Source organism: Glycine soja, chromosome 1 (genome assembly GCF_004193775.1).
Source record: "Glycine soja cultivar W05 chromosome 1, ASM419377v2, whole genome shotgun sequence".
NCBI classification, from domain to species: Eukaryota; Viridiplantae; Streptophyta; class Magnoliopsida; order Fabales; family Fabaceae; genus Glycine; species Glycine soja.
In genome coordinates this window covers 54,810,371-54,881,615 of record NC_041002.1, presented here as the reverse complement: position 1 = coordinate 54,881,615, position 71,245 = coordinate 54,810,371, and the positions used below count along the sequence as shown (strand labels likewise).

The 71,245-nt window shown below is 32.4% G+C and overlaps 8 protein-coding genes, 1 long non-coding RNA gene, 1 other non-coding gene and 1 pseudogene across 16 annotated transcripts in view; 5 read left to right on the top strand and 6 right to left on the bottom strand.

The window, feature by feature from the left end:
• LOC114424028 (uncharacterized protein At4g22758-like) overlaps window positions 1–832 on the bottom strand; it is a 2,112-nt gene extending 1,280 nt beyond the window's left edge. The window contains exon 1 of the mRNA XM_028390901.1: window positions 362–832. Coding sequence (XP_028246702.1) covers window positions 362–661 — 300 coding nt within the window. The 5' untranslated portion in view covers window positions 662–832. The remainder of the gene's footprint in view (window positions 1–361) is intronic.
• Window positions 833–1,598: 766 nt separating this feature from the next.
• TRNAK-CUU lies at window positions 1,599–1,671 on the top strand. The gene has a single exon. It is a non-coding gene; the product is annotated as a tRNA-Lys (tRNA).
• A 2,923-nt stretch (window positions 1,672–4,594) lies between these two features.
• LOC114424021 lies at window positions 4,595–7,753 on the top strand. Its single transcript, XM_028390897.1, has one exon. It carries the CDS (start codon window positions 4,979–4,981, stop codon window positions 7,229–7,231), a length of 2,253 nt encoding a protein of 750 aa, XP_028246698.1. The 5' UTR covers window positions 4,595–4,978; the 3' UTR covers window positions 7,232–7,753.
• Window positions 7,754–12,456: 4,703 nt separating this feature from the next.
• On the top strand, window positions 12,457–15,176 carry LOC114397479 (annotated as a pseudogene).
• Window positions 15,177–15,471: 295 nt separating this feature from the next.
• Window positions 15,472–26,258, bottom strand: LOC114423989 (SNARE-interacting protein KEULE-like). Of its 7 annotated transcripts, XM_028390878.1 has the most exons (21): window positions 25,855–26,256; window positions 24,581–24,639; window positions 24,059–24,140; window positions 22,432–22,510; window positions 21,863–21,913; window positions 21,663–21,759; window positions 21,524–21,556; window positions 20,777–20,902; window positions 20,477–20,668; window positions 20,299–20,382; window positions 20,115–20,213; window positions 19,966–20,042; window positions 18,571–18,667; window positions 17,647–17,772; window positions 17,407–17,502; window positions 17,144–17,263; window positions 16,985–17,062; window positions 16,470–16,654; window positions 16,121–16,211; window positions 15,929–16,018; window positions 15,472–15,830 (listed from the first exon to the last, which is right to left on the bottom strand). In XM_028390878.1, the coding sequence occupies exons 1-21, from the start codon at window positions 25,928–25,930 to the stop codon at window positions 15,777–15,779; spliced, it is 1,992 nt and encodes a 663-aa protein (XP_028246679.1). In that variant the 5' UTR covers window positions 25,931–26,256; the 3' UTR covers window positions 15,472–15,776. The 7 variants fall into 7 exon arrangements, with proteins under 7 accessions (XP_028246679.1, XP_028246684.1, XP_028246692.1 ...); XM_028390883.1 differs by lacking the exon at window positions 21,863–21,913 and having other exon boundaries at window positions 16,470–16,702; window positions 25,855–26,258; XM_028390891.1 differs by lacking the exon at window positions 24,059–24,140 and having other exon boundaries at window positions 16,470–16,702; window positions 21,853–21,913; window positions 25,855–25,924.
• Window positions 26,259–28,997: 2,739 nt separating this feature from the next.
• On the bottom strand, window positions 28,998–30,264 carry LOC114423979. The gene is made up of 2 exons (XM_028390872.1): window positions 29,934–30,264; window positions 28,998–29,841 (listed from the first exon to the last, which is right to left on the bottom strand). The coding sequence occupies exons 1-2, from the start codon at window positions 30,117–30,119 to the stop codon at window positions 29,260–29,262; spliced, it is 768 nt and encodes a 255-aa protein (XP_028246673.1). The 5' UTR covers window positions 30,120–30,264; the 3' UTR covers window positions 28,998–29,259.
• Window positions 30,265–38,935: 8,671 nt separating this feature from the next.
• LOC114423972 (putative transferase At4g12130, mitochondrial) lies at window positions 38,936–42,099 on the top strand. The gene is made up of 5 exons (XM_028390866.1): window positions 38,936–39,636; window positions 40,572–40,825; window positions 40,944–41,042; window positions 41,137–41,295; window positions 41,383–42,099. The coding sequence occupies exons 1-5, from the start codon at window positions 39,161–39,163 to the stop codon at window positions 41,628–41,630; spliced, it is 1,236 nt and encodes a 411-aa protein (XP_028246667.1). The 5' UTR covers window positions 38,936–39,160; the 3' UTR covers window positions 41,631–42,099.
• Window positions 42,100–44,167: 2,068 nt separating this feature from the next.
• On the bottom strand, window positions 44,168–47,867 carry LOC114423965 (somatic embryogenesis receptor kinase 1-like). Its single transcript, XM_028390862.1, has 4 exons — window positions 47,162–47,867; window positions 46,675–46,935; window positions 45,663–46,550; window positions 44,168–45,068 (listed from the first exon to the last, which is right to left on the bottom strand). The coding sequence occupies exons 1-4, from the start codon at window positions 47,598–47,600 to the stop codon at window positions 44,587–44,589; spliced, it is 2,070 nt and encodes a 689-aa protein (XP_028246663.1). The 5' UTR covers window positions 47,601–47,867; the 3' UTR covers window positions 44,168–44,586.
• A 6,885-nt stretch (window positions 47,868–54,752) lies between these two features.
• On the top strand, window positions 54,753–55,745 carry LOC114423955 (probable calcium-binding protein CML13). The gene has a single exon (XM_028390855.1). The coding sequence runs from the start codon at window positions 55,002–55,004 to the stop codon at window positions 55,443–55,445; it is 444 nt and encodes a 147-aa protein (XP_028246656.1). The 5' UTR covers window positions 54,753–55,001; the 3' UTR covers window positions 55,446–55,745.
• A 3,146-nt stretch (window positions 55,746–58,891) lies between these two features.
• On the bottom strand, window positions 58,892–63,291 carry LOC114423948. The gene is made up of 3 exons (XR_003668959.1): window positions 62,720–63,291; window positions 59,726–61,498; window positions 58,892–59,378 (listed from the first exon to the last, which is right to left on the bottom strand). It is a non-coding gene; the product is annotated as an uncharacterized LOC114423948 (long non-coding RNA).
• Window positions 63,292–65,656: 2,365 nt separating this feature from the next.
• Window positions 65,657–68,092, bottom strand: LOC114423937 (protein ODORANT1-like). Its single transcript, XM_028390843.1, has 2 exons — window positions 67,778–68,092; window positions 65,657–66,824 (listed from the first exon to the last, which is right to left on the bottom strand). Exons 1-2 carry the CDS (start codon window positions 68,038–68,040, stop codon window positions 66,278–66,280), a joined length of 810 nt encoding a protein of 269 aa, XP_028246644.1. The 5' UTR covers window positions 68,041–68,092; the 3' UTR covers window positions 65,657–66,277.
• Between the last annotated feature and the right edge of the window lie 3,153 nt (window positions 68,093–71,245).

Sequence of the window (71,245 nt, the reverse complement as noted above, 5' to 3'; positions counted from 1 at the left end):
CCTCAAATGAAAGAAACATATAAGTTAGGCATGTATAAAAGGATTTGTAAAAATTAAAAGACTATCAAATTAACTAACCGAATGAGACAAATTCTAGCCTTCTAGTATTGCGTTTGGATGACAATAAGAATCAATTCAATTCCTCAAAATCATGGTGGTACGGTAAAAAAATTAAAAGAATTATTTATTATTTTATCTTTATCATGAAAAAATATTTGATTATTGTTCGCCATGAATCTATCACAAACACGCTATAAATATACTAACCAGACAGAGTAGCATGTGTTCGTTCGTTGGTTAAAATAATCATTTCAATTTTCATAATAAAAAGGAGTGAGTGTATAGTAAAGTTGAGTGTAACCTGTTTGGTGTGAATCCGTGGAGAGGAAAAGGGAGAAGGGGAAGACAGAAAGGCATCCGAAAAGGTTTTAGGGCGGAAAAACGAGCCTCCTCCGCTCGTCCTCGAATAATGGTCGTCACCGTCAAGGTCAACGTCACCATCGTCGTTATCACGGCGTGAAAGTAGAGGCGCCGACGAACAGCGCTTCAGGATCTTGATAGGCCTCGACTTGCTCTTCGTCCTACGACGGGGCGACGGCGACGGATGCGGCGGCTTATTCTTCCGGGCGACAACCACCGGCGAACTTCTCCGTTGAGACATACAACGCGACTGATCGATCAGATCAGAGTTTATAATATTATAGCAATTGAATAGATTCGGCGAATAAAAAGAAAAAGAAAAGGAAGAGAATGAACTAATTAGATGGTGTGGGATTAAGAAGAGAATGTTGGATTAGAAGGAGTGCACCTATTTATCGAGTTCTCTGTCCTTTCTTACATTGCAGGTGTAGTGTGGGTCCCGCACTCTTTTTATTCGCTAATATTTGTGTCACGTAACCTTTTTCTTTTCCCGGACACAAAAACAAGCGTTACGCACCGACCATCAATCTATTATTTTAGTGTATGCTTTTCTTCCCCTTAAGGTCAATGCTTATACTAATTTTCGGTGATAAAAAAAAATAATAATAAAGTCAGTTGCGGAGCATTATTTATTTTTCTTTTGCCCAATAATCAAACTCTGTTGTTTCGGCATGTTCCGAATAGATAGTGATATCTCACGTGGATAATATTAATATATTTATCAGTGCTGATTTTCTAGTTATATTTTTTTCCAAAGGAAAAGCTTCACATGAAATTAAACTACAGATAACATAAGAATGGAATAAGATACTCCTAGCTATATGTGCTTGGAAGAATGAGTTGAAGACTCCTTTGAAAGAATGGAAGTAGAGAGAATTGAAGAGTCATTTGACAGCATAGAAGAAAAATTATTTTTCTTGTAAAAAAGTTCTGTATTACAAAAAAAATATTCACATTAAAAAAAGATTCATATTTATAATATCCTAAAAAATATTTTTATATTAAAAATTAAGGATCCATATTTCTAATATAAAATTAGTTGTGATATTTTAGAAAGTTAATAATTACTATACTAATATTTTAAGAAAAGTGAGAAATGTTGTGGAGAAAAAAAAAACCAAACAATTAGTGTGATTAATTTACTATATATTGTGGTAAGTGAAAAATTATACTAATTAGCCCGTCTAGCTCAGTTGGTAGAGCGCAAGGCTCTTAACCTTGTGGTCGTGGGTTCGAGCCCCACGGTGGGCGTTTTATTTATTGTTTTTGTTTTGTTATCCTCATTTTTACAATGAGGAGACTAGGTGGCTTCATTTAAGAAAACAGCGGAAGCCCACTCATTCTGAGCTACTGGGCTGGGCTAGTTTGGTATCTCACTTTGCTGGGTCAAAGGACTCGTTGTCTCGAGTTACTTAAATTCTGTTTGAAAAATGAAATCCAACGAAAAACAAGACTAAAAATATATTAGACTTATCATTTCACTAACCAGCTTCCAGTTAAATGTAGGCCATGTCTTAGAGGAATGAGGACAATAAACCAGAATGTCACCGATTATTATTGGGGTCAGCAATTATGTGGTTTATCTGGCCAGCTGTTTCTAATCTCACAGCAAAATTTCAACTTCCAAAATTTAGAAATTTGTTGGTCCATTCTTGCTTTTTGCTTCAATCACTTTTATAAAGTGAGTGAAATCGGAAATGAGGTTTCTCATTGTTTATTTGAATTCATTTTTTTTAATGTTATTTTTGTTTTATTAGTGTTATGTTAACTTTTCAATTTTAAAAATATCAAAATGATACATTTTGAAAACATAAAGGATGAAAATGAAACTTTTAAAGAATGTTTGGTTTGATTGTTTTCTGTTTTCATTTTCACTGAAAACAGAAAATGGTGATGAAAATCTGTTTAGTTAGATTTTTAAAAACATTTTCAGTGAAAATGAAAACAGGAAACAAACAGAAATTGAAAATAATAAAATATTATTTTCAATTGAAAACATGAACCTTATTGGGTAAAATGAAAATGCGATGACAAAGAATGTAATTTTAAGTAAATCTAAAAATATAAAAAAGACAAGAAATCAATATACCATAAATTTTTAGTATTTTTATTTCCTGAAAACAAAAAACAAGAAGTCAAACCAAACATGTTTTCAGAATTCTAATCTCTTGAAAATGAAAACAGTTTTGAAAAAATGAAATTCAAACCAAACACACCCTTAATATTTAATGTATCAAAGTGAAATAATTACAAAACATAATAGATAAAAAAATGATCATTTCCCCCAACCTCTTTTAAATCTAAAGAGGTAAAAAAATGCAACACTACACGGATCAAACAACTCATATCTTACCAAAACCACCAAAATGTTTTACTACACAGGGAGGTTGTGGCAGAGACGAAACTGGGGTGGGACATCGATCTTTTTGGGTCGGCAGCGAGAGGCGAAGCAGCAAAAGAAAAAGGGATGCTTGCCCACTATGATTAAAAATAATTGATGAATAAAATTATTATCGTTATTAAATAATTAAATTGAAAGAAGAGAATAATACTAATAATTTTATGAGAGTGAAAAATTGTTATTGGTCGTGGTTTCAGATCCATCTTTTCTTTATTTACTTAGTGGTTTTTAATTTTAATTTTAAATAAAAAAATAGTGATGGATCTTAGCTGACACTATATTAACTTAATTGTCTTTAAATAGACATTAAATTTCTAATGAAAAATTAAAAAAAAATCAAAATAATATATTTTGAAAATATAAAAGACCGGATTAAAAATTTCAAAATATAATATATTAAAGTGAGAAAATTATGAAACAAAATGAATCAAAAGTAACGTTAAAATCATCTAAAAATTTAAAATTAATAGAACACTAATTTTCTAACAAAAAATTAAAAAAAGATAAAAAAAAATAATACATTTTAAAAACATAAAAAATTAGAATAAAAATATCTATGAAATATAATCAACCAAAAATGATATTAATTTTTTTTTCATGGCATCATTAGGAATATCACTTTTTCAATCTTTGCCGTACGCGTGGTAATCATTTTAGTCCCTAACCAGGCCTCTCTTGGTCACCCTGTCAATCAACATACATATGATCCTTTCTTATCCATTTTTGGTATTTCGGTTAATTAGGGTGAAAAGATTAATATGTTACCGCTCTTGTCCCTCCAAAGAGTAAAATCGATTTGATAAGGGAAAGGGAAACCGAGGTTGTGAACACCTTCCTAGCTAATTTCTGGTTGTAAAATGTAAATATGTGACTGGCTGCATGATATAGAAAAATATTCACAAGTTATTTTCTCCTGCTGAAGTTACAACATAAGAGCTCCTGTCAAATACATATTCCACATATATACGCTTCGAATTCTCCACAGTATTATAATTTTAGACTCTCTCTGCATAAGGTAACTTGTACCAAAAATAAACATCCTCCAAGAAAAGAACCTGGTGCTTAAGTCAAATTTTAGACTCTCTGCATAAGGTTAGATGTTTAGTGCCCATTCATCACTATAGTTTTTTGGTAGTGATTCCTGATTATAGTTTGATTTTTATTTTATTTTATGTACCAGCTACATAAGTTAAGGAATTAAAAAAAAGTTTAATATAACAAATGCTTTGTTCGTCATTAATGGAATGGATTATTGCTTTTGTAACAAGAATTTTCATTCACAATCACAACTCTTTAAAATATACACCGGGATCCATAAAATAGAATAAAAAATCATATTTTTTTATATTGTGAACAATTCCTTAGATTGTTTGTTTTAGAAGGACTCAAATTATTGGTAAGTCGTGTTACAACTTAGTCTGAGATAAAAATAAATAAAATTAAGAAAAAAGGGCTAAGCTTTGAGTTTTTATTTCTTCTATTTGTTTTTCCCGCTGTTACTCACTAAGTTCCTTCTTAATTTCAATTATGTCTTCTGGGAATATATTTCTCTTTAATTCATTTATTGGTTTCATTCTCCCTTCTAAAAAGAGAAAAACTAAAGGAAAAAGTAATATACTTCTCTCCCCTTTTGGTATAAAAAAGATATAAAAGAGAGGTTTGATTAAAAATAAACAACAGATAAACAGTAAAGAGGTTGCTTGATTATGAAAATGATTTAATGGACATTTAAATTAATAGTAGTTACTAAATTACTCTGTTGGTGAGCGTGAAACACGATTCAAAGAGAGTGCAACCGAGTTTGTCACACATGCTTCTCCAGTCTTTCGTGTAACATCGCCATGGTAATGGTAGTCTAATATATGTATGTCACTGTCACACACACACACACACTCGCAGATAGTCTCAAAGTGAAGGCGCGTGAACTTTCCTCTCCCTTTCACCCTTATTCCATTTCTTCCTCAATAACTAACAAATACACACAGATCGCCGCTTATTCCCAATCCCATGGCAATGCACCGGAAATTCAAATTCCGGCCACCGCCGCCACCTGCTTTTCCCGAATAACCTGATTGATACCTTTGAACATGTAATCAAATATACCATTGAAGAAAAGCAGACTTTCCATTCCAATTTGAAATCATCACTTCACTTGCAATGGCGAGTACCACACCCTCTGCTGACTCTGCTTCAGCAGATGAAGTTACCGCAAAAGCCGTTCACAAGCGCTACCAAGGGTTGCTCACGGTTCGAACCAAAGCTATAAAGGGCAAAGGAGCTTGGTATTGGCCGCACCTGGAACCCATGTTGCTGCACAACACCGAAACGGGCCTCCCCAAAGCGGTTAAACTCAGGTGCTCCCTATGCGACGCCGTTTTTTCCGCTTCCAATCCTTCACGCACCGCTTCTGAGCATCTCAAGCGCGGAACCTGCCCCAATTTTAATTCCGCTGCCAAACCAGTCTCCTCCGTCTCCCCCTCCCCCGCCGCCGCCATGGCCGTCTCGCCGCCATCCTCTCCGACCAACCACAACCACCACCACCGCAAGAGAAATTCCGCTTCGTCGTACGACGCGCCTCCGCCGCCGGTGGTGGACCCGTCGCGATTCTTCGGGGAGCTCACGTACGCGCCGCCGCGGCAACAACCACATTTGGTGTTATCCGGTGGAAAGGACGATTTGGGAGCTTTGGCTATGTTGGAGGACAGTGTGAAGAAGTTAAAGAGTCCCAAAACTTCACCTGGTCCAACTCTAACCAAAACTCAAATCGATAGCGCCTTCGATTATCTCGCTGATTGGGTCTACGAGTCTTGTGGCTCTGTCTCTTTCTCCGCTCTTGAGCACCCCAAGTTCAGAGCGTTTCTCAACCAGGTTGGGTTGCCAACAGTGTCTATCAGAGAGCTCACTGGAAGTAGATTGGAAGCGAAGTTCGAAGAAGCTAAAGCAGATTCAGAATCGCGAATCAGAGATGCTTTGTTCTTTCAAGTAGCCTCGGTGGGGTGGAAAAGGAAGGTGAAGAAGTACTGTGAAGAGAAGTTGGTTAACATGAGCGTGAATCTCCCCAATGGGACCAGTTTGCACAGAAGGACAGTGTTAGTTACAGGTTCTGCTCCTTCCAATTATGCAGAAGAGGTTTTGTGGGAGACAGTAACCGGCATTTGTGGGAATGTCGTGCAACAATGTGTTGGTATAGTTGCGGACAAGTTTAAGAACAAGGCCTTGAGAAACTTGGAGAATCGAAACCCTTGGATGGTTAACCTTTTTTGTCAGTATCAAGGCTTCAATAGTTTGATCACGGACTTCAACAAGGAGCTCTCAATATTTAGCACCGTTACACAGAATTGTGTCAAGCTCGTGAGTTTCATCAATTTCAAGTCCAAAGTGAGGAGTAGTTTTGACAAGTGCCAACAGCTGGAGTACGGGCACGCCCGGTTGCTCCGAATGCCATTGCCCTCGCTCGAGTTTGAGTCTTTTGACACTGTGTATGCAATGATGGAGGATGTGTTGAGTTCGTTTCGTGCGTTGCAGTTGGTGCTGTTGGATGAGAACTTCAAAATGGCGACAATTGAAGACCTGAATGCGAGGGAAGTCGGGGACATGATTCGAGATGTGGGGTTTTGGAATGATTTGGAGGCGGTGCATTCGTTGGTTAAGTTGGTGGAGGAGATGGTTCAAGAGATTGAGACAGAGAGGCCTCTTGTAGGGCAATGCCTTCCCCTTTGGGGAGAGTTAAGGGCAAGAGTGAAGGATTGGTGCTCCAAATTCCATGTTGCAGAAGGAGCAGTAGAGAAAGTCATTGAGAAACGGTTCAAGAAAAACTACCATCCTGCTTGGGCTGCGGCTTACATTCTTGACCCGCTTTATTTGGTTAGGGACACGAGTGGCAAGTATCTTCCACCGTTTAATTACTTGACGCTGGAACAGGAGAAGGACGTGGACAAGCTCATAACAAGGCTTGTGTCAAGGGATGAGGCTCATATTGTGTTAATGGAATTAATGAAATGGAGAACACAAGGGCTTGATCCTGTGTATGCTCGTGCTGTGCAGATGAAGGAAAGAGATCCTGTTACTGGGAAAATAAGGATTGTGAATCCACAAAGTAGTAGACTTGTGTGGGAGACTTATCTCACTGAGTTTAAGTCCTTGGGAAGAGTTGCAGTTAGGCTGATTTTCCTTCATGCAACCTCGCGTGGCTTCAAATGTAATTGGTCTTCGTGGAGATGGGAGTGTAGCCAAGGAAATTCCAGAGCAGCACTAGATAGGGCGCACAAGTTGATATTTATTGCAGCTCATTCCAAATTGGAAAGAAAGGATTTTTCCGGTGATGAAGAGAAGGATGCAGAGTTGCTTAGCTTGGCAAATGGTGAGGATGATGTGCTAAACGAGGTTTTTGTGGAGACATCCACAGCGTGACAATTTTTTATAGGAATTTTAATCTTTAGGATTCATTGAATTCTTTCCACTACCCCCTCTTCTTTTCTCTTGTGTCTTCTTCTTCTTCTTCTTCTTCAACCCTTTAATTTATTTTCTTATTTTTGGTATTTGTTACTCGTTCGGAGGATTTTGGTGCAGTCATTGGCAATTGAATTTCGTATTTCTGATGCCTGGAATCGTGCGTGATTCGAGCAACTTCCCATCGTTCATCATAGCATGATTTATTTTCAAGTTGTTAAATATCATGGGAAAGGATATGTATCTTCTTGTTGTTTGTAAAGCTAGAGAAAGTGCATGACCAGCAGTTACAGAACGGGAAGACCAGAAGAGTGTTGTAGAAATTGTATGTTCCTTTTGAGATTAATAATATTTGTAAAGGGGAAGTTTATTTATTTATTTTTATCGATTCTCCTTTAAATCTATGATCGAATCTTTGCTCAAACTTTATCCCCAATTTGGAATGTAAAATCAGGAGTGAGCAATGTGGCATATTATTGTTAATTTCCGTGGGAGTGAGTTTCTGGAATAGCGTTGTTCCGTTTTATATCTTTTGGAAACAGCTGCAATTATTCTCAATGCATTTTACAAATATGTGTAACCTTTGGAACGAGAAATGGTCTTAACGGGATGTAGCATTGGATATTGTTTTTGTTTATATAGAATCTAGAAAGGCACATGATGTGATACCTTTGTAAAAACCTGGGTTGTTACTCCGCTTTGATCACTCCTAGATTGATGAATTCATTCCGCTCTCAAAAGTCCAAAGGCATTCAGCTTTCTGTCAAAAGTCAAAGTCGTGCATTAATCATCCCAAAGTCTTCTTCAACTCACGTCAAATACGCAACTTTATAAATGGCCATTGTTTTCAAGTTCAGACACGATATGTTGATTCCTTAACAAGCTCGGTCCAGTGTTGTCAGCAGAATATTAACAATGCACGACCCCAAGGGGTGTTTGTTTGTTAGCTAACGCGGTCATGGATATGGACTTATGGGGTCCCAAAAAATTTTAACTTTCCGCTAGCAAATAATAGAACTCTAATCCTTGTACTTAAATTCAAACTTCCCTCAAAATATCTTTCAATTGCTGAGTTCTAGGTTCTTACAATAAGTACCAAAATACAACCTTGTACATGTAGAGAGCATTTATGTTCAGTGTATAGAAGTTGAAGACATCCAATAATTATTATTACGTGTTAAATTCATGTTTTGGGTGACGCGGAGGACATGCAATGAAATTGTTGGTTGTTAGTAGAAGTTATTGGACCATAACCTATTTATTAACCTAGGAGCTCTCACTCTCACCCTTGAGCTAGCAAAAGTATCCAAGGGAGGGTTTGACTTGAACTTTAAGATGTCTTTATTGGCCAGGGTCAGAGACAGTTGGAATGGGTTGAGACTTGAGATTGAAATAGCAAGTCGTAGTTCATTACGGGTCAAGTGTCAAATTATATGTTACTAGAGCAAATGCAAAGGCTTAGATTCTGAAGGGGCATTGCCAGCGCTACCTGAATCTATCCCATCCAAATCACCTAGTGTTAATGTTATGTCCGAACCCCACCATGAAACAAGTGGAAGTCTTTTTCCAAGCATTGGTTGTCGTCGATAGATTAAGTTTTGTTGAATGAAATAAACTTTGGGTAACTTGTCTTTTAAACATTCTAAAGCTTGTGATGTTCATGCAGAGTCATTGGACGATGCTTCCCATGAGTGCGAGATGTTGAGAGGACCCAAAGCAAAGGAAGGCTGTCGGCATGAAGTAGCACAGAAAATGCCGGAGAGCGATTCTTCAACAACGAATCTTAACCGACTTCTTTCTTTTTTCAAAGCTTTTTCCCATTCAACAACGAATCTTACTGATATATTATTCTCTACTATTATTTTATAAATCCTTTCTTAATAGTTTGTAAATATATATATATATATATATATATATATATATATATATACATATATATATATTATTTAACAAAGAGAATTTGTAAAATTATGGTGTGAGATGATTTAAAATTATTAAAAGTAGAGTGAAGAATGACGTATGGTATTATTATGCTCCACTCGTTGGGTCTTCTAATTAGGGAGAGACAGAAATCATTGCTGGCAACCCTTACCAAAGCTAATTGCTCACTCACCAACCAAAAGTTCATTCGCTCACTTTCTCCGTATGTGTGTGCCTTTATCTCTCTCTCGCCAGTGTGGTATGCAGTGCACCTCTCTACATTTGTGGGTTAAAGCAAAAGGGAATAGGAAATACAATGATTAATATAGGACTACAAACTCTTTTGTACAAGAATCTTTTTCTGTTCCAAGGCCTAATTATGTGACCCATTTTTTTCATCTTTCCATTCCCTCTGTTAATTATTGTTGAGTTTACTTAATGGATAGTAGGAAGATCACATTGATTATTGACAGAAAAAAAAAATACCGTTGCGACCTGTGGCTTCAAGATGGGAACCTACCCTGCAAGTTTAATCTCAATTCCCAATCAGTAATCATTCCGCAATATATTTTGTTTATTTCACGAAATTTAATAATATTTAAAAGGATTGTTTGATTTCTGTTTTTTTAAATAATCAAAATAAAAAAATTTAATAGTATCTTCAATAGCTATTCCTACAACTTGATCTTTTACGTAAGATTTAATCATGGTAAGACTTGTTGCTAAAGTAAAATGATTGATCTCTACGATATGTTCTTCTACAACAAGGTAGACATGCACACGCTTTCAAAAAATGATATATATTTTAACATTTCTTTTCACAAAAAATGTAAATAAGTATTAGAAGGTGAGTCATGGTGAGACCTAAAAAAATAGTTTAAGATCATAAAACTTGATTAAAAAGTTGGAGAGATTTATCAAATGATGTGATGACCCACCAAAAAATTGACTAAAATCACAAAGTTTTATTTTTTTATTAAAGATGCTCTAAGTATTTATCTTTTATTTGATTATTTACTTTAAAATGATTAAAAAAATTCATTATTCTTTTCTGACATATTTTATATTTATATTTTATTTTATCTTATTTTTATTGATTATGATATTGATATAAACTGTTTATCGGTATTCTTTTCTTAACATGATTTATTTTATATTTAACATCATAATTTGAACCATGAACATTTAATTAAAGGATACAAATCACTATCATTTATGTTAATCAATGTTGGTCATTTATATTTTGATTTTAAACTAATATATTATGATACCTTTTTAAAAAAAGCTAATACTTAGGTTGATTGAATACTTTATAATAGTATGGAACATGGTTGCCATTAGGTTATGTTTGTGGGAGTCTTGGTTATTGCCAAGGATTGAGCGTAGTATATAGTATCAAGTTGTGAGACAATTAAGCATAAAAGACTTTTGTGCTGATTTTCACTTTTCAAAATCTATTTCATATTCACCAATGTGAGGGAGTTGAACTGTCTAATAGAAATTGTCTAATTTGTGAACTTGCTTCATTCTAATGTTAAACGTATTTTTTAAGAAACACAATTTAACTCGATCTCTTCTTTGTATTAGAGCTTAACCTATAAGATTTAGCACCTCACTGTGTTGGAGGTGAAGAACCGCAGTATAACAAGCCTAATTTGGAAAACTAACCTATAGTTGGAGGAACTTTAGTCACAAGGCCCCCGACCATATTTGAAGATGACTATTCATATTAGCTATTCTAGATGAAGTATGTGCATAAAATCCAGACAGTATTACGCTTTGGCAGGTTGTTGTGGTTATAGAGAAAATATATAAATTGTGAAAATCTTGATCTAGATTCTAGAGTTCATGACCTTAGGAAGACATCAGCCAGAGAGGTAATTTAAGGCTAAGATAAGAATATTATTGTATCAGTAGCCTTCGTGAATAAGTACCAACGTACTTAAAAAAATAAAAAATATATAAATGTCAAAAAAAATTTTAAACAAAGAGATTTATTTAAAAATAATAAAAGATTAAAAAATAATTTAATCTATAAATGTTAATAACAAATAATCTAAAATAAATGTGAAAAAGATGTAAGAATGTTAACTATTTATAATTTCTATCATGTCATATTTATTTTAATTATACGTGATCACATTTTAATTTGCTCTTATTTTGTTCGGTCAAAAAATTAATAGAAATTAAAAAATCTGTAGAAATCAATTTTTATCTGTGTCATTATTCTGCTACGCGATTAAATACAATACTGTGATTTAATAATATACATTTTTAAACACTCTTAATACTGTTAAAATTTAAAATTGTGTAAGTGATTTAATAACATACGCTTTTTAAACACTCTTAATATTATTAAAATTTAAAATTATGTATTGTTGATATTTGATATAAAAATTGTTGAACGACGATTTCAAATGAAAAAATAAAGGAGTAAATAATAATTTTATTATTTTTAACGTGTACTTGCCAATTGCCATTAAAGTATAATTCATTTTTAAATCTAAACATAAATTTTTGACGTTTGGCTTGATGAGAATTGTTTATAGTCTAGTTTTGAGCAAAAGAAAAAGAATTTTTGAGAATTGTTTATAGTCTACTTGCCTTTTAATTGAAAGTTAAACACGGCCAATTTAACAAAAAGAATTCATAACTGATTTATTTTATTCTAAAGTCTCAAATACACTTCATTTTTTAAGATCAAATTGTGGGAAAATATTGAAAAATTTCAAGTCAAAATTGCACAAAAATTAAAACAATTTTCACAAAGATTAAAACAATTTCCACCATCAACGAGTATAAATTTTTAAAAAAATTGTCTTTTTGTTTCTCAGTTCAGCACCATACCCATGTTCATCGTCCTTTTTTTTGCTTTTTGGACAAACAGGATTTCAAGTGAAATACGCTCATGTCCATATATGTAACTGAATTGAGAATCTCAAAATAGTTATAAAGCCTAAATCGTACATTGACACCGGTTCACAACTCAAGAAGTAAATCACTGCAATCAAAATTTGAAAATATTTCAATTAGTTTTTTTTTCTCTGTTTAGAAAAATCGAATCATTTAATTTGGGCCTTGAAGATTGACCCATCTCCTAAGGGCTCCAGCTTTAATTTGGGCCCAGATCCAATGGCAAACAATGTAATAAATGTACTATACACGTGTCAGACAGAGAGTGGAACCACGTATGTTGGTTTGAAGCCACACACAGAACTGTTGAAGTTCCCTCCAAGACTTGTGGAGTCGAAACGTTTGGTAGAACGATGGCATCCACAGCGTCGTCGCCGATGACGGTCCAGGCGGGTCTGGTTCGGACCCTGAAAGAAGGTTTGGGCGGAGAAGCGGGTTCGGGTCCGGTCGTTTACTGGATGTTTAGAGACCAACGTGTGAGAGACAATTGGACTATCTCATTGATTTCCCTGACATTGAAGTTGAACCACCAACTAGGAAGTGGGTGGCTACTGAGAATCATTACATTGACTGGGATGTTCTCATTGGTGAAGTGTTAAGGTTAGATTTAGAGTTGTTCTATAAGCACAAAACAAATCATGTGGATGTGCGGACCCTGACTTTATGTGATTGATTTGGCAAATTTCTAGGAGAGGAGCTGAGGTTCCTGAAGTTGGTTGGTGTGAGCCAGGGGAAATTGCGGCAAGTGAAGTATTAATGGGAATTAAAAATGGATTCTTAACTAAAAAGGTTGAAAGGTTATTCCCTTGACCGCAACAACCCTTGCGACCCCAATGCGCTTTCTGGCTTATCACCCTATTTGCACTTTGGACAGATATCTGCTCAGCGATGTGCTTTAGAAGCAGGTAAGCAGCAAAATTCACATCCTCAAGTTTGTTTACTTGCCCAGCACTTGATTCTCTCTGTTATTTGATGTTCTTCTCTTCCAAAAAATGGTGATTATTGATAAACATCTTGTACCAGCCTCATTATGATTCATTAAAAGGAGCATGGGCCTGGGCTCAGAACACCTTAATCGAACATGCCACCGATAAGCGAGAACATATTTACACGTGAGTCACATTTGTTTGTTTCTAACACTAATGTTTTTGTTTGTTTGCAAGCTCATGCTGTTTTTGGATTTGCAGGAGGGAGCAGTTGGAGAAGACACTGACTGCTGATCCTGTAAGCCAATCTTTCATGGATAATAATAATTCCCCTATTGAAACAACCTGATACCTTCAAAGACTCTTTACTTTCTTTCGTATAATACTTTACTACTCTTAAAGTTCAAAGTTTCTCAATGCCTCTATTAATATTTAATGCGTTATTATGCTTCAGCTCTTTCTAAATCATTGAGTTTTTTTACCGCCTCGTTTGGCATTTGCCTTAATACTTAAACATTATTTTGTTTTGTTGCAAATATCAGCTCTGGAATGCTTCTCAGCTGGAGATGGTTCACTATGGGAAAATGCATGGTTTTACGCGGTAAGTAATTTCTTGATGAATTCCTGTTGCCTCCTTTTTGTTGCTTTGCAAAGAATCTTATGTTGCATATTCTAATTGTATTGTACATGTTATCATGCAATGAAGAGAATCCATCAACACTTTTCCTTTCTTTTTTCTTTTCCCCCATTGCAGTTCTACTTGATCTTTACAGGTTCTCCTTCCCTTCATTTTGATTGATAAGCCTGCATTAGTGAGAGTAAATAAGTGAGTCATGCACAAAGAGTGATGTTCAGTATATCAAATAGAAACTTAAAACAAGAAACCATTATTTGAAAGTTAATTATAGACCGATATAGGGAAAACACAACTCAAAAAATGTGCCATGAATATATATAGTTGACAAACTGATGCTGTGCTACTAGCCGAGTTTTTGTGTGCGTAGTATGTGTGGAGGTAGAGAAACAGTATGAACAATTTCTTACATTAAACGACACTACAATATTTGCTGAATATCTTCCTAGACATGCCGAAGTCTTCCCGATCTCTGAAATGTTTTATTTTATTCCCCTCCTGGATTTCTATTTCATTGGTGGAATTTTATTACTTATTTCACGTGATGCTTATCAGAGACTCTCCGTATCTCTTGCAGTATAAAAATAGCTTCCAAGGGGAGCCTTATATGTAAATACGCTTGTTTCCTCAATTATAAAATTTCATGTGCAGAATGTATTGGGCAAAGAAGATACTTGAGTGGACACGAGGACCTGAAGAAGCCCTTGAGATATCTCTATATTTAAACGACAAGGTAATATACAAAACTTTGGTCAACATAGAGAAGTAATCTGTAATAATATATTGCATATGTTGTTTTCATGAGATGAAGGATATTACAATTTGTAAAAATGACTGCTATTTCGCCTGAGTGTAGTATGAATTAGATGGGAGAGATCCAAATGGTTATGTTGGCTGCATGTGGTCAATATGTGGGGTTCATGATCAGGTTCGCCTATATTGTTCTCATTGGATACAATTTAATTTGAATGTCGAGGAAGAATTTTTTTGGTATATAGTGTTTTTGATCTCTGTAGACTGTGGTAATTACTTTTTCTGCACAAGTGATTTGAGATTTGATAATAAAAAAACTAACAGAATTCTTAGATTTGGCATTTAAATTTTTATGATGCATTTCAGGGGTGGAAAGAGCGGCCCATTTATGGGAAAATTCGATATATGAACTATGCAGGCTGCAAAAGAAAATTTGATGTCGATAAATACATTGCATATGTCGATAAATTAGTTCGTGAGCTCAAAAAGAGGAAGGCTGAAAACATGCTATCTCAATAGGAGAAAGTACTTCGCAGTTGTGATCCTGAAGATTGAAGAAGCATATATATACTTCTACGTTTCTAGGCATAGTATGCATTTAGTTAGGAGTGCTAACGACGATATAACCACATATATGCCTTAATTTGATGACGGGACTTCTCAAATAAATAACTAAAATTTAAGAGATAAAACATGCATTGTCTAGAATAATTTTATTGTCATCTAACCACGTAATATGTTATGAAATGTTCTCGGTCAATCACCGTTAAACTCAAAATTTAACATGCATTTTGTGCCTTACGGTGCTTGATGTAAAAGTGTTTTTTTTTCAGCACCACAAATAGTGCGTTTGAGATTAAGCTCATCGAAATCAAGAATGAGTATCATTTCGAGGGGCGGAAAGATAGTTATCACCACCGTTATAAAAAAAATAAAAATATATTTTAAAAAATTCATGACGCAATACAATGGCATTCGAAATCAAGAATGAGTATCATTTGATGTTTTTTAATATATTCGCATATTATGGTTGAAAGTATTTTTCATGGCAACAATGAAGCTTGAATCTAAAACTCAAATTCCCACCACTAAATTGATTTTAGCGAGTTGAAAGTATTATTGTTTACAACAAAGTGTTCTCTAGTTTAACTGGTTTCTTGTCTAAACCAATCTGTTCACTGAAAACTAAAGTTATTCTCGTTAGTAACCAATGAAGATTATTCCTGTTAGTCTGTTGACAAGGAGTTAAATTTCCAAAGAATTTGTAACATCAAGATGATTAAACTATATGATCACAACACAAATATATATAATTTACAAGTAACCAGAGGCTCATCTTCTAGTTCTCAAGTCCGTAACATCATATCTGGATATCATCTAATGAAATCTCATGCGTCGTTATCGTCTTTAATTTCTGCAACAGAGGAAAAATAGCATGGAAGAATGATCAAGGCAATTCCTGGTTAAGAAACACATTGCATTTGGCATAGAAAAAAGGTAAAACTTCAATACCGTAATAAATTGTGATGGGTCATCAATACTTGATGAGCCTAGAATAATTTCCCTCTTTAGCTTTTCGGTAAGCTTATGGCAAACCCTAAGCTGAGGATTCAAATTGAAATAAAGTATCAGAACAGAAATATCAGAGAGGGGTATCGAATAATACAATCTCATTTTATATGTATAAATATAAAAATATCAAACCTCGGATCTGGTTGCTCCACCAACAATGAATAGAAAAATTCGTTGCCCCATCCTCCTGAAATCACTTGATGCATGTCTAAGCACTGAATCGCTGTATGTCATCACAAAAATATAAAAATATACACGTCAGAAAGTGCCGCTTAGTTGACAATTTCAACAGAGACTGGTATTTCCCTACTTATTATATCTAGTAGTAATAAAAAGCTAAAGCAAGTCTAAACAACTCAGAATGAGGGGGGGGGGGGGGGGGGGCGATAATAAACTGATCTCATCAGAAGCAATTCGATTACTGGATACTGATTACACCAAAAAAAGATTACTGGATACTGATGAGGAAAGAAAATTAAACCTTGAATATCCATCCTCAGAACCTCGTGGTCGAGCCCAAGTTGGTGTCCGTCTTGATCTCATTGAGTGAGGATTTTGGTTTACAGGACCAGAAAAAGGTGAGCCTTGGTAAGATGGACTTGGATCATTCAAACATGGATAATCTTCCTTTGACAATTCATTTTTCATGAGTTTTTCAAGGAGTTCCTGAATAAACATCCACTCATCACACACGAGGACATCATAAAGAGATTCCTATAAATTAAAAATTGGTCATTATATGGAAAATGGAGTTTGCCTTATTTTTCTTTACATTGCACAATCACAATGATATTAAAAAAAATCAGAAGAGTGAATAGCAGATTGCTTATTTCACATATTTGCAGCGAGAATTATAGTCGGAATCTTCAAAGGAACAACTACATTGTAAACACTTAAGTAATATGTTAATGCTGTCCTCTCAGTGAAATTTTCATCAGTGAATGAATGCATATTTTATGTGGGAAGATCGTTAGATCTTATGAACCTAAGTTGTACCTCTATTATGGGATAAAAGCGTGATAGCTGCCATTTCTCTTCTTCACCAGGACGCTCTTTCCTTGCAGCATGCTTCTTCTGACAACTTAAAAGAACAATTTTCATACAAAACGTTATGTTGAAAAACCACGTATTTTATCTAGAAATTACTACCTTTACCTTATGGATATCAAACTTAAGACCAAAAGCAGCGGTCAAACTTTTTTTGGTTACTGGTTGTCCTCCAAGCATTCTGAAATTGGGCACAATGTTCATATCCTCTTCTGTCAATTTTGCTAGCTGAGAAGCATATGAAAGGTAAAAATTGGATAACATCATCGTAGTTGTTAGGAATTGTATATTTAACAGCATATTTATATTTAAAATACAAAATGAACAGCAAGTGGAAATTAAGTTGGTAACCAGTAAGAAAGAAACCATACCCTCATCAAATTCTGACCCTTTTCTCCCTCAAATTTCTCAGGATAAACAGATGCAAGAATCATTAGCAGGCGCAACTTATTTTCATGGGTTATATCCTGCATAAATTGAGACATTTCTATGAAATTTAAAATTTGAAACAGTGAAAAAGCTGCATGTCTAATCTCATGTCTTGCACTGAAAAGCTTTCTCATTTTGATTAGGTATAAGATCCATTTCCTTTCCCTCACAGAATTTCTTACTTCTTTCATGGTAAAAAATTTGATCACATCTTTTGTTGTTGCATCTCCGAAAACAAGATCTTGCTCCAGCTGGCCAAGTTCCCGTAGTCCTGACTCCCTAATGATTCTATTAATTTTTCCTGCAATCTGAACAAAGAAGCCCATTGTTTATATCGCTATGGAATTAGCACACATGATCATAATCAGATTCTCCGTCTCATTTAATGGTTAAATTAGTCTCCAATTCCCTGTATACTTGAGTTGAGGACTTAACAGCCCCCTATTAACTAGAACCAAATAATAACTGGACTTTCCTTTTGAAACTATAGGCCGGTTTATAGGGTTAGTTTGGATAAACTTTTAAAAAAACATTTACAGGAGAAAAAAACAAAGAGATAAATTTTTCCCATAAGTCAAAATAAACATATTCACCTCAACTTTTGAGAAGCCCTTAAGTTAATTTCACTTTAAGGTTAAGTTTGATTCATTTTTTTCTCTTATTATAAGTTTATCAAAACTTGATAGTAGTTTTTAAACAATAAGGACCAGAAAATAATTTAACCTTATTATATTCGTTGACACACAATTAACTCTTATCTGTAAAAAATTTAACTTTCAGAAATATCTAACAAACTTGAGTGCAAAATTTTATTTATTTTATCTTCTATCAGCAAGAATCATGAATGGAAGCAATAATATTGCATCATTAAACAGGGAGGTCGTAATACAGGACAAACAAAGCTAAAATGACCCAATCAGGAAATTAAAAACCCGGCATTACCAGAGATTACAATAAGATTTTTCCTAGAGGAAAAATGCTAACTGTAGAACACCTCTTCTAGGCAGCTTCAGAGTGTAGATAGCACATTTATTTGTGCAAACCATATCATATAATTATTATAAGAAAAACAAGTTGTATCAAAATTGCATTACAAAAGAACTAACCTCTACATGGAGGGAGAGCTTATCAATTTGTTCACTGTACTGTGGAAGTGCTTGAACGATGGTTTGTATGTCCCTTGTAGACATTTCACTGCTACTTCTATAAATACAACAAAATTCAATAATTTAAGTTTGTTATGACGAGAACTAGATTAATAAAGAAACACTTCCATCAAACAATAAATCTAGGCTTAGCTAAATCAATAAAAGGTCAAAATTTCTCAACAACAACAAATATGCCTTTAATTTCCAATCAAGGACTTGAACATTTGACACAACAGCATGATTTTAAAATGATTCAATAGAAAACAGGGAGTTTTAAACAACACATGGCATCCTTGCAGTCCTTGCATAATAATTCCTAGAGCTAGATAAAAATAGTTTTGAATATGAAATTACCCCCCAAAATATATGTTTATAATTTAAATATTATAGTGACGGCAATATTGCAAAACTTCCCTCAACAAATGTCTGCTCAAACATCTATTATTATGCTTGAGGAGCTCAATACTACGTTTAGGCCAGGCAGCCAAAGAAGCTCAAAGTGATTAAAATACACTATGCAGGACAAACATTATTTTGACATGGTACCAACTAAGCTATTTGTGAAAGTTCAGGTGGTAAGTGGAGGTAAGAATAAGACTAAATATTGAATAGCCATAGATAAACAAAACCATTGACATGCCATCCAAGAAACAAAGTTTCTTTCCAACATGGTCCATATTCTTGAGCTAGTGTTTATCATACTATTTTGAGCATCAAACACTCAAAATTATCAGAGTTGGATATAAATTCAGATTCTCAGATCATAAAGCTTTAATATGAAGGGCAATTACATATCCCAGACGGTAGTTTGACCCATATTCTCCTTGTCATGGTACAATACAAAGTGGAATCTAATGGTTTACTTTGCTATCATATAGCCAGCCTCAAGTTTTTTCCTTTATTTTGTAATATAAAACCATATAAGCAGCATGGAAGCTAAGTTTAACTTCAGTTTCACGACTATGGTTTGATCCAAATTAATTTTGTCCCATGGAACAAAAAACTGATACTTTGCCGTCTATCATTTGCTCCTTTGTCATATCCCTGTGGTGCAAACCAGAAGGGAATGTATTTGAAGTCTTCTCACAGATAGCAAGCTGTTGCAAAATGGATGATAAAACTCAGCGATTATGCAATAACAGAGCAAACCATGAGATGGCAAAGTATCAATTTTCATATCACAGTGTGGAATGAATTTGAGTTAAACATACAGTTTTATAAAAATAAATATACAAATTAAAAAATTAGCCAAATATTTAATTTCTGATAATGACTAAACCATTAAGCTCAGCATCAATATCCTCTTATATAACAATGCCATTCCTGAGAAACCACCAGATAATTATCACTCACTTTGAACCATGTTGTATTTGTGCAGCTTTGTTCTTTGAAATAAAGTTGGTCATCTTCTCATGGAGCCGTTCACTAGCCTGGAATGGTCATCAATATCAAAAGGTATTCATGTTGCTTAGATCTAGTAAAGGCATAAAAGCAGGACGTACATCTGCAATATGAGCATGGCGAAGTTCGAGCCATACAGGATCATGATCCTCCAAAAGAACCTCTTTTCTCTCTGCTGGACCACCGGATTTGCCAGGAACCTTAAAAATACAGTAGATTTTGTGTTTATGTATAAGAGAGTTAACACAAAAATTCAGAGTGACAAGGGAAAATTGTAGAAGTTACTTCATGAACATATTTATTTCCCTCCATATTCAGCAAATCATGACACATGGCATCATAAGTCCATTCATGTATCACAGGAGCAATCTACAAAATCAGAATAATAACCTCACTGTAAACAACATGACCATCTGTCAAAAGAATATTACATGTCAATGACCAACAAATGGAGCTAAGAAACCTGATCAATAGATCTGTCAAGAATGAGCAATTCACAGGTCTCCGTCTGAGGAAAATTAGGTATACTTTTTTTATATTTCACAAGACAGTCCCAGATTCCAGCAGCAAGCTTTGTAGGAATAAGATCTTGGAAAGTAGTCATTGTGGTTGCATCTAGGGACTTGGCAGCACGAAAGCGAACAGAAGGAAATTCCTTAAAAAAACATTTACATGCTTCAGAAGACTTCTTAATCACATGTTTGAACAATTATAAAGCATCTACAATATATTGTATCCTTGTCACAGAGCAGTATCCACGTACTCTTAAAGAAGCAAAAACTGTAGCAATCCGTTTTGCCATAACATTCAAACACGTAACACCTTTATGATTATTCTCTTCATCCCCAAACAGCTCCTCTAATGCCCTCTCATTATTTGTGATGAAACCCTGCATTAACATGACAAAAAAACACCCCAAAATTGAATGCATCCAATAATGGAATGATGATGCATTAGAAAATAATAAAAAATTCCTAACAGGCACAATTAGAAATTGACTTTCGCAATGGAAGGATATCAACAACCCAGCTTCGTGAATGTTGAGTTCCTAATAAGATAATGTAGAAGATACACATGAATGATCAAAATTTCCAATTTGCATAGATGGGCTTCCTAATCCACATTTTCTGGTTGTTAACTTTTCACTTCTTGGATAGTACTTAAATTTATTACACATCAAGCTTCTAACTCTGCAAATTCAGCAAAGTTTGCTTGCTCAGTTTATTCAGAGTTTAAAGCACCACTTTTAGTTTATATTTGGGGAAGGTTTTCTCAACAGCTAATAGATTCTAATTAATTTAACCGGAAGAAAATCCTGAATCATCACTTGAAACTCATTAATGTCTATGTGGAACTGGACCAAAACAATGAACACTTCTACATGTCATAAGTTTTGAGATTTATTAACAACCAAAAAGGAAGGAACATGATTATATTCATACTAAAAAAGGTGAGATATATTATAGATGGAAGACAGAATAAATTGAAGTACAAGTGGGCAACCACATACCTGGCTGTCTATGGGAAAATACTCCAAATTCATCTGCATATGCCATCCAAATGAGAGACAAAATCACAATAAGCAATGTCATTGATTGGGAATAATTATTAATTCAAATACAATCTGGTTTTTAAACAAATATCTCCACCTCTCTCAATGCACCTAATCGAGTCAACACCTCCATATCTTTCTTAATGTCCATAACTAATTCTTTGGAAATAGCAGAACTGAAGAAAACAAATGCCCTACAGGAACATAACATGGAATAAAACAGACGTGAAAACAAATAAGTTGCTGAAGCCATGATGAATTACAGGCAAGAGAGATATTATAATGACCACCACAAACTTCCTGTATAGGGGTGTCCTTCCAGACATGTCTGACAAAAACATAATTACACTGCCAACAAAAATGGAGAGAAAATCACTAAATGAGGACCAACTAAAAAAAACAGAGAAGAAATATAACTAAATTCCACATCAAGGCTAAATGAAAATGTCCCACAGTCAAAAGAATGCCACATATTAATTATTCAACAATTTACATGATAAATGAATAATTAGGAGAGATAGAGAGACAAAGTAATGCACCATCATGTGATTTGTAGAGAACAAAAAGTAACAGAAATAAAAAGTAAAGAAATAACTCATGACATATTTGGATGTAAACATAAGGATAAATTAAATAAAGAAACAGTTTAATAAAAATGAAACAAAAGGGAAACTAATTGCCAGATAATTTAAGAGGGGAAAAGAGTTAAAACAAAAGCAACAAAGTAAAGCTTTCAAAATTCAAAACTCAACCAAATTATATTCCCCAAAATGCTTTGTAAACTACAATTTTATCAAGACATTAGTTGCATACTTCAAAACATATTGCAATATTGTAGAACCAAAAACGAGGAGCAGATGTATTACTTTTCTCGGGTTGGCTGGATGAAATATATAGCATCCCAGGTGGGCAATGGCTGCCTTTGCTTGTATAGGTCTTCACCCACTACAAAAAAGAGCAGCAAAATTTCACAACATACAACAAAAAGAACTAAATAAAAGGAGGCTTAATGGATGAGGCTCCCACCATTATGTAAATAAACTTTCCTCACAAAGGTGTTCATAAACCAATGCAGTCCAATACAAACAGCGGAAACCAAATAGAAAAATCAAAAACAAAAAAAATTGAATTTTTTTTTTATTGGACAGCTTTCCAATTTTGATTTTAAAACTGATCCAAAAAAAATTGAGCTGAATTATTCAGACATATATAGTTTTATTTATGAAAGTACCATACAACTCATATTTAAATATTTATTTTCCTATTCTTTTCAAGAGGGATGCACTTAAAATTTTACAATGTAGAAAATACACTATGTACTTTTTGCATCTTATCATTATTATCAATGACAATTGATTAATAGCCATGAATCTTCAACATTTGTTATGATTGTCTGTGCTGAGCATCTTTAAAATGCAAATTGTACTTCACTTTTTTAATTCCTTTATATTCTTGAAAGTTCAATTTTATGTTTTTTTCCCCTTTAAAATATATCTTGTTGGTTTTGGATTATTTTTTCTCTGTTTTGTCAGTGTCTACAATTCTATATCAACTTTTACAGTTTGTTTTTCCAAAACCTTAATTTCTAAGTCACTCATTATTTTGATGTTAGTTGCATATTTCTTTGTTTTGGATTAGCTTGAAATGTGTTCTTGTGTCTCCTGTGCTACTTTATTATATAGTTTTGAGTTGTTTATTTTGATAAAATTAGTAGTAATAAAGAATGAACAAAGAAGGATACGACATCTTTAACAAATCCAGAAAACAAGACAAAAGCAAACAAGATAATTGGTGACTTAAAAATGCTTGCAGTAGCTTTGTGTAGGTTTTTAAAGTAATCTAAATACAAAATGAGCTACATTTGGCACCTCCTAACACCCCTACATATTTAGGTGAGTGGAGAGGCTATTTCCACAACTAGAACCTATGAAGACCAGGTCACAAGGCAGCAACTTTATACAAGAAATAAAATTAATTGTACAAAACCTACAATGAATTATTACCTAAATAATTCTCTTCTATTGTCCTATCAACTGAATTAAATATTAAATTATTAATAATTAATAAAATTATTTATTTTAATAGAACAATTAGAACATATTCAAACTTCTGTCATAGCAAGGGCATGAAATTAAGCATAAGCACGTCAAGTTTGACAAGTATGGAAACATTTGAAGTTTCAAGTCAAATTCAAAAGGAAAGAAACTAGCATCAAACTCTAAATAATATTTAATTCTAGAAGAGAGAAGTGGCTGCCAAACATACTCCTAGAGTCTTTTTGGAAGAGAGGTAATGAGAGGATGGGATGGGAATAATTACCCTAATTTGGAAATTTGAATTTTCCAAGAGGTAACGGAACGTGAGGGGGAATAACTTTGACTTTACATATAAAACTTGTCATTTGCTATTAAAACATCATGGCACATTAAAATAATAGAAAATTATGGGGAAAAAAATTAATGGTTCTTAGTAGAAAGAAAAATGACTGCTTACATGAAACACCTTCACCATTGATATCAGTCATCTTACATAAGTGAGACATTATCTTTACAGTAAGTTTATCCATTATTAATACCTGCAGGCAAGCAACCCATGAACCAGTATAAGATGGTAATCATTGAATTCATCTTTTACTTGGTACTTCTTAGTTTCTTTAATTCACCTTCAATACTTCACTCAGATCTAAAATACGTTTATACTTGCTACATGTATGCCAATTGCCAACATGCATGTGTATCTACCTGTATTTACTGCATGGAAACTAGCCCACAAAACATAATGCATACTAGCATAGATATCTAGAAGGAACTGATTAAATACTACTCACAATGATCCCAGCTCCAATATAGATCCAATGAATAAAGCAGGCACTTTAGACACGTGAATTATCTAATTGATTGTAAACTTCAAACCTCAAATAAGTAACACAGAAGGGTGAGTCCTTCACTCCTTCTGTATCGAGAGAAAAGATAAATGTATCAATGTAGAATTCATTTAACTAATAGCATCATATACCTTCAAAGTTGATTTGGAATCCCCTGTTTTTGCTGACCTCAGCATTTCATGTAATAATCCTGGAGATAAGTCAGTAAACAGAAATTAAACAAGTTTTTCCAATCAAACGATTAAAATTTTAAAAGGAACATAAGTAAAACCCAAAAAGTATGCAATACTGGCAAAAGGCTGGGAAAATAGCATATATCCAAAAATAAGTACTTCCATATTTCAAGACTTGTTTAACTCGGTCTATCCATTAATGCAAAGGACCAAACAGTGCCACATTGTATTTGGTGATGAAACTAAATTCTAAAATACTAATCGTAGAGAAATTCACAGACATATACAGTAACAAGTTGATCTGTAAATGATTTGGAGCAATTTTGTCCATCATGCAACTTTCCCTCTTCTATTTCGTTCTATTTACTTGGACATTGGACAAAAGACAATAAGAGAAATACAAGAGCAAAGGATAAGATAACTTATTGGGGTGGACAGCACATGCATTTTAGTTGCCAATCTCTCCCTTTGACTATTGGATTTCTCTTCATTATTTGATTATATATAATATTATTGGGTTGTTAACTAATACTACTGATTATGGAAATTGATATCCTGTTAACTAAATATTGAATTTATGTTATTGAGCTTTTTATGTGAATGAGCCGTAGTGAGTTGGGCTACTCAAGTGTTGCTTGCTGAGATCCCTACTCTCATCTGATAACTGTCCCATTAGACAAACAATTTTGACAAACCGAATGTATGCTTGTCAGATAAAAACCAGTTTCTCTCACACTGGTGTTTTTTTCTCAATAATGCAAAGACGGATTCATCCTTCACATAGCTTAATTCTCTAGATACATTATGATGGAACATTCTATGATATTGTGCCTACATGAGAAATGATCGAGGCATGTGATTAAAATTTCCATCATGCTATACATATCACCCTGGAATAATCATTCGCTGAGAACCCATGGAATAGGCAACGGAAGCAAAATCATCCTGAAAACTCGATCACTCCTTTCCAACCATTGTGCAGCACCAAAAACCACACTCCAAAGTCCAAAATCAATACCCAAAACCTCCGAAACCATGATTGTCATGTAGCTAATAATAAAAGTCCAAAAGTAGAAGAAACCATGCGGCATGCGCAAAAGATAATAAACTTCGACACTGAGTTTATTATTATCTTTGGCGCATAGTACCGAAAAGGAATTAGTTGAAAAGCGTGACCAATCATCGACGACTAACGTCTAACAGAATAAATTATGAAGGGAAAGGGGGCTTACGCTCGCGGCTAATTTGCTTGAAACTTTTGTAGTCGGCGCCGGCGTAAGAAGAGGAATCGGAATCGGACATAGACATGTTTGTTTTGCTTTGCTATGCTATGCTACCCTCTCACGCTTGATCGATGATGGCTTTAGAGACGACGAGCACAGCCACCGATTGCTGATTGATCACGATGAATGATGAATAGCGTATGCACCCACAAAGAAAGAACCAAAAGGACTTATTTTGAATGTGAAAAGAGTTTAATACCCCTTGCACTAAATTAGATTTTTCAATTACTGTTATTAAATTAAACGAAAACGATTCAATCATGATTCATGACGTGTTGGAGAATTGTCCAAACAAATTCCAAAATTGAATTAAAGCTCTCCAAATACTGCAAGTTTTCTTTTCCGGATTTGGCCACACGAATGTGCTTTACAGAAGCAGTGTACTAATTATTGAAATTATATATGATTTTAAATTTTGTATTTATACTAATTAGTATTTTCTATGCACTGAAATTCTTCATTCCCAAAAGTGGGTGGGGGTGAACCGTCCTCTGATCCTAACCGAAGCTGGGGCCCACCATATTGCGTTTGTGCTTTGTGCTGCTTGTATTGTATCCTAGAATAAGTAAAGAATAATCAAACAAGTTTTGAAAATATTTACAAAAACTTAAATTATGTAATTATTCGATTAATAAACTACATATCACCTTTAAATTTTCATAATGGCTTATATTCATAAATTTATATATGAATTTTGCTTAGCTAAAAACAATATTAAAAATCCTATTAGATAGCATATTGTATTAATAAACAAGTTAATGATAGGAGACAGTAGCATAATAATAAAACAATATACAGCAGAAATAAATTCCCGTAAATTATTTTGAAATGATTTTACCAATTTTGTTTTTGTATGGTATGGGTAGCACGGACAAGCTACTGAACCTGAGAACTGTTATGCTGTTTGTTCCATTATCATGCATGAATTGTGAAGCCAAGTATTTGATTGATTTAAAAAGCCCAGGGATCCTCTCTTTGACTTTGGTCGGTTTGGTGACTCTTTTGCTGGTTTTGGAGGCTTTGGCACCTTTAGACCTCTCAGGATGGATTGCTAGTGTAGGTGAGTTTCCATTCTGCTACTTGAGGATTATGTAGGTTCATCATTGATATTTATATATGATGAATGATGATTTTTCATCTAAGAAAAATGTCAGCAACACACTCTTTCATACTCTTTAGATTACAACTAAAATATTTAGGTGGGGCTAGCGTAGGAATTTCACTCGATGATAGAATTTTGGAAAGAGAGCAGCGAATTACTGACGTTCCTTTTACTTAGAAGTTTCGAAGAAGTCCTTATTTGTTATCATATTTGTTAAAAGGTTATCTTCAATTTTGCTGTATGGTGTTTTAGGAGCTCCCATCTACACTACAGAGCACATAGTCACTCCGTGAGAAAAATGCCTCAAGTTAGACATATAGTAGCATCATATGATTCACATCCCTTCTCTTCTCTATGTAGCTTGTAATGGACTCAACATTTTCGTGAATCTTGTAATGAGTACAGCTCCTTAAACTATTTATCATGTTTAAAATTCTGAACAAAATAAGTTTGTCGCTATTATTGAGTAAACCATTATACCAATCCTTGAAATTATAATAAACAATAATTTTTAATCCTAAAAATTGTAAAAATAAAGAAATTAATCCTTAAATTATTATTTATTTTAGTTTCTAAATCATTTTAATCACTGACTTTAGCAACTACTATTAGTTATTTTGGGTTCTTAAATTTATTGTGCAACTGTGCATCAATCAATTTATTCCTTGACTTTGCTGTACATTAGTCAATTTAATTACTAGCGTCATCGACCAATTCATTAATACTAGCTGTTAACTTCAACGATTAAATTGATAATTGTTGTCAAATTCATTAATTAGATTAATTGATTCTGTAATATTCGAAATTAAATTTATTGGTGATGCTTATTTCAATAACTAGATTGATTGACAATTGTGAAAGTGAGACATGGGCTAAATTTGATGCTTATCATTTTAAAAACTAATTCGGTGTGTTGCTCTTTTGTTAACAATAGTAACTTTTGGCTTATCGATAATTACTTGATTTGGCAAGGGGGATCTGATTGAGGTCATGGCTTCGAGTATCCATACATACTGATGTAGGTCTTAACATCTCGTTACATGATGCTAATAAATACAATGAATGCAGCCTCATAACTTGGATTTTTTTAAAATCCTAAATACATGTTTTAATCTCTAAAATTATTCTGATATATTTTTCCCAAACTAACTGTTGAATACATTGTTGAACAATAAATGTAGATGCCTCTTTCAATGCTAATGTCAATGAAAGATATACTGTAAAAAAATATATCAAAATGCATTATAATTTTGTAATTCTTTTATTTTCTGTATGTTCACTGTTACTGACAAATTGCCATTACTTTATCAAACATGCTATCGGAACTTTGAGAAAAGATATAATGTTATCTCAAACTGGATGAAGTCAAACACCACAGAGCTTCGAGTAAAGAAACGGGGTTTTGTAAAATAATATAATTGTTATTGATCAAATGAAATGAAAAGCTGTTGAATACAACATGTATTTATGTAAGATGGGTATGAGGACTAACTAATTAAATGATCCTAACAAACGGAAGTTACAATTGTATTTCATGTTCTCTGTTATATGCTATTTTCAATTTGGTTATCTTATGACTTATGCCCACCCAGTCTCAATTCTAGTGTTTTCTCTGTGCTGCGAGCATTGAAGCACCAAATCATCTGATATTCAATGAAATCGAGAAGCAGAACTCAGCAGCCAGCCTTCAGGAAGTATCTCAAAAGTTTTTAAGTGGATGCCTAGAGTTGACTACTCGCAACGAGCCAAAACCTTTACGCTGATAAGACTTTTTCCAAATAGAAATAACGAATATTAGACATTTCATCTTAACGCGTCAACAACTTTGGTAAACTTGCTTTTAACTTTTAATGTATAACTGTTTCTAACCCAACTGCAGGGGAATCGTGTTTCCTTTATGGTGTTGCAGACCAACCATTAAAGTCAGAAACCCATTCCAAAATCAGAAGAGCACAACACAACAGGCAATTGCAAATTAAGGAAAGGAAAAGACAGAAAAAGGAGCAAGGAATGTTTATATATACATTTCATAAGTAAATAAAGAAATGAATGATTTGTGAGTTACAAGAGAGAAAGAAGCAATATAAACAATATTGAGTTTAGCTCCTTCTCACCGTGTAACACGACGAGTAAACATTAATCCTTTAATTTTGTAATATATACTACATCCATACACATAGTCCTGTATTTACAAAAGGGAAGAAAAATGGGTTAATATGGCGGTGAAACTGAACATAAGAAACAAGAATCATTCATCGTCGAATAAAATGCACGTCCCCTGAATGTTGATCAACATGCTTAATCCATCTATGTCCGGAGCTATTATTACCTCCAGAGGCAGACACGTGTGCCATGTCAAGTCCCTTCCCCACAGGAAGAAACGCCGAACGAACAACACGCCGCGAAGAACCTTTCGCCACGAGGCTCCGCCATATGAAACCCTTGGAGTTTGAATTAGCGTTCTTGCAGAGCAAGACAGCACCTTTATTACTCAACTTTGCGAGCCTCAGCACACGCGTAAAGTCCTTCCTTCGAGAATCAACCACCAAGAAGTCCACGCCGACCAAACCCTCCATCACCTCCTCCGGTTCCCCCACCACGATCTCCGCCGTCACGCCCGCCTCGCCCATTCTCTCCGCGTACTCCGACCTCGCCCGCTCGTCGGGAACTACGCACACGTGTCTTCCGCACGTGTGAGACCTCGCCACGGCTAATCCCACGCTGGTGGCAATAAGTCCTCCCTGCGACCACGTCTCCACTATGAGCTGCGAGTTCCACCCCGCCGCCATGGCCGAAATAAACTCCGCCACTCCGGATTCGCGGAAAACCTGGCACTGCACAACACGAAAATTAATTAAGAGTTAGAACTGGAACACAACATTAGGAGGTAACGAAACTAAAATAAAAGTTGAATGATTGGGCTTACAGATTGGACTGTGTCGATGTATGCTTTGGATGCTCTCTCTGGTGACCAAGCTAGTTTCATTTCTTGAGTTGCGATGTGTTTGTGTTTGTGTTTGTGTTTGTGTTTGGAAAGGGAGTGTGGGTTTAATTTATGTGGGGGGATGGGTGGACGTGATAAAGGCAGGGTAAAGACAGAGACCGTTGACATTTCATGCTTTGCTGATTCAATTCAACAAACGTATTGGATTACGATACTGGTAGGGTTTGGGGGACAAGAGTAACAACGTTTTAACACTAACACCTCGTTTTTTTGGTGCTTTCTTCGTCAGGGAGCTGCAACACAAATACTCCCTGTATAAGGTGACAATTATCAGAAGATAAATTACTAGTTACTAGTATTATATTATTAATGGTATGTTTGGAATTTGGATGAAAGAAATGAAAACAGGAAAGAAATGAAAATCCGGATAACCATAAATTTTTTATTATTTAGTTATAAAGAAAGAGAACAAGTTTTACATATCGAGACAAAAATTTAATTTTTTTTCTTCTCATTTTCTTTATGATTCAAATTTTACATCTTTTTTTTCTTCTTCCATTTTCTTTTCTTCAATCTAAACAAAGGGTAAGTATTTACCATTTCAGTCAGTTTTTATTCATATATATTCAACTTTTTAGATTTAAAATAAATTATAAATATCCAATTAGATTTGAAAGAAGGATTTTATTGATGATAATAATTTCTTTTAACTCAGATAAGATTGTATATTTCTGAAATATTTTCTTGTGTAATCAAATTCAGGATTTCTTATTAAAGCACCTAAATAATCTTCTTTCACCAAGTCTATCAATTTTTGAGCAATCTGATATCATATTATTTTTATTGGTAATTTTATGTCTAAGTCGAACATCAAATCATACACTTTAATTAAATAACTTAAGTATCAAATTATTTGTATTAATAACTTTTAATAAAGTAAAATTAATTAAAACATAATAATGACAAATTATCTGATGATTTTTGAACGAAAATTAATCTTCTGTAAAATTTATAATCAATATTACACATCAATATTCTGATTAAAAAAATTATTACCCTGATAAATTCTCTTTCATGATGGGGAAAGGACATATAGTAACCAACTTTTTCACCCCTTTTTTGTTGTTGCTGGTTTTAGATTTTAGTGGTAGTTCTGTTCATTGGTGGCTTGCCCTTTTCATAACTTCTGTATGTTCTGTTCTAGATGCAATTGTAGCCTTGCGGACCAAGGCGACCGTGGAGATTGGTCAATGCCACAAAACATCTAAAAATATCCGCGTCGCGCAAAACATTAAACTTCCTTCTTGTTTATAGGATAAATATTCGATGCTGAGGATTGACACCATGAAAAATTCTTAATTATCAAAAGAAGTAAGTAAAAAGTGTGATAAATTAATTTTTAGTGTTTAATTTTGTGAAATTATGTTTTTTATTAAATTATAAATAATAATAAATTATATTTTTGAGAATTAATTCAATATTAGGTTACAAAATTAAATAATCAATTTATTATTAAATTATACACAGATTAATCCATCACACTTTTTACATATTTAAAAGTTAAATTCAAATTTTCATTTTTCAAAGATTGATATATCATTATCTCATACTCTTAGAATCAAAATAAATATTTATCTCTGTTTATATTTATTGCTCTAATTTTACAACATATTTTCATTATTTATTTACTTTTATATATTTTATAGACACATACTTCAATTTTTTTTTAATAAACTACACATATATCTTTTATGAATTAGGAACTCAAATAAAATTATTAGGGATGAAAACTGCTAATTAACCTTAAATTACTATGGATGGTCATATTTCAAAAATTAAAAAAAAAACATTTTTCTTATTTCTATAACTAATGACGGTAACCACTCTAACTAAATATATGTATGTTGATAAAATTATTTAATAACTAGGTTATCTTTTTTTTCGACGACAATAACTAGGTTATCTTGAACTATTAATATTTTTTAGAGAAATATTAAACTTTAATTTAAAAAAAAGGATGGATGGGGAGATATAACTCGTAAGTGATTAAAAAAATCCTTAAAAGAATTTTGTGGAAGCAAATTTTCAAAAAACAATTTCATTGAATAATAATTTCTAAAAACACTCTCATTTGATATGATTATTTTAATTTATATATTGAGAGAATATTAGCATCAATGTTGTCTGGCTTTCTAATATATAATTTTATTTTTCAAATTAGTTTTGAAAAATAATTTGGGAGTTTAAAAAATAATCTTACAATGAATATTTAAAAGTTATATATTAAATTCAAAGTTCTAAAATTATTTCATTCTAATACTTTTTTTTTTACCAAAACGAACTTATATCGTATCATTCAATAATAAAGGTTAAATTATGAGAGAATAAAATCAAAGACATGATTGTAAGAATACAATCTTGACATTCTAGTTAAAGCTAGAAACATGATTTGTTTGTCTTTTAATAGTACGTATTCTAATTTCACTGTATTTTTTTTTTTTTTGAAAGGTCCTAACATTGTGAAGTTGCTTAACAATAAATGTGTAATTTTCTCGAATAAAGTCATATTTAATGATGTTGAATACATTCTTTTATTAGCTATGTAAATTAATCTTTTATCTTTTTCTGTCGCTCACTTACGTTAAAGGAGCTAATTTACTTGGAGAAAAAGATTTGTGAATGTAATAATTAATCAGGGAAAGGCAGTTTACCTTTACAACCTTGACAGAAAATGGAAATTCAAAGGTCAAGGAGTGGAAGATGCAAAACGTCCAAAATAAACAGTAACAAGACCTGGACGTACAAATGGGAAAAATCCAGAAGGAAAATGGTCAAACAGGGTTTATATAAGATTTGTTGCAGAAAGAAATATATTTGTCTTGGGGTTTCTGAGATCACTGCATCCGTAATTAATAACTAGGAAATTAAAATTATCTAATGAATGAGTACGACCTATTCAAAAGTGGCAAGCAGCTTGTTTTCCGATAAACAACTGAATTGCGCGCACAAACTTCTTATTTTTGGTCATTCTAAAATTGCCCATACAGAAATAAACATTAAGGTCAGCGTTGGCTAAGATGTTAATTAATTAACGTCAGCGCTTAGGTTCTCACCTTTCTCTGTTCTCAACATAATTTGTTGACTGGTTGGCCTTTATTAATTCATCGTATGTGCAATTGTGCACCACTTATAGATCATGTCATGCACCACCGCATTAACAAACCAATTAAATTAACCCCCTACCAGCAACAATCAACTTGTTAAATAATACTCCCCCCTCATTTTTTCACTCTACTAAACACATTTACTAGCAATTTTTTTTTATTTCTTTTCTCTCCCACCTATTTCACATCCATTTCAACTGCAGCAGCGTAAATAACGTGAATGAGCGTACAAGTCACAGAAGTCTGTTTGACAGAAACAAAACAGACTTTTTTGACCTACATAGCTACGGATTACGGTAGGTGGCAATAAATGGTGGCCTACTTTCCGACTTTGAACCACACCCAGTTTATCAGTACAAAGTAGTCATACGCTCATCCGTACTTTTAGTATATTCGTGTTCACAAGATAGTGAGCTAAAACCATGCACATAGTATTTCTGATTCTGTGGTTTCAACTTTTAACTGGTTTGTCTCCGTGTAAACCAGCTATGCCGACACCTAAATTGAAATTCAATTAACCAACAATTTGAGAAGCTAAGCCTTAACAATCAGTAAAGCAAATACAACCTTTTTAATGTCAACTTTTATATTTTAAAACATAAACGATAAATTTTAATAATACATTTTCTAACAATTTTTTTATTGGTTTAAAATTATTCAAAATCATAAAATTTTAAAAATCTCATGTTTTATTTAATAAATATCTATTCTAATTTTGTAATTTTTAATAAATTTAAACTAATAAAAAAGAGTTAGTTGGAAATAACGTATAAGAGGATGTGTTGCTAATACTCTTCAAACATAAATAGGAAAAAAATATAAAAGGGAGTAGAAAAATGTTTATCACGTTTTATTGTGTGTGTTTTGTGATTATGACCAATAGTTTCACCTTTTACTATTACATTTTTATTAAGTATAGTTTTTATTTACTAAAGTTTAAAGACTTTCACACAGTTAATATAATTAGAAATTATTTTAGATATAATTTTTAAAATAAGTATTATAAAAATAGACGAGTTTATCATATATTATAATATTTGATAAGATGATAATGTGAAAAAAAAATATTGTATACTATTATGTTCTAATTAAATTATCACATATATATATATATATTAAAAAAATACTTAATATATATTTTAATATAAATATATCATGTTGTTCAATTGTGATTAAATATATTATTAATCTAATATAAGAGTTAAGAAATATATTTCTTAAAAAACATTATATTAAATATATTATAATTACTATTTATTCAATCGTGATTAGATTAATAAACTATAAATCAGTATGTTGACTGGTTCGCGAGTTAACCAATTAAATGTTCAGAACATAAACAAAACAAATGATAAAACGTGAGAAATATTGCGGTATAATCAAAGCTGTAATAATTGTTTTAGATAAAGTTGCCTCCATTTCATATTTCACAATAACAATATAAGAAGGGCTTCCCTTGTCTTCCCTGTCAGTCTGTCACATACCTAATCCAAAGGCAAACGAGTTTATTGGAGACGGAAGATATATAGTCAAAACAATTTGTAAGAAAGAAAGATTTTCAATAGGTTCGTTGGATTCACCATTACTATTTTAGAGGGAGTGATGTTTGAAATTATAATACTTCTTCATCAGATTCAATTTTGATAAAGAAAATCATTTAAATAAGGGACTTTATTATCTCCAAAGAACTAAGTATGGAAGAGGGCAAAAAGAGGATTCAATCTTAAAGCACCAATGAACAATTGCTTGTTGGCAAAGTCTATGAATACATTAGAGGTGTCAAGCCTACTGTTAGTAGGTGTTTTGTTATATGGAACCCAACAATCCCCCTAAGATGTCTTTCATTCGATGGCTTGCTAAAAAAAATCGGCTGTTTACTCTTGATAAAGCTGTTTCTTTTTAACAAGGATTCTCTTTGCCCTTTATGTTCAAATGAGACTGAGTCAAATGCTCATTTGTTATTTTCTTGCAGAAAATCTTCTAAGTTTGGGCTCATATTCGTGATTTGGCTCTTTTCCGCGAACGTTTCACTTCTTTGCCGCGCATTACTGACTCTTTAATTAGAGACAGATCCACATCAGGTGTTCAAGAAAATTTTTTGTTTGTTTGGCTATAACAATTACTGCATCGGACTGTCTAGGAACAAGCTGATTTTTGAATATTATCAATTTTCTGTAATAGAGTGTATTAGCAAGATTAAGTTTATTATGTATAGACAAACGCACTTGTTCCATTTGTTTTAACATCTTGATATAGGTCTTCTTGTATTAGGGAGACTTTTGATTTTCTCTGACTACGGGGTATGTCCCGTTTATTGTTGTATCATTTTGGGTTTAATATAATTTACATTTTTTTTTCAAAAAAAAAAACAATTTGTGCAAAGTATTGGCATATTACTCTATTGTTTTTTTTAATCATCAAATATTGTTTGTTAATTTGATAATATTTTTCTTAGCATGAAGGATCTAACTCAGAACTTTTGTTTCTTTTTATTCTTCTTAATAATTCAACCAACTTTATATCTCTATATTCCTGTATTAGTGCAGCACATGTAACATTTTTTTGAGGATTTTGTGTGGGTCGTATGATATATGCGATGTTTTTATGACAGCTGAAGCATGCATCAGCGGCTGATCTTAAACAATTTGGAAGAGTCAAAATAAAATTATCTAAAATAAAGTACTTATTTACATTTTTTAAAAGGTTTTAATTTAGTTATTTATATTTAAATATTTATTTTAGTCATTTAAAAAGATTACTCGATATATCAAATTAGTTTTTTGCATATATTTGATCAATTTAATGACACATGATAAATTATAAAAAAAATATTTCGTCAATCAAAATTGAAATTATTTGTATAAATAATCAATCTAGCCTAACATAGACATTATAAGAAAATGAAACTTTTAAAATATAAATAAGAGACAAAAATTCTATATTAGTCAATAAAAATTAATTTCTACATCATTTAAATCCAAAAATCATGTATTAGCTAAAAAAATTTGTTCATCTTGTTGAGTGTTTTCTCTTGGAAAAAAACTTAATTTAATTACTATTAAAGTATTAAATAATTTTTCTGATCTAAATTTATCAATTACGCATAGAAAAAGAAAAAAATCATTACATAATTATATAAATAATAATATTTATACATGTCTAGTTAAACGTGTAGGTGAAATTTTCTTAAACGGTGAATATATATATATATATATATATATATATATATATATATATATATATATATATATATATATAATTTTCAAAATAATTAAGAGACTACAGCATTCTTTATATGCTCCTGACAGTCTAAGAAATAATTTTTTTAGTTTCCTTTGATGGTTTTTACTTTTTACCTCTTTCTCTGTCTCTTTCATATACAACTAAAATAAATTTTTTATTAGTAAGTAATTATATTATAATTAATATGCATATATATATATATACATATATATATATATATATATATATATGTATATATATATATATGTAGATACATGCAAAACATGTAATCCTTTTCGTTCTTGGACAATGAACGCAGTTGTGTGACCGTTGTCGACCCCTGCTGACGAAATTATATATGAAGAGAGTGTTTAATTGAGACTTAATTAGAGAACAATGGTATGCGTCACTACATTACCCGCGATGAGAAAATATACAAGAGCCTAAATTTGTCGCACAACAGCGGAAAAGGAATAAAGTGAGATTATATAATGCATAATCGAATATGACATGTGTTGCGTTATAGAAAAGAAATTGCATAATCAAATATGACAAAACTGAAACGAAACAAAAGGAACACACCCTTATATGCAAGGTCATGTTTAGCATGTAAGGGACTTCATGGCATATGCACGATCGTGCTTAATCAATCGTGATTGTGCTTCGTGTCTTGAAGCGAAAAAAAAGCTTCTCTTTTTAGCCTATTTTTCTCCTTTCTATGCTTTATACTGATCTTGTTAAAAAATGAGGGATATGAGCAAGTTCTAATCATTTATGACCATAAGGTAACTAAACTTTAACTCGAAAACCTATCATTTATAAGTGTGATGAAATGGGTTTATTAGTACTCTCTTCGTTTCAAAGCAATTGTTTTAAGATTGACATATTGATTAAGAAACATTCAATTGATATAAATTTAGATTAAAATATTCTTAATTTTCTAATTTTTGTCATAATTATCCCACTCACCACCAATACATTATATTATCGATAGCTTATTTTATGATAAACGTCTCTTTTCAATGTTTCTTTTCAATGCAAGTATTATTTGATCTTCTTAATTATATTTAGAGGTATTGTTGGAAAAAAATGATTTAAAAAAAAACTATTATTTTTGAAAAAAAAATAAAAAGATCATTATTTTTTTGAAACGGAGAGAATAGCATTTTCAAAATACTCTTACAAGTTGTGTGTTTTTTTTTTCCAATTAAATTTTTAAAAATGCTAGCTAATAACTTTTAACTTTTTAAATTTTATTCTCTTTTTATTTTTAAAATATTCAATTTTTTTATTAGTTTTTAATAAGGATTTTTTTCTTCTACACTACTTATTTTAATCATTATATCATTTACACTATTTATTATATTATTTAAATATTATATGTTAGGATATCTTAACTATTATATTAGTTAACATAATGAAAAATATGACATCTACTTAAATGAATGCTAATTTATTTTATATTTAGTTAGAAATATTTTATGTATAATATATGATTAATAGTAATAAAGGTGTAATGGAAGGAGAATTTTTTTAAAGATGACCGGTGAGTCTCTTTAAAGAAAATTAATTATTGACAAGCTTGTGAGTACCGCACACTAATATTTATAGCAACAAAAAAATAAAAATACTTGATGACTCCGTTTAATATGATTGATTAATCGGTAAATGTTGGGTGATAATTTATTAGTTTTTGTTAATATGATTGATTTTTTTCGATCCTACCATCTCTTCATGTCTCTTTCTTACTTGATAAATCACCTAATTAACTTTATAACTTTTACAAATTATTCAAAATTAATTGGACTAGTTTTACTAAAACAAAAACTTGAGGTAAAAAAAATTAATATTATGATGATGGATATATTTTTAACTCAATATTATGATAATTATTTTTTTATTAATTATCTTTATTTAGTTTCTAATTCTGATTACTATTATTATGTGTGATGGTGTTGTTAAATTTAAATATTATGACATTTTATTTATTTCATGATTGATTTTAAATATTATATGCTATGAGTTATAATATTTGTAAGTACAATTTAATTTTAAATATTATGAAGCTGTGAATATTATATTGTTTTTATCATTATTTAACATATTATATTTTTATTTATAATGGATTCAACTAGCATTAGATCACTAGATTTTGAATCTTTGTTTTAATCGATAGTGTGATTTAGTTTTTAAAACCTTGCTAATAATAAAAGAGTTTATTTAGTTTTATAATTTTAAATTCTATTATATTCAAATATTTTAAATATAAAAACAACTATCTACAAAATGAGCAAAATATAGAATCATTCTTTATGCTTAACTTCTACCTGTAAATTACATTATCAATCAACAAAAAAAAAACTTAAATATCACATTATATTTTTTTAATTTTAATAAATAAAATTCTCTTAATCTCTTGGTCAAGCTTCTCTGTGCCTATTCCCTTCACCCTGCATGGATGGTAAGTTGTACGTACCCGGTAAGATAAGTTCATTAGGAAATTTTACAGAGTGATTTCAGTATTTCAATTTCACAGGCGAAAAAATAAAAAATAAAAACAGTAGCTAGCGTACACACAGAAAAAAAAAAAAAAAAAAAATGTTAGTGTGACGAAGTTGAGTAAGGGGACTAGCCAGGACAGAACGAGTGGATTCTCCCACACGCCTTTCATCGAACACCTATCCATCTCCAACAACGTGTCAATCTACCAACAACCCACGCACGCGCCCTTCCAAGCCGAAGCCTACTGAAACTGGCTTGTGTTGTGCCGTTTAGCTTCTTCTTCACCATATTCTCCTTCTTTTCTCAGATTCAGCAGTAACTATGAATCGCGTTGCATTGCCCAAATCCATTGCCCAGCGTTTCAGAGGCATCCACCACAGCCCGCGGAACCAGTGGTGTAATAACAACCGTTGCGAAACGCAGGTCCAAAGTGCTGGGCCCGTGGCTTCTCTCCTCAAGTCCCGTTCCGTCATACGGTTCCGCGGGCCTGACACCCTCAAGTTCCTTCAGGGCCTGTTGACCAACGATGTACGGAGGTTGGGTGAGCCCGTTGGTGACAGAACCGAAAACTTGCCCACGCCCAACGTGCCTGCTACATCGTTTCCTCCTATCTATGCTGCTCTATTGACTCCTCAAGGAAGATTCCTCTACGACCTCTTTCTCTATAAGCCTCCCACGTGCGACACCAAGCTCGATGACACCGGCACTGGACCTGATTCCCAACCACACGAACCCTTTCATTTGTTTGCTGACGTCGATTCTTCTGTGTTGGATGAATTGTTGCAAACCCTCAACAAGTGAGTTTAGCTTCTTCTTCTTTCTATGGAGTTCCATTTATTTGCTCTGTATCATTGGTTCTTTAATTTGGGTTTACTTGCTGAACTTCACTTGTGTGTGAACTTCTAGTTGTTGGGATTTGAGAAACATACATGGCATGAACGAGAGAGTTCCATCATTGGAATTACCAATTTGTTTTTGTTTTATGCCAATTCATTTTTATTAGTTTTCGCAATTACCAATTAGATAGACATCATTGACCTTAAAAGTCATATGATCATATCTACCAGGATTTCAGATTACTTGACAATGTCAAAATTTGTAGACTTAGAGAGCATAGAAATTAAACTCTTTTGTAAGAGGAACAAGTAGAAATAGAAGGATATAAAATTGTTCTTGCGGTCAGTCATTGTCTCCTTCTTTAACCTCATGCTAACCCCTAACTCGACAAGGAGCATTATGCACTCTATTAAATACTTTCAATAACAAAGCAAGCATTGAATGATCTCTGTCCCCAGGTCTCTCCTTACAAACCTCTTAGTTAGTAACTGCCTAGCATCCTCTCAACTGTTTTGTCCCTCTTTTATAGGGACCTGTTATCCACTAATTCCCGTCTCTACTTGTCTATGTTTGCCTCTTACAAAGACCCTTTTTATTACCGAGTGCCTATCAACTATCAAGGACCAAAGATTTCCCTCGCACCAGGAGTATCTATTTGTCTCTCTAACCATAGTTTTGTTAACTCTGCGTATGCATGTTAAAGTCTGATAAACTAACCATTAGCGTGCACAAAGTAGATCATTTGGCTTGCCTAGGCATCTTGTTTTAGATGTGATCAGAGCAAGCTAGTTCATACTTTGATTGTGCTTTTTAATTGCAGTTGATCTTCTTCCTACTCTCATTGTTTTATTGGTTCTTATTTCTGAGCAGAGACCTTAACATTTTAGTGCTGCAGATACCGGTTGAGGTCAAAGGTTGAGATTGATGATGTCTCAAGTGATTTCTCGTGCTGGCAGCGTTATGGTGCTGGCCTTCTTGAGAAGACCTCACAAGTAGAAGAACCAGAAGCAGCCTCTGTAGGCTGGGGTGCTGGTGTGGATCGTACTGCAATGTCATCCTCTCAAGGGAGTGATCAAGGGTGGCAATGGTTTAAGGATCCCAGATTGGTCTGTCTTGGTTTCAGAGGGATCTTCCCGTCGAATATAACTCGTTAGTTAGCCTTTGCTGCTAATAAATTTTGTCTATTTATCATGCAATCTTTTATATTATTGTGACAAATCTCTAGACTTTAGTCTAAAGGAGTCCCCCACATCTCTACCTGTTTCAGCACCTCTAATTGAGGTGGACAAAGAGACTGATGAACAGAATTTCCTTCTGTGGAGAATAGAGAAGGGAGTAGCAGAAGGATCAACTGAGATTCCAAAAGGTGTGTGTTTGTTTCCTTGTAAAAACTCATCCTCAGTAGAATTCTTTTGATAAGTTCTGTGTCTCAAATATCTTGATTAATCGATCATGTCCAGGTGAGGCAGTACCGCTTGAGTATAATCTTGCAGGCCTTAATGCAATTAGCTTTGACAAAGGTTGCTATGTCGGCCAAGAACTCATAGCTCGTACACATCACAGGGGGGTGATTCGTAAGCGGATAGTTCCTCTAAGGTTTCTAGATAACGATGGGAAAGGTAATGCTACAAGGAGTATATGGCTTCTTTAGTATTGATATATTATATAATGATGTACTCTTAGCCATTCCTTTTCTGCCATTCCAGAGTTGGTAAACAAAGTCATTCCAGGCTCAGAAGTAATGAACACTGCATCTGGCAAACAAGCTGGTACAGTGACTACTGCCCTAGGATGTCGTGGGCTGGGGCTCTTGCGACTAGAGGAAGAAGCTTTAAAGGGGTCGAGTGCCTTGTCCGTTCAGGGACAAGAGGATGTGAAGGTTGTCGCTAGTAGACCAGATTGGTGGCCTTCTGAATGGCTTCAAGATCATGGACAGCACGCTGCTTTTGCCTAGGATGCCCAATGTCGTTCAAAGGGCGAGTATTTATGATGAACAATTTCGTGGGTGAATGAATAATTTGTAAATGGGGGCGTTAATGTGATCCTAATGCTTCCAGTGGGTGAATAGTTGGTAAAAAAGGGAAAAATGAAGATGGCACTAGTGGATTTTCTTGCGGAATGAGTTTCATTATAGTAATGGTAGTATGCTATTTTTCCTCCATAGAACCTTAACAATTTTGTAATCATATGACATCACCCCCCTTGGGGGTCGAGTTCTTATCCAACATTTCATCATCCCCCTTGGAACCATGACCTCTCTTGTTGGTAAAGTCACGGTGATTCATTTGATTCATAATCTCTCCTAATCCATGGTTATTCATCGGTGGCGCAAGGTTAGAAGAGCTATTGTTTGCGAAAAAATAAAGTTGGGTAATTGATAGCAGTATGAATGAGAATCATTTCAGATTTGCGAGTGGTGTTCATCTTCATCTGTTGTAATGCCCCCTTACACTCGTTCAATTGCGAAATGCTCATCTCATTAACAGGAGCTGCCCACCACCATTGAATTTGAACGACCTGATGCAATCGTTTCAACTCACTAGCACGTTTCTTCTCAGTTTCAAGTTGGGTGGTGAACTTGGTGAGTTGCGCGTTGAGTTCATGCAGGTTCACTCCCATGAACTGTGTGTCGTGTGGTGGCAGCCTCTATAAGGTAGCGGTGCACCACTGTGTCAACATTGGGATGACCAATAGAGAAGACCTTTTCACTTGGTGAGAAGATGATAAGACAAACCTCAGCACCACAAAGGGTGCAAAGCTCACTAGCTTTTTTTAATACCCCACTACGTCGCTTCGAGAAGGGCACTTGAAGGTTGCTTTTGTTTGTCATCTTCATCTCAATCTTTCTTCGATCCTTCCTTGTCCTTAAGTTTGACGACATAGTTGAATCAAACTTAATTGAAAGAAGAAAAAAAACAAAAAAAAAAAATAGTTTGAGAAAGACTGGGTATAATATCAAATGTACTTAAATCTATGGTACTCATAGGAGGGTTGTGGATTGGACCATTTATAAACAAATCCATATAATAGGATGCTAACATCCAGCTGGTTATATATATATATACACACACACATTAGAGTGTATGACCTGTGTCATACATAGATAAACATTATTTATGAACATAGCCATTATTATAATATATTTTAAATAATAAATATTTTTTAAAATTTATATTAGAAAATTTATAATTAAATTCTTTTTTATTTATTTTAATTATAGATTATAAAGTATAAATTTTTTTAATTATTAATAATTATTATTCATTATATATAGCTGGTTATATATCTAATAGACTATGGTTTTTAAAATATAATAAATGAGAGAAATAAAAAATAATTACGTGTTATAAAACATATTAATTAAATTATTGTGAAATATTTCAATCAATCTAAAGGGAGAGTTTTCGTTTATAAAAAATAGATTCAACAAAATATTTTTATGAAACAAATTTTTTTAAGATATGAATAAAACTTAAAATATAACTTGATTTGTGAATAATGCTATAAATATTTGAAATTTTTAATATGTAAAAATTTGAAATAACAATTATGAACTAAAAATAATAACAATTTTGTGTGAGATATCAATAATGTATAGTAAAATAAATTTTAAATTATTAATTACTAATTTGAAATATAAATAGTTGGTTCAAGATCTGATTAATTATTATATTTAAATAAAATATGAGAAAAATAAAAAAAAGTTGAAATTATGATTAATAGTTTATATTATGTTAAATTTTATAATGTACTATTTCATTATGACTTTTCATTTTTTTTCTTTAAAATTCAATTCATCACTTTTAATTTAATGATTTTTTCTCTAATTTTTTTAAAAATTATAGCAAAAAATTATGATAATTAAAAAAATAAATGATGATATTTGATTTTAGTTAAAGTAATTAAATTACCATGATTAGAATATTAACGTTAATTAAAAACGAGTATTAAATAAAATAATTTAATTATAATGAATAATAAAACTACTAAAAATATTAATTGAAATCATGGTAATTAAACAATTTAATTACCTTAACGTTATATTGTTCTTATTTAAAAGCTTAAGAATGCATATATTGAATAAACGCTTTACAAATTACTTCAGGCCTTTAAATAAAGAATAAAAATCTTGCTTTTGTGTTACAAACAAATAAATTTAAAAATTCCTTATATATATATATATATATAGCCTAGGCATTGCTTCTGTGACAATAACTTTAAGGAAAAGTAAAAATGACAAGCTTATCAATTAATTAATGTAAAGGTCTATTTAGCCATTTTTTTTATATAGAAAATGCATTTGAAATTTATGGTAGTTAATCTTATCAAACGTTTAGATAAGGACAAAACTGAAATGCAATTTATAAATCTTATGTTATCATCTGCTATATTATCTGTGCGATATGACATGGTTGAAAATAACTAAATAAGAGAGATCATGTATGATGTTAAAAAAAAAATAAGACGTTAAAAAATATAAAAGAAAGAGCCTGTGTAACAATCAAAATTCCTCTGTTTTCCAAGCAGTTTTTGCATGAACATGGACATCACCAATTATGTTTTTATATTTTTCAAGTACACACTATACTAGACATAGCTCACTGTAAACTAAGTTTCTTGCAGTACCAAGAAGAAAGTGTTTCAAGCTGAACAACAATAAACCACGAGAGTTGTGCTGAGATCATTACCTCAGGAAGCCCTTTATTTTACAATAAACCGAATAAAGAACATCCTTCAACTATCCCAGTTGTTCGTAAAAACAGGACACGAGTCCGTTTAGATCCACAATTATTGGGCAATGGCTAGTTTTTTTTAGCTAAGTATATGCTCATGGAAATAATAACATGTATGAAACCCAGCTAAAGGAAATGTTTAAGCGTCTCCTAATACCAATAGAAAGTAGTAGATGATTATATATGAGCAGATGACACACTCAGCTCCTGAATCACATCCACCATGGTTGGTCTTTGGTCTGGAAGCTCATGAGTACACTGTATTGCAAGCTTTGAAAGTGTTGCTGCTTCAGATTTAGAATATCTTCCCTTAAGATTTGTGTCAACGGATTCATCAAATCTGAAAGACTCAACTGCCGTCCGTATTGAACTACCTATTGTGGTCTTGCCAGATAGAACTTGAAGAATGATTACTCCAAATGCGTATATGTCACTTTTCTCAGTAAAGCGTCCTGTGGTGATGTATTCAGGAGCTAAGTATCCCATTGCAGCACTAACTTTTAGAGCTGAGAAAACAACATCATCTGCAAGAAGCTTAGGTAGTCCAGCATCCATGATCAATGGGTTAAACTGATGGTCTAGGAGAACATTTTCCACTGAAATATTCTGGTGAACTATTGTAGGTTTGCTTTCTTCTTTGCTATGAAGATATTCAATGCCTGGTCATAAATGAATAACAAATATCAAACAAAAAAAAGAAGCAGATATTATCTACATTTTTTTTTTTTGTGTGTTAAAACCTACAACTTCATGCATACTATCAAAGCCCCTCAACACTAGGCCGGCCCTACAATTATAAATATTCGATGCAGCATGTCATTCAGTTTTCCTGAACTTATGATTTATTAGACAGTCTCAATTGTTTGAATAATTACATTGTAATTATTAGTCTCCTCCAATGAATGTCCTTGCTGCAAAATTATTATTGCTGGAGTTTTTTTGTCTGCTGTAATTCAATTGCAGAAAGGACATTACTGGAATTTTCTTTTTGGCTAAAAACTTTTTCTGTTGTACCCATATGTTGCTTAGAGAATACAGGTAAGGAAAAAAAATCTAGATATAGACAGGTCCTATCAGTGATCTTCTCCAATCAAAATGGCATTTCATCTTATAGCTGTTGCTTTTATTTTACTAACTAAAATTGCAGCAATTATTGAGATGAAATACTGATTTTGATTAGATAACAACACTAATAACACATGTGATACTGCATTTAAGCTTTGTTGAATAGTAGGTAACTAGGAACAACTAACCCTTTGCAATGCCCTTGATGATAGAGACTCTCTTGGACCACTCAAGCACATGGCCACTTCCATCTTCTATGTCGAGATATTGAGACAGGTTACCCATGGTGGCAAAGTCATAGATAAGGAAACATTCACCTCTACTCCTTGAGCAACAAAAACCTCTCAGCCTAACAAGGTTTTCATGTGTCAGAGAGGTTAATAAGTTCAAGCCCTTTACAAATTCAGCTTCCTCAGTTTTGCAGCATGTCACGCTAATGCTTCTAATAGCCACAAGAGAACCATCTCTGAGAACTCCTTTATAAACTGCTGAGAATTTGCTCTTACCAAGCAAATTGGTTTCCGAGAGGTACTGTGTTGCAGATTCAACCTCATCCACATTAAACCTAAACTGATTTAGATACTCATTACATAATCCACCAACATCGGCATTTTGACCATTAGACAATGGATCCCATCCACTATAATACTCAATATTAACAAGTGCAGACGGACTTTTTGTGTAGAACTCTTTAGGCTGGTCAGGACTAACTTTCCCTTCAGAAGAAGAACTTGATGTATTACTAATCCTTTGCTTTTGACGGCGGTATCTGAAGAATGTTAAAAATCCAGCACATATGAATGCAAGAGCAACGATTATAACACCTGCTGTGATGACAGTATGAGGAAACCTTCGCGATTTTGAACAATGGGTCTGGCCACAATGTGACTGAACATATGCAGGCTCCGGGAGCGCCTTTGAAGAATCACTATTTTCGGGTTGGTCTCCATCTGAGGTATCAATATGGTTAACGTTTAAATCTTGATCTTTGTTGCAGGCTCTCAAAGTAGAAAACCCAACCCCACATAAACCGGGGTTGTTTGCACCTTGGAATCTTTCGCCAAGTCTCTTCAATGCTTCATTTTCATTTTTAAAACTTTAATCAGTATACACAATAGTACAATACACTAAAATGTACAAAAAAGAAATGCGAGGAAAATAAGTTAAGTTTGCTACAGGGAAAGGAGGATAGAGGCATACCCGAAGGAACAATTCCTGACAAATAATTGTTCTGAATATCTAAAACTTCCAAATGCTCAATATGTGCGAGTGTTGCTGGAACAGTACCACTAAAGTTGTTGAAACTCAAATTAAGCCTGCTTAACTTCTCCAAGTTCCCCAAGCTAAGAGGAATTTGACCAGTTAACTTGTTATATTGCAAAGCAAGAGTACTAAGGTGCTTTAAGGAACCCATCTGTGTAGGTATATTCCCCACCAACTGGTTATCTCCCAACTGCAACACTAAAAATAAAATAAAATAAAAAGAACACAAATCTCTATTAATTGGGTTCATTCCAAGAACTTACATAACCACCAGCAATTGGCAGCTAATTTGTATGATTTAAGCCAATTCAATTCATATGCAGCAACAGCAATAGAGGTATCTTCTTCGTCAAGAAGAACTTAGACTCACAATATTGAAATTGAACCACTAATTAAGGAAAACTTGTATTGTGTATATAGTTACCTTGGAGACTAGCCATGTTGCTGATCTCAGGAGGAATAGCTCCAGATAAACTATTAACGTCGAGATAGAGATCAACCAGTTCAGTGAGATTTGAAATGCGTGGGGGTATCTCACCAGAAAGGTTGTTGTAGTGCAAGTATAACCCTGACAAGCATTTGAGTTCAGCCAGTGCTGGAGATAACCAACCCGAAAGACCCTTTCCCTGCAAAGAGATGTTAGCCACTTTGCGATGCTCGTTGCACGCAACCCCTTCGAAGAAGCCACTGCATGGATCACCATCACTGATCCACGAGCCAAGGATCTTTCCCTCTGGATCCAGAGAGGACTTCAACTCCATCAGAGCTCTAAGCTCCACAGTTCCAACAACCATATGTGGAACGTGAAATGCAGACAGTAGAAACAGAGAAAGAAGGAGTTGAACGGAGAAGTGAACTTTCATACCTGATTTTCTCAAGCAGGAGCGAAAGGAGAGAAGAGCAGAGACACCTCACACCCGTGTGAGTTTCTTTTATTTGTATTTTGAATAATCTAAGTTTGGTTTTGGGAAGTGCTGTAACATGTTGTCGGTCAACTTGTTTGATCTTTCTTTGTTGACTTGTTAGTGTTAGTGGATATAGACAGAGAACTCAAAGAGGGTGCATAATTAAATAATTAGTTGATTATGAGTTGCTGACAGTGGGAAGCAGGTTGGTGTTGGTTCACATTGCATCTTATGCTTTTTGGGGGGAAATAGGATTTCTAATCATAACACTAATGATAGTCGGCGGGGATGACTGCCACTCCTTGTGACAACATTTTTTTATCGTGGAATTAAAGCCTCAATAATAATGTGGTATTGCCGTCACTGTTGCGGACCCACCACCTTTGACTATTTCGTCACCAAAAATTTTGAACATTTAAGTTCTGTAGTATTGGTATGTATTTTTCTCTAGAAAAATTAAATCCAAATATTTTTTTTATAGTAGGAATAAAAATAGTATGAGGAATTTACAATAATTTAAATATTTTTATTCAATTAACCGACTTAAGACCATTTGACAATTCAAATATTATTTAAGTCACCATTGTAATGTTCACGTTTAAAAATCAAGGTTAAATTTAATTTTTTTTCTTGTAATTTAGTATTTTTTTTTTCATTTTTATTCTTCAAAATAATCATTTTAATTAAAAAACGTGTTTGTTTTACTTTTTATCCTTAAAATATTTTAGATAATGTTTTATCATTGTTCAAAACATTTTTTTTATTGTTCAAAGTGTTATTTAAAAATTATAGAGATGAAAAATGTATTTAAGCAAAAAATTAATTAGAAGATGTAGTTTTTCTTTTCAAAATTACTATTTTAAAATCTTAAAAAAATTAAGGTCTTTACTTCTGCAATATAACATTATTGCAGAATTTATTTTGAATGAGTAATTTTATTTTATATTATTCAAAATAAAAAAACAAACAAACGAATCTCAATTTCCAAAAAAATTCGGAGAGAACCCTTGAAAATGATGAAAGTTAAAATAATTATAGCATTAAAAAAATTATCAAAGGAAAAAACTTGGTTTAGTAATATATATATATATATATATATATATATATATATATATATATATATATATATATATATATTATAATTGTTGTTGTGTAAGAGACCAGAATTTGGTTTAGTGTCCAAACGAATAATTATACTTTTATAAAAATAATTCATAAGAAACTTTTTAGGTTACATAATTCATAAGAAATTTTCAAATATATATCTACAAATTTTATATTTAAAGAGTTTCGAGGTCAAGAAAAAGAACCTACCTTAACCTAACTTTTGGCACCTATAATTAGAACTTTACAGCTAACAATGAAGGAAATATAGATAGGTATCGCTGAAGTAATAAAAAAATATATTAATTACTTATTAACTTATTTGATTCGAAAATAATAAATTTAAGTGAATTACATATGAAAGGGTTGACACCTTAATTAGACTTCTTTTTACTTTCAAATCTCAACTAAGTTCCAACCTTTCCAAAAACCTCCTTGACAAAGTTATCCAAAGAGACAAAAGGATCACTGTTTCTGGCTCTTGATTCTCATTAGAATACAAGCTTGACACGAATCATAAAAAAAAATTAGAATACATAATAAGATACTAGTATAATAAAAATGACATCAATATTAAAATATTTATATCTATAATTCTTAATTTATAATAAAAAGCAAATGAACGTTAATATTCAACAAGACTAACAAAATACTCTTTTCATAAGCTATTTTTTTTTTTAATACAATGAGGGTCAAGTGCTAACTCCAACACAGGAAAGACACACTGAGAAGATCATCTACCAACACAGGACCACACCCTAACCATTGGTTTGTCATAGAAATAATACCCTATAAGGCATAAGCATAGAATGGGATGATACAGGGAGTCAATCCGCTATTTTCTTTTTCCTTGTCAAAGACAATGAAAATTACGAACATTCTAGTTCATATGCCTTAAGGAGTTTATAGCTACTACAATCGAAAGACTTTGAATTGCTTGCTATGAGATAGTAATTAAAAATTTGTAGGTTAAATATGCTTTTGCCCTTAAATATCATAAATATTAGTTTTAGTTTTTAACTTTTTATAATGATTTTATTAAATTTTAATCTCTATATTTTTAAAAGTGACGTGCTTTTAATTTTTTTTATTAGGAACTAAATATATATATATATATATATATATATTTGTTTGTTTAAAAATGAATAACATTATTTTAGAAAATAAAATAAAAAATCGTAACATTATGAGAGATAAAAATAATATTTTAAAAATTAAATGTTTTTATGATAATTTTATCATGCGTGTCATTAATGCTTTAAATATCAAAGGCTATGTTTCTTTTTTGATAAGCAAATGATGGGTTGATTTAACGTATCAAGTCGTGATTGACTTTAATTTGTTTTTCGTTACTCTTTATTACATTTTTTATTGAATATATCCTAGTTAATTTTGTATCTATTAAGCCAGTTAAAACTAACCAAATATGTTCAGTTTGGGATTTAAAATTATAGCTTGACATATAACAGAGAATCACGACACAAGCAATTTTTGTTTGCTGAATATTAGTGCTACAAACTATTGGTACAAAATTGCCATCTCAGATGTTCTCCTATGCATACTTTGATCATTTCTTTATTTTGAAAATTTGAGCATGTAAATTAAAAAAGTTCAATGAACGTATTTATTATAAGTAATAACTTTTTCCATTAAACTAAATGTTAAGTTAATATTTATATATTTTTATGAGAAATTTTTCATGAAATAAGTTATAATTCGAAGCACAAAAACAGAAAATTATTTATAAAAACTTACATAAAAACCATAGATATCATCTTTTAAAAAAATATTTTGTCTTTTTTAAATCAATTTATTATAAGAAATTCTATCTTTTGAATAATGCAAATTACTTTCTTAATGAATTGACCATTTATAAGAGAGAAACATGTAGAAGACGTGTATGAATAAGAATAACTATCTCATATTGAACCTAAAAGATTATTTGTATATATATATGAATATCATCACTCAAATCAGGAACATTTGTGTGTGGAGAGCAATTGTGCTACTGCGGTTAAGCTGATTTCAGAGTCTCATGCGCCTAATCATCCTATAATTGCTATTATCAGGCAGGTTTTTGATTGGGTTAGTAGGGATTGGCAAGTGAAGATCATTTGCATACCCACAGAGATTATCCCTGGGATTTCATTAAGACATGAAAATGGGATGGGTATGTGATTTTTCATTCCCATATTGCTTCTCCAAATACATCTCAATCCTCGATATAGATGTGATTTTTTTTTTGTCCCCATTAGGAATAAGGTATATTCATCCTCGTCCAATAATTAAAAAAATCAAAAAATCATAAGAAATGATTTTAATTTTTTTAAAACAAAACAGAATATATTATTTATTCAGTCAAGATTAGCCATAATCCAATATAAATTCTCATCATAATAATTTTTTCATTAAAATTATATTCCTGTCACTTAAAAACTATCTTACACCAAAAACATGAGATTTGAGATAGAAATCATAATCCTTTATGATTTGTGTTTATCTTAGAATTTTAGTTTCAGTCTTAAAAAAAATAGACAATAATAAGTAAGTATAAAAGTTTAATACAATTAATTATGTAATATATATAATATAAATTAAGGATAATTTAATAATTATATTGTCAGATATGAAAACAGATATAAACATGAGTGGATACATACATACTTATATCCATCCCATTCCTGTTTTAAAAATTAGATAGTCATGTACTTGATCAAAGTGGGAATTTTCGATCAAAATTAGGATGGGGCGGGACGATATCTAATTTCATTTGTTTGAGCAAAGATCCTTTGATTTGTAGTTATCCGTTATGGGCGGATTTATCGGGAATTTAGTTCCCTCGTAGAGTTTATGTGTAGGGTAGTTCTTTTTCCTTATTAAAAAAATAAAATAAAAGTAGCTTCTGTACATTTTTGAAGTGGGAAAAACCGAGGAGACCAGTATGTCATGTAGGGATCATTTTTAATGGTCTATAGTCTATACTTTTTCTTTTTGTTTTAATGTATATCAATGCTCCACTTTATCAAATATTTTTGTGTATCATAATTCATAATTCAAATACTTTAGTTATGAAGAAAAAGTAATAGCCGTACCCCTCCCTCTCTCTCACTTGGTTTGTTTCTGTAGCTGATAGAATATGAAAATGATGTCTCTGATTGAAGCATGATGGTGCCTCTCACAATCTTCCACCATTCTCGACTTGATTGAGAGAAAACAATAGCAAACCCTTGGAAAATTCAAATTCATGTTTTTATAAAGATAAACTCCGTTGAACATTATAATGTGATCCTTGTGTTTTAAGATGCATAGTGAATTCGTACATAAAAAAAGTAATTAAAATATAAATTCAATTTACAATTTGTGAAAGTTAAAAATTAAATATATTTTTTAAATTATATGTAATTTGTATTGAAAGAATAATTTTATCATTTAAACAAGTGATAATTTTATCCATATATGGTTAATGTTAAATACATAATAGGATGAGATAATAATACTATTTTTTAATAAGAAACAAGTGATAATATATTATTTATAAAAAGAACCAAAAGTAGTGTTTTCTTGTTCCATTATAAATTATGGTGTAAAGAAAATTTTTTTTCTCAAAATAATTGTCATTTTAAAACATTAATTACTTTTTTTAGTTATATCTCTTATAATATTAATGATAAACAATAGAAATTATAAATGAATTAATGATAATATATATAATTTTAATTTTATATAAGTATTATTTTCTTTCATCTAAAATAATTTTAAGATAGACAATTATTTTGAAAATGAGGAAGTATTATATAATTTGATATATGACATGCATCAGATATTAAATAAGATTAAAGTTTATTATATTCTTATTTTATCTGTTTTTATCTTATTTTTATATTTTATTTTATCACCTAATTTCTTGGACATCTATTTAAAATCTCGACAAACAATCCTATTGGAACTCCTGATTTTTTGAAAGTATACCAACGCTATTTGTTTTCTTGTCAATTGGATTGGAAACAAAACCATTAACTAACAATTTATACACAAGGGTTCTTGTTTAACAATAAAAGTTGCTCACTTGCTCTATTCCAAAAAAAAAAAAAAAACAACAATAGAAGCTGCTTAAGTGCTGTTGGTTTTTCATTTGTTCATCTTGGATAAAACGAAAAAGTGAGGAATTGTTGATAATGAACTTCAATTATGTTTGTTTGGCATGGGAAGCATTTGAAGATTAAAAAAATTTCGGCTGAGTGAAACCCAGGTTCATGATTGGATTCACAATAATTTTGTCCAACAAGATGATGAGGCCGGGGCTAATCAAGCCCATAAAAAATGTACAGAACAAGTCTGTCAACTGCGCCCATTAGACAGCTACCGTTAGTAAGAAGCATGCTTAAACAAGTCATTGCTAATTAACAAAATTGTTACATAAAAAAAACTACTTTAGCTTTCCTTCAATTTTATTCTTCCTAAACAAAAATCTATATATTTTTTAAACATTACATATACTCCTTTCCATCTTATAAATGTATTATCATTAAATAAGTTCCTACGTGATAGTAAAGATTTTAAATTTTTTGTAATTGATTAGTATTTTTTAAATAATAAAAAAATCAAATTGAAGTTTCTTATCTTCAAAATAATTATAATCATAATAAATTGATTACAATAAAAATTTAATAAAATGGGTTATTATAATTATTATTATTAATAATATCTTTGCTTCTTATTTATTAATTTTTTAAAAATAATCTTCCAGAAAATATATAATAAAATATTCTTTTATAATTTAATTATTAATAATTCATTGATGGATTTAGAACTATCTTGTTTTATGATGGGCTGGCTAAGGTGAAATTTTAGATAAAGTTTGGAATAAAATATAGCATATTAGCAAACTTGCCTCCCATTGTGAATAAAAAATAGTATACAGAAAAATAAGAAATAAATGTAGAGTATAATAGTTATAAGTTATAATTATGAAAATGTATAGAGTGAATCATTGTTCGCTTTTACCTTCAGTTAAAACATTTTCTTCTTTTTTTTATAAAAAAAAAAAAGCATGGTTTTCAGTGTGACATTTATTTTTGGGGTCAAGTGCTCAGTGTGATTGTGGTAGCAAACAAAGCTTATTTTTGTTATTATTTTAACAATTTCTATTCACACCCTTTATTTTTACTTCACAGACTTTCTCTCTCCTCTTGATTAAAATGTACTACCACTCTCTTCCGTTCTCCATTTCAACTTGCCACTACCCACACCACAACAGGGAGAAAGTTGGGAGGGAGTGATGTGAAGAAAGCATTGTGTGGACACTAACTTGATTGAACTGGAGAACTGAATCACAAAGGTTGTTTTGGCAGAAGATCGGGATGGTTAGCTCTGGCAAGTATCCCACCAATGAGCAGGTTGTAGTTGAGATCAATGGGGTTGCAATGTCGTTCGTGGTATGGTCGTATAGGTGGTGGGAAGTTGAAATGGAGAAGGGGAATGAGGCATGTGTGACTATGTGAGTAAGCTTGTTTATGTAAAAATCATTAAGAAACAAAAGGGAGAAAGACAGAGGGTGTGGGAAGTAAAAATGGGGTGTGTATGATGAAACTGTTGGATAAACAGAGAGAACTTGTCTCAGTTTTTTTTTTTCTCAGCTAAGGGCATCTTCCATAAAGAAATTTACATTAGTTGTTATACTACACAATATTTTTCGCTTCTCTGTAATTTCATATCATATTTTTTTAATTCTAATTTCTAAGCAACTCAGTCAAAAAAATTCTCTAACAAAATAGCGTGTGACTAACATTTCTCTTGCTTAGTTACTTCCTATTAACATTAGAGTGAGACCGATCTATAGTTAAGAGAACAAGAAAGATCAACCTAAAGAATAACAAAATGTCAAGTTGTGAAACACAATGAATAAAGTAGTATTTTTTTTTTTTTTAACAAAAGAAAACAACGAGAGATTAAATATACAATTCATTATCCTATTTGAACTTGTTTTGTTGATAAGAAGCGAAGCGGTGGGTGCAATCCAAGGATTGATGATTCCTATAGTCCGACATTTTCCGCGCAAGCTGAAATAATTGACGATGAAGCTGTCCCCATTCTCGATGGGCTTACGCTCTACGGGCCCAAGTGGGACATCGTAAAACGCTGGGCTGGGCGAATTAAAAAAAGTATCATGCTATGCGATCCATTCATTATCACATGAGAGGAGAGAGGGAAGAAGAGAAGATTTTCATCAGTTGAGTTGAGAGAAGGAAAGGGAAAATGGGTAAGGATCTGAGCGAGGAACAAGTGTCTTCCATGAAGGAAGCCTTCTCTCTATTCGACACTGACGGAGACGGTCGGATCGCTCCGTCGGAGCTGGGGATCCTGATGAGGTCTCTGGGAGGTAACCCGACGCAGGCCCAACTCAAAGCCATCGTGGCTGAAGAGAACCTCACGGCCCCCTTCGACTTCCCCCGATTCCTCGATCTAATGGCCAAACACATTAAACCCGAACCCTTCGATCGCCAACTCCGCGACGCCTTCAAGGTCCTCGACAAGGACTCCACCGGCTTCGTCGCCGTCTCCGAGCTCCGCCACATCCTCACCAACATCGGCGAGAAGCTCGAGCCCTCCGAGTTCGACGAGTGGATCCGTGAAGTCGACGTCGGATCCGACGGCAAGATCCGCTACGAGGATTTCATCGCCAGAATGGTCGCCAAGTAACGCCGATTCCATTCTCTCTTTCCAGTGTTATTTTCTCTCTTTCTTTCGCTTTTGGTTGTTTGCTTTTCAGTGGACCAATTAATAGATTAATCAATTGTCTTGTGTTTACTTTTTATTTTATGGTGTGTGGCTAACCGAGGGTGGTTTTAGGAAACGGTGGCTAGCTACTCAATTTGCCCTATTTGCTTTGGGTTTTATTTGTATTATTATGAGATCTGATTCTGAGCTAGTCTATATATGCATGCTGTAATTCAGACCAAGTATTTGCGTATCTAATCCTTTATTTCTTGTTTGATCAAACCCGTGTTTCTGATTTCGAGCGAAGTGGAATGAGGAAGTAGAGACTAGAGAGAGGGCGCTGCTAGGTACAAAATTATCAAATAATAATCAAACCCTACTCCGTGTAAAATTCGTACACTATATAAATGTCCGCATGCCTGTTGGATTTCTTGTTCGTTTGAATTATGTTTGAAAGTCCGGAAATGAATTATTTGAAAGGCATTTCCTCCCGTTTGCTGCATATTTTTCTAGTTGCATCTGACTTTTCTTGTTTAAGGAAGAGTGAAATGCATACAACTTTCCTTAGAAAAATAAATTATTATATAAAATACTTTTTTGAGGAAAATTTATCTCCCTGGAATTGGTGGTCAGTCACAAAGTTGGCATATATTCAATAGCTCAACAGCAGTCGAGCGTTCATTGTATAAATGGGTGGGTTTTCATTGTATAAATGGATATTTAAATTCTTTTTTGTTTTGTAGTGATAATTTCAAATTGCCTTTTGAGATGTTGAGTTTCAAGATAATAGTAGTAGTGAACTTTATGACAGGATAAACTTCAATATGATGCTTTTGAACATCGAATGCTGAAGTAGAAAATATTGAATGTCAAAACTAGACGCTCAAACTCATCTTAAATACGTCCTAAATTTTTTGTTGATGATTCTATTATTCACTGAACAGGAATGAAGATGAACTGTGACTTAATTGATTTTTCTTCCTTGCATGTATGTGTCTGTGTGCTCGTGTGTTTAATTTTATATAAATTTCTCGTTATGCTTTTTCTAGCATTGTGGTCTTACATTCTGCAGTTGATGTGTTATATTATGCGTCGCCTTTCTTTTATGTCTGTTGCACCCTGCAGTCACTTCCCTTTGTAAGTATTGCAGAGGGCCGCATTACTGATCAATTTGTTCAAATCCTTGTATGTTCTGTTGCCATTACCTTTTGAAACTCCTAACCTAAGCCTTTTTGACTGACATGGTCATGGTATAATTATTGTTTAAAGATATTAGATTTTCGTTGTCTTATTTGATTGTGTGCATTTGTTATGACTTTATTCTAGTTTGCTTACGTGGTGAAAATTGTCTACTTCTTTATGATGTTTGATTTGAATACCAAGATCTTATTTTGTTTGGAATTCAGTATCCGAAGGGTTTGGTTTAAGTTTTAGAAATTGTCAATTGATTTTATCATTCCGAAAGAAAAATTTGGGTTTATTTGGTTTTTGAAAATGTTTTTGTTTTCATATCCTGTTTTCATAATTATTTACAAAAACAGTACCTCGTTTTTATTTTATTTCTTGTTTTCGAATATTTTTGTATAGGAAATGCTGGACCCAATAAAATTCTGTTTTTACTTTTTATATATTTCCCCCCAAATCTTTGAAAACAATAAATTTAGTGACGATAATGTCACATTTTGTAACTATTTGCAAAAATCTAGAAATGTAGTAAAAACTTTTTCTCAAATTAGTCAGGCTGTGATTTTGCTTTCCTTTGGTTAAGTAGAAATGGAAAGTGTAAGAATAGTGACATTTGTAAGGATTAGAATTGAAACTATACCCAAGGGTACTTGAAAACTAACCTGCAATGGGTAGTATTTCTATTGATCAAATAACTGTCTGGGTACTATTGTGCTTACTGCACTCTATACCTACTACACCTTTGTGTATACGTACAATAGTTATAATTCTATACATATTTGATATTTTATAACTAGAATTTGAAAAATATTTGAATATTTTTTAATTGAGTTAGATGTTATAATCTACATTTTGCTTTATTTTTTTGTAGTTAATTTAGTATTAAAATAATGTTATTTTATTAGTTCATTGAAAAAGCTCTCGTTAAAAGATCATATTTCATTTAACTAAAGCATGAACTATGAGTCCAGGTTTGAATCCATTGAGTTTGGCCATGAACACCAAAGTTGTAGTTTCTCATGAATATGTGCTGATGAGGGTCATTTTTTATTCTTAAAGCGGATGTGTCTGAATACTTTAGTACTTAGACTTTACCTATTGTTATTTATATCTTGGGCTGTGCCTTAATTTGTCAATTTCAAACTTGTCTTTTTTATTCTAGTTTATGGCGATTACTATTGTTTTGAACTTTTGATAATTACCCCCATTTTCATATATTGAATTCAACATGTCATATTGGTACCACATTGAGTGTGTGTGTGTGTGGGTTATACCATTCGTTACGTTTGAGTGATGGCTAAGCTACTTGATGGTTGTGTTTTTTTCATGCTATTCGTTCTTGTTTTTGAAGATGATTTTTATTGAAGACAAAGTTTGACAAATGCTCCGCGGCCAGAGTAGACTTAATGAACAAAAAAAGTGTATACTTGGGGGGTGGGCTCCAACTTCGTGTATCGACGAAAAAAAAAATGAAGTTGTGTAGATAGATGGGTTGTAGTCATGTGGTAGAGCTCTTTATTGGTTGTAGTACTAGTATTGATAACGTCATATCTAAGAATTTGGTTTTTTGACGAAGCAAGTTTGTTTGCTGTTTTAGCTGCAACACGCCCGGTGAAAAATCCCGTGGAACAAAATTCAATTTCCGAAATAAAAGGAGTGCTAGCTGATTTCGGAAAGCTCAACCAAAATATCACTGATGTAATAATAAGAATTTAATTTAAAACCATTAATTATTAAAATAAAAACTGTTATTGTAAGTGCCAGAGTTGGACTACATTGGTCTTCTAATCCGTTTTACCGCACCCAGAAGTTACAGTATTCGTATACCTTGGAATGTAAATAGAAGGAGAACTAAAAGCCTGCTCAGAAATAAACGGCTTTGGTGGTAATATTCGATATTGTACAGAGAAAGGTTATCTTTCCAAGGATATTTAAGTTAGTTTTTAATTTTTTTTATTAGTTAAAAAATTTATTTGATTGTTCAATAAATAAGATTTTTTTTAATAACTTTTAGTTTTTTTGAAATATCATTTAAAATAACGTTTTTTAAAATACTAATTTCTAGCTCCTTCTCATTTTTTATATTTTTATCTTCAATATATTTATTTAATTTTTTAGTTATTCTTTTTAAATAAATCATAATTTTATTATTTTTTGCCATTTTATATTTTTCAAAATCATGTCTTATCAAACATTTGTAATTTAATAAGTTAATTTTCTGTTATTGTTAAACATAGTCAAAGTAAAAGTAAAGACCGTGGCCATCATTAATCAATTTAATCATGAACTGTATATTTCTTTACATAAATTTCAACTATTATGCAAATGTGCAAAATAACAAAATTATACAACACGAGTTAATTAAATTTGTCCTTGTCCTTACCTCACAATGCTAAGGACTTCCTCTGCATTGAAGGGGAAAATCGTCCAACCACGAATCATCCATAAGTGGGGGTAAAGATTCTATTTCAGAGGGCCATTCACAGCTACAATCTATATCATCAGAGTTGATGGGTTCAGATTTTGCTTCCCTGCGTTGGAAAATGGTTTGTAACCAAAGATTTATGGACAAAAACCAAATCACTGAATTTTTCCAGCTCCACTCTGTTACGTTTTTTGTTATGTATACCCTCGAAAGTGCTCCAGTTCCACCTCTACCAAAGAGAACTACAGGGTTGGCTAAGTATCCGCACTGCTGCTTTCTGGAGTGTGGGGATTTCAGAACCATAACTGGCGTAGACATCCATAAAATTAAATAAGCAAAAACATTTCAGAAAATAAAAAACACAAGATGCATGTTTAATTGAGAAAAGAAGAAAACGTCAGCCGAACTATACTAGAGCACAAGCTTTCGAAGCATCTAAAGGCTAAAGCTAATCCTCTATGACCATTTTTCATGTTACTTGTTCATGATAATATCTTTGATACTTAAAATTCCTCTAGACACGGTACAATACAAGGGCTATAACCAACAATTTTCTGACCTAGATGTAAAATGTACTAGAGCTATAGAAATGTTGACTGAGTTAAAAAGTTGCAACTGTTTTGGCAGATGCAATTGGTATGATGCAACTTACAATGCACTTCGACAATGATTCTCACATTACAACACAGCGGAAGGTATTTAATTGTTGAAGAGCCATGCCAGGAGCATTCAGTGTTCCTCCCGAGACAGCAAAGTCAGTCCCAAGTGCACCTTGGGCATTGATGTAAGTAGGAAGTTCTTCGGTGATTTCCATTTTGTCTTTATCTGTAGTTGCCAACCTGAGCATGTCTTCTTGAAACCCATTCCTCATCCTCAAATCTTTCTTGAAGTTTGGATTGTAAGCAATTGAAGGATTAAGAAATGCAGCTGCAGCATGTAATGATGAATGAAGTAGCATATTCCATCTCCGATCAATTATATCCCAGATAGGGATGTATTTTTCTTCGATTCCCTTATAATAGGTCGATCATAACCTTTGCCCTCTCTATTCCTTCATATATATAACCCATAGCAGGCATATCACCATCAGCCATCCTTAGGAATGTAACCAGTGGCTCAGAAACACTCACAGCTTCACGAGCATACTTCCAAAATCTATCTGAATATAGCAATGACTTAATGGCTTGTGCATCTGGACGTCTGCTATATATGGAAGAGAACCATTCTGAATGAGAAAACATATGTTTTAAATTATCCTCCTGCATCACTATAGATCTCAAGGAAAGGAAATTAGTGAGAAATCTAGAAATTTTTGGCCTGATTAATTCCTTCCCTCTTGTGAACTTTCTCATTATATTCAATATCCAAGCATGACTATAAGTGTACTGTGTGTTTGTCTTTGCCTCTTCCAGGACTGTGCTTACCCAATCTTGTCTACCAATATCCTCTAACATCTTATCAATACAATAAGCAACACAAGAAGACCAAAACAAAAAACTATACCTCGCTATGAGAAGCCTTCCAGCACAAACATAACCAGCACTAGCATCTGTTATAACCTGAACAACATTTTCAACACCAACTTCCAGCACAACTGACTCCAGAAGCTCAAACAAATAAGCACTATCATCTTCATGACCTGAAACATCAACTTACTTCAAGAACAACGTTCCTTTTGGGCATGCAATAGAAAACACAGCAAGTGATCCAGTCCTACCATCAGACCAGTTATCACATAAGACTGCATCCTGTTTCTTTCCACTCATCTCTGTATTTTTTGTAATCACTGTGAATATCAGCTTTCACTTTTTCCAAAAGAGTAGATCTTAATTTCTCATAACTTGGTGCTTTATAGCCTACCCCACACTGAGCTACAGCATCCACCATATCCTGATAATACATGGATTTAGCAGCGCTAAAAGGAATAGAGTTGTGGAAGAAAAATATGGCAAGTTTTCTATCAGCATCATCCTGCTTTTGCTTTTGGGCATCATCCACCAATGGCTGGGTACTTGGTGAAGGATGTGGAAATAATAAAGACGGACAAGCACTACCATTCTGCCCACTATATCTATGGTTGTGATGGAATCAATCCACCACTAGCGGAAGAGCTATTCTGTTGACCATTTGCAACAGTGGCTTGATCTGCCTTCTGTTTCTTAGGAGTTTTTGGCTTCTTGGGAGCACTTAATATACTTTGAATATGGTCCCGTACATCAGTTGGAACTTCGGTACATGGAACAATATCTTTGTTTTTAATTTGAGCCAAGTGAAATTTCATCCTATATACACCTCCACTGAATTCCCGTTGACAATAATTACACCTGACCTTTTGTTTAGTTGCATCAACCAGGACACAATGTTCCCAACAGGCATCTCTTCCACGAACCATTCTCTTAAAAAGATCACACAAGATGAGCCACCACTAAGCAAGGCCAGCAAGAAAATGGATACAATCAACAAAATTATACATAATTAAATCAAGCATATAAAATAACATCAGTATACAATCTAATGTGGACAAAGCGTCTTTAAACACATAGCAAAAAAGAATCTTACAATAACCATAACATCTTTCAACCACACAATCAAACTTCACCAAGCACTACGATAATCAACAATAATTTTCAGCAGTGGTGAACAATCACATTCATTTACTATGAAACCAAAATTACAATAGTAAAACCAAACAAGCAGGCTTTGGTCTGCTTTCTCGTTCAGTAAAGAATAATGAAGACTAGAGCAGCAGAGAGAGAAGGATAGTTGGTAGAAAGCAGATAGCAAGGACTAAGAAGATTACTAGACATTCAATTGGCTCAAATTAGCAGATCAACTTATCACAAGCAGCAAGCATTGCATGTTAACTATTCTTGCTTAGCGAAAAAGGTGTTTGAAGTAAGTGCCCATTGAATGGTTAATGTATTATATCTAATTTCAGTTCCAGGTTCCAACTCGCTCTATCAACCAAACCAGTCTGATAAACTTGATTCTTGTTCTCCATTTCCATTTGACCTTTCTAAAAGTTACAATCCTCTACTTTTCACAACCAGTTAATTGTAAGATATCTTTGCTATCTTGGTAATTAATAAGAAACATGAGATAGTTTCAACCTTTCATCGATGAATGCAATATCCTTCCCAGTAAGGTGGTGAGGGAGAGAATTGGAGTAAACGAGCATGTCTACAACACAACATGCCGTGCATTCTAGAAGTCAAATGTGAAAGATTACTAACTTAGCAGATTATATAGGATCCTGGATCACATAAACTTAGAAGACTAAAATGGATTCTGAGTTTCATAATAACTGTAAGACAAAATAAATGCGCATCAGCTTGTAAAGATTCAGCATCAAGTAGGGTTTCTATAATAATCGTTCAGTTGCATAATAACTTCGAGGATAAAATTAGTAATGAACAACTTCGTGTGGAAGATACCACTCACGACTCATCAAGAGAGGACACTTCATTTCACAACAGGTAGATAGAAAAGCACAAAATATTGGCCTAAATTATCAAAATACATTCATATCCAAAATTGAAAAAAAAATAAAGACATAAAGTTACGGGTAAGTAAATAAATAAAAACAGAACAAAGGGGCAATAGAACACATAGATAAGACGAGGAATTCAGAAAGGAGAAAAAGTACCTGGAGGATCTCAATTCTCAAAGGGAGCTCAGAGGCCTTAAGTTGGAAAATTTGGGGGTTGGTGAATTGAACAAAGGAAAGCTCAGATGAGAATAATAATGGCTATATTGGTGTGCAACGCATAGTAGAGTTTGTTATGGGCAATAATGGAAGGAGAGAATTAGAAAGCAGAAACTGAATAGAGTATGATTGGGAGTGTTTGGATACTGCCGAACATGTGATTACCAGTTTGAATGAAATTCAAATTACAGGATCTTCTGTATCGCTCTTCCTCGGATAATGTTTTGATGGATTGGAAGCCGAAGAGCTTAGTGAGAGAAAGGTCACAGTCATAGGGATGGACATGGACACTGTAAATGTGAAATTCAACAAACGGAAAGAGCAAGACATAACATAGCAAGTGCGACATAAAGCAAGAACTCCATCTCGAAGCCTGTTGCCTAGTTTCTTGTTCTTTGATCGATTCTGAAATCGGAATTCAAAAGTGGTTAACTGACAAAATGTCAGAACATTACTTTACGAAAATTGTATTTGATTTTGATCCAACTCCACACTTCATGCTTCAGCCTACATCATCCCAATAAATTTAAGTTTCAAATACTATATTGTCAGGGTATATATATATATATATATATATATTATTTTTTATTCCAGTTTAATAGTCATATATAAAAATTAAAAAAAATTAGACAGTTCAGAAATCATAATAAGTATGATTTTTAATATAATTATTATAAAAAATTAAAAATTTATTATTTATAATAGTTTATAATTAAATAACAACCTAAAACACATTTACTTGTTAGTGTATAACTTACTTTTTTTAACTTAAAATTATTTTTAAGTTAAAGTTAAAAATAAAATTAAAAGTTCCATTGTTTTTATTTTTTTAAAACTTAAAAATCTTTTTAAACTAAAAGTAGTTTGGTAAAAAAAATATTGAAAATTTTATTTATTTACAATCAGTTATTTTATCTAAATAAAAAATTTATATTTATAATAGGGTAATGTTACTTAACATTACTTAAGAGTAAGAATCACATCAAAATTTAAGCTTTTGATAGGATTTACTAAGAGTTCGTTTGGGATGCTTTAGTTATAATTTTTTTAAAAAAATTAAAGTCATCAAACACTCTTTAATGTTAGTTTCAAAAATTTTAAAAATTAGTTTTTAAAATTTAGTTTTAATTTTTTCTCTCATTTTTAGTTTTAAAATAAACTTATTTTAAAAAAATTAATCTGATAAAAATTAGTTTAAGAGTGTATTTTTATGGTGATACTTACAATTACAATATTAATATTGATACGATAATATCAATGTTGATCACAGTAATCGTAGCTGGTATTAGTGTAAATAGTATTGAGGATGTTATGATAGTAATATTAATAATAATGTTGATGGTGGTGTGATAATTAGGAGAGTGTTAATAATAACCACAAAAATGATTATTGTCAAATATAAAAAAAAGTATACTTTTTAAAAACTAAAATTCAAATTCATAAAGAAGTCTCTTTATATTTTTTTCTTTAAAATGGTTTGTGTTGTTAAAGAGGATATCAAAATACAATACTTAAAGTTGAATGGAAAGAAACCGAATTACGTGGAAAGAAATTTGATTCCCTATGGAAATTGTATACTCTTAAATAGATGTTTTTAACTTGACTTGGATTAATTGGAGTTTAATATAATTTTACAAACCAAGAATTTCAGGAAATAAATAAATATAAATGCATGCTTAACAGTGCAGCATAAGACAGTTCAATGTTCCAAAGCTTTGTAACAAACCTCGAAGATAACATAACAGGAAAAAAATCCCTGGGCGGGGGTGTTAGGTTATTATGAAGCGAGTTGGCCAAATCGTGTTGTTTGTTTTCTAAAATGTCATCATGATTAAACTCCACTAAGCACTTAAGCAGTTAAGTTAATGGGAGTACTATCAACTATCAAGTTCGGAGATGCACAATGAATCAAAAAGTTCCTTAAAGCACAATTTCTTTATTCAATGCTGACACCCTGATTAAGAATACTTTTATTAGTTTTATTGCCAAAATGATGACAAAGTGAGTAAATATAATTGTCACAAACTTTCCCTTTGGACAATGCGGTGTCCATTGAGTTTTTCTTTTGTCTTTTTCCTTATATCGGTTTTATCTGTTCAAAGCTAGCAAATTACAGCATTCTTTTCTTGCCACGTACATTGTAGCTCAAGAAGAAGCAAATAGAACCACAACCCCTCCTGACTTCAATGTTCAGATAACATTCAATTCAGTCTTTGATTAAGAGATCAAGATGACTGAAGTTTATTAATGTATTCGGGGATCAAATAGCAGATGATAGCCAAATTTAAGGATTACATAATATTATTCAAATTTTATATTTTCATAAGAATTTCTGCACTAAAGAAAGAGATATAAAGAAAAGAGAGAAAAAGGCAAGAAATAAAATGACTAATGTCGTACGAATGTAAAGTAGAAATTGATTAACTTTAATTTTATAATGATAAAAAAATAAAATTAATATTAATTTTAAGGACTACTAAAGATTGTTCGAATTAAAGACAAAATTTATTTTTTATAATATTCAAATCTAAATTAACCTATAATTATAACTTTAGAAATTAGTTTGACGTATTTCTGGAAACGTAATTGCCTTGTTACATAATTAAAGAAAGGAAAATGATCAAATAGCAAAAAGTCAAGAGAGGGTGAGATAGAGAGGGGATGTTGTCATTTGTCATCTTGTCGTGTATATGATTAATGATATAGCATTGAAGCACTATTGATACACTAAAAAGAAAAAAGAATTAAAGCACTCATGTGTATGACAAAACATGCGCTCCACCCTTGCGTTCATTAGAATGTCAAAAATGTTATTCTGCCATGAAAACAAAACATGAGCCCCCCCGCACTTGTGTATTCAATGTTCAAGGAAAGTCATTATTTTCATCTCCCCACCCTTTTATTGTCTATCCCAGGAACTGAATAGATTATAGCAGAATTTATAGCCACAATAAAACAAGAGTTTCACAGTATTTTCAAATTAAACATCTATATACAATAAGTTACTCAATCAGAAAACCCAGTAGTTGTTTGACTTCTCCGATTTTCTTGTGCCTACCATACACAAGATTGCTGCATGTACAAGAATACAAGTAATGTGGCATTTTGGGGACTTCGTTCGGTAACATTTTTGTGATTTGGTTGAGAGGAAAGGTTCGCTGTCTACCTTCCAGGAATATTATGTAACACATTAGCTAGATAAAATTCAACACCAAGAACCTAAATTCAAGTCCATGGTATTTTGTTAATCCTCTAGTGTCAAATTTTAACACAACAAAATCACGTTCAAATCTCGTGTGTATCACTTTCTTGACAAATAATAAATAAGGAGAACTTTATCTAATATTCATCAAGAAAGTTATAAACACAAAATTTGAACGTGACATGGACACGAGAGGATTTATTCCCATTTTGTCACATTCACATATACACATATTTTTTGATTGCATGCTCTGTTTCTTAAGGACAACTAACTTTAATTACCATATGTACTGCATCCTAAAGCCCTTTTCTGTCCATGCCTATAGCTTGCAGTACATTTGTTTCAACCTCGCTGAAACAATTGAAGCCAAAATCATGAATACCAAAGTCCTGGCAGTCCAACAACCAAGCACAATTATCCTCCCCTATTGGTAAGCCCATGTTATTATTTGCATTCTCAACTTTAGGTGTATTGTCCCATAATGTGTCCATCAGAGGAGTTTCATCCAGCCACATGCTGTTAATTAGAGAAACATCACTGCAAATGCTATCCACCAAAAGGGATTCTTCCCCAGAAGAATTTTCAGCCGGTGATGAGGTTGAATTCTCTTCTGAGTTGAGAACCCCATCATTTTGCTCAACCTGATGAATGTTAATGTTATTCACTTGTGAGAAATGCTCTGCAGGGGATGAACTATCTTTGGATGAGACTTGTTTGTTAAGAGGTTCGTGAGTAACAGGATCAATACCCATCTTAAGGAGCTTTTTCTTGATGTGGGTGTTCCAGTGATTTTTAATTTCGTTGTCTGTCCTACCTGGTAACCTGGCAGCAATCTTGGACCACCTGAGACAGACAAACTACGACAATCACTCATATGTCAAACAAAACTTATTACCTCATAATTAAGTTAAGTTGCAACATTTACGGATAAGCTTGATGTGAGGGTCTTTCTTAGTCCCAAAGGTAAGTACCGATATCAAACAAACCGTATAGATCGCTCAAAGTAAGATCTTCGATTGAATTAGTGCCATTTATCTCCTAACTGATAAGTATATGTCATTATTCTTCACCTCATCAATCATCTCCAGTTTAATGACTTTTGCATTGTACGAAAAGAACGATAGACAATTATAAACCATAAACTAACTTATCCATAATCTATAACTATTATAAGAAAGATATCTCATTTTAGTCTATACTTTTTGATAGACATGTTTACTTTTATTAATTTTTTATTAAGTAACTTCTACAAAATTAACTTTTCACTCTCATTTTATTTTTCTTTCTCTCTTGTTTTATTTTATTGCTACTTTTAAAAATTATAAAGAAAAATAAAGTAGATCTCTTTTCCCTGAGATATAATAAGGCAAATATGAACATTCGAACATATGTTTATACGATCGTTATATTTATTATGCCGATGATAATAATAAACCTTCAATCAATTTGCTTAAGTTGTCCAGTTTAAACATGATTTCAAATTTAGGACCTTTTTGAACATTATATGTGGTTTATACATGTATGTGATGGCAATTACTTTAAACATGATTGAAGGAGAAAAAGCACATGGTTCATTGCTAAACTCTAAATTAACTAGAAATTATTACACAGTCAATAATTAAGCGACTTAACTAATTTTTATAAATCAAGTTGTTAATTCTTGTTTGTAAATTGAAAAATATGATTAAGAACCGCGTAGAGTTAACCGAAATCACATTGTCATAAACTGTGTAATAATTTCTGGTGAACAAACACAAGGCAATGCTTGGAAGCCGAGCAAGTAAAAAATGGAAAACCTGTTGCCAAGACGGGCATGGAGATCGATAACAAGCTGCTCTTCAGCCTGTGTGAGGAGCCCTCTCTTCAAGTCAGGCCTTAGATAATTAGTCCAACGAAGACGACAACTCTTACCACAACGCCGAAGCCCAGCAAGCTTGGGAACAGCTCGCCAACAGCACTGGCCATTGGAGAGAATGAAGTTTATGAGTTTTTTGTCTTCCTCAGCAGTCCATGGACCTTTCTTCACCCCAAGTTTGTCACAGCAGGGTTGCCTCCCCATACCACTTGCTAGCAACCAATGTAAAGTGACTCTCACCAACACACTCAAACCTCCCACACCCACCTTTATACAATAAAGCACACTTCTTTTTCGGCATAATTTTTATTAAACTTAAATATGTGCCAGGTCCTACCCAATTTTTATTTTAAGTTTTTAATAAGGTTTTTTTTTGTCTCATTCTCTAATATATTAAATTTTTTATTATTTATGATCTTTTTCATCAGTTAAATGATTACATAATACTAACTCAACATGAGATAATATCATATCATAACTTAATTAATAATAAAAATTAAGAGAATTTTTTTTTAATATATCTGATACTCATAACAAATAAAAAAACTTATCATAAACTTAAAAATCGAATATATATTATTATTATTATATCAAATAAAAAATATGCATCCCAAACAACACTCAAATAGGACGCAGAGAAAGAAAAACTGAGGGGGAATTTGGGGCCCACCAGAAAGGTATGTGTGAACTAATATGGGATGTTCTGGGGTTATTTTCTCACTGCTTAAAATGGGTGATGCTCAAGAATTGGTGACCCAAAGGCAGAGCTACATGTAAGCATCCTAAAAGGAAATAATGTGTAAAATGATTAATCTTTGTCAAATCCACTGCCCTAATTGCACTCTTACTCAACCATTTCGTCATCACCACGTTTACGTGTCCTTATTAGAAGTAGATTATGATAGAGTAGGGATAATTGCTACAAGTGTTTGGTCTGCATGTGCATCATAACCGTTTGATGGGATGAAGCTAGATGTTGCTCGAGGGCGATTGATCTAACGCCGTAAAATCATATATCGATCATCTATGCCGCGTGTGGAACAACTAGCTAGCTGCCCTTAGTTTTTGAAAATGTAAAATTTAATACAATGAGATTTTTATCTATTACGTACATTCTTGTTATTGGAAAAAGTTACTAAAAGGGAATTTTCTTATAATTTACCAAAAAATTGTGAAATTTTGAATTAATATCCAAATAAATCATAAGATATGTTACAACTTTTGTTAGTAAAATCGTAAAAATATAAATAACTTTGATTTTTTTATTATTATTGAAGTCATGAAAAAATAAATGATTTTTTTTAAAAAAAATTAGCGACAGCATAAATCAATTAACAACTTTAAAGTTATTTAATTTTTAATTATTTATTTGAAGTCATAAGATCTTGACTTCAAACTAATTTTTAAAAAAATTAATTTTTAATGACTTTAAATTAGCTTTAATTTTTACGGTTTTTTTCCAATGTTTTTAATATTTTTTTTACTAATATTAACTTAAAATTTATCAAATAATATTAAATTATTTTTTAATTAAACTTTACACTTATAATTTCGTACAGTATCTTTTAAATAATAATAATAATAACATTAGCATGCTATCTCACGACTTTGAAGTCGTGCCACTAATGTTGGAAATTATAATACTGTACGAAATATTTAATATTTAAAAATTAATGATAAATGTAAAAATTAATTAAAAAATATTTTAAATTTTTTGAATATTATTTAATAAATTTTAAGTTAATATTATTTGCTAATATTAATAACAAAAATATTGAAAAATTGAAAAAAAACCCTAGAAATTAAAAATAAAAACTAATTTAAAGTCATTAAAAATTAATTTTATAAAAAATAGTTTTAAATTATATAATATTTTATGACTTTAAATAAATAATTAAAAAAAATAAACGACTTTAAAATCATAAATTGATTTACAACTTCACTAAAATTTTAAAAAATAAATATTTACTTTTTTAAGACTTTAATAAAATAAAATAAAATCATCCATATTTTTATAACTTATTTAAAATTTTCTCCCGTTTAATAAATTTAAAAAAAAAATCACCGCCTTTGATAACTTCTCCCTTGTTATTAATCAACAATGGTCTCGTGAGTTTCCGGGGCCACAATTTTGTTTTTCTTCTATTTTTCCCACGTTACAAACAATAGTAATTCCTAACTTTCTTTTATCTAGCCTATCATCATCAATGCATACGTACCGTGGAAAGTTAGAGACAAACGAATATGCCTAATTCAAGTATAAACCATTCCACAAGCTAGCCACAACATCCGTACGTATATTGGGAAGAATTAAAAACAAATTAAATGGTTCTGCTTGATTTTTTACTAGTCGGTTACAAGGAAAATGAGATCACATTTCCTAAAAAGGAGTTGCTGTAGACGCCTCCAGTGACAAAATGATGTGTTTACTCACTGTTCAATAGCAGCACTGTGCTGATTCCAGGTTGCAACAAAATGCAAGCATATTTGGATGGAAAATGATACATGTACGAGGTAAAAATTAAGAAGAGGTATAAAAAAAAATAATAATGTGGTGTTATAAAGAGAAAAAAAAATAAAGGGTTTAATTATATGAACTTTTTTACCTATCAGGGGTATTTATTATAAAAAATTTACCAAAATGGATAAAATTTTGAATTTGTTACGGGGGTGTAGGTAAGTCGTGAAACACAACTTTTTTGTTTTTAATTTAAGGAAGTCGTATTTATGAAACCGACTTTCGTAGTAGTTTTTTTTTTTAATTCAAATTGTAGAAGTATTTTTTTATGAGAAATTGTAGAAGTATGTCTTCAAAGACAACTTCTATATGATTTTACCTTTTACACTCTGGTTTTTACGATTTACATCTCTGTTTTTACCATTTTAGTTTTTTCAAATTACTTCTTAGTTTTATAAATCGTGAATAGTATTTTTATTTTCATTTTCATTATGCACTATCACAAGTGATTTAGCTAGTTAATAGAGGTCCGTTTCCAAGATTATTTCTAAGTAAGATCTAAAAAAAATGATTTTTAAGTAGTTATCTGTGCAAAAATCTTAAAGCAGACGATGGTATATAAAAATCTTTTAGCCTCATTGCGTGCGAAGGAGATCATATCCCAGTCAAATCTTTTATATAAAAAAACTAGACCTCGTGATGGATACATATCCTTCTGATGGATCTATCATGCGACTCTTTAATATAACAATTTATTACATGGCACCTTCAGCTTAGGTTAGGGGTACATGCCAGCCTCAATTTTTTGTTTTTGATTTATATAGTTATATGCCATTTTACTGTGGAAACAACTACTAAGCTAGCAAGAGTTCTTTGCCATATGCTTTTTTAAAAAGTGTTCCACAATAAAACGACAAATAACAGGCAAAAAAAAAAAAAAAACTTTTTGTT

Excerpts from the sequence above, each read along its gene's own strand:
- LOC114424021 (XM_028390897.1), top strand. The coding sequence starts at position 4,979 with ATGGCGAGTACCACACCCTCTGCTGACTCTGCTTCAGCAGATGAAGTT.
- LOC114423989 (XM_028390878.1), bottom strand. The coding sequence starts at position 25,930 with ATGTCTATGTCCGATTCCGATTCCTCTTCTTACGCCGGCGCCGACTAC. Across the intron at positions 21,557-21,662 it reads GATTAGGTGCATTGAGAGAG|ATGAATTTGGAGTATTTTCC; the intron begins GTGGAGATATTT and ends TGGCATATGCAG. Across the intron at positions 20,383-20,476 it reads TTGACAGATCTATTGATCAG|ATTGCTCCTGTGATACATGA; the intron begins GTTTCTTAGCTC and ends CTGATTTTGTAG.
- LOC114423979 (XM_028390872.1), bottom strand. The coding sequence starts at position 30,119 with ATGTCAACGGTCTCTGTCTTTACCCTGCCTTTATCACGTCCACCCATC. Across the intron at positions 29,842-29,933 it reads ACATCGACACAGTCCAATCT|TGCCAGGTTTTCCGCGAATC; the intron begins GTAAGCCCAATC and ends CGTGTTGTGCAG.
- LOC114423972 (XM_028390866.1), top strand. The coding sequence starts at position 39,161 with ATGAATCGCGTTGCATTGCCCAAATCCATTGCCCAGCGTTTCAGAGGC. Across the intron at positions 40,826-40,943 it reads CTTCCCGTCGAATATAACTC|CACCTCTAATTGAGGTGGAC; the intron begins GTTAGTTAGCCT and ends TACCTGTTTCAG. Across the intron at positions 41,296-41,382 it reads TCTAGATAACGATGGGAAAG|AGTTGGTAAACAAAGTCATT; the intron begins GTAATGCTACAA and ends CTGCCATTCCAG.
- LOC114423965 (XM_028390862.1), bottom strand. The coding sequence starts at position 47,600 with ATGAAAGTTCACTTCTCCGTTCAACTCCTTCTTTCTCTGTTTCTACTG. Across the intron at positions 46,551-46,674 it reads GTCAGGAATTGTTCCTTCGG|CATTGAAGAGACTTGGCGAA; the intron begins GTATGCCTCTAT and ends ATGAAAATGAAG. Across the intron at positions 45,069-45,662 it reads CATCAAGGGCATTGCAAAGG|GCATTGAATATCTTCATAGC; the intron begins GTTAGTTGTTCC and ends ATTTATGACCAG.
- LOC114423955 (XM_028390855.1), top strand. The coding sequence starts at position 55,002 with ATGGGTAAGGATCTGAGCGAGGAACAAGTGTCTTCCATGAAGGAAGCC.
- LOC114423937 (XM_028390843.1), bottom strand. The coding sequence starts at position 68,040 with ATGGGGAGGCAACCCTGCTGTGACAAACTTGGGGTGAAGAAAGGTCCA. Across the intron at positions 66,825-67,777 it reads CATGCCCGTCTTGGCAACAG|GTGGTCCAAGATTGCTGCCA; the intron begins GTTTTCCATTTT and ends TGTCTGTCTCAG.